Genomic DNA, 72,089 nt, shown 5'->3' on the forward strand with positions numbered 1-72,089 from the left:
GTAACAGTTAAGAGCAGGAAGCAAACACACAGGGAGTGGAAGCATGTATCCTGGGAAGAGTGTATGGATCCTACCTAGTTCTGTAGGGATGGGGTCAGGAAGTCCAAGGTGTGGCTGCAGATGAAGCTGACAAGGGACACAAAGAATAAGAAGGGCTTCTACAGGTGTGTCATCCAGAAAAGGAAGGTTAAAAAGAATGAATTCCCCCTCATGAGCATAACTGAAAAGAGTGGAGGAGAAGGTTGAGGTAGTCAACAACTTTTTTGCTTCATTCCTCTCTGGCAGCTGCTTTCCACACCTCTCAACAGGATAGACCACAAGAGAGGGAATAAGGGAGCAAAGTCCTTCCCACTGTAAGAAATGTTCAGGTTTGAGACCCCCTGAGGAAAGTGAATATATGTAAGTCTATGGAAACTGCCAAGATTCATCCCATAGTCCTGAGGGAACTGGCTGATGTAGTTGCCAAGCCATTCTCCAGGATATTTGAAAAGACATGACAGTAAGAAGTCCTTGATGTCTAGAAAAGTGGATACAACCATTTTTTAAAAGGATGAAACGAAGACCTTGGAAACTACCAATCTGTCAGCCTCAGCTCTGTGCCTGGGAAGATGATGGAAGAGATCCTCCACAGAGATGTGGTCTGAGACACCCATCACAGCTTCACCAAGGACAAGTCCTGCCTGACCAGTCTAGTGGGCTTCTGCTATGCAGCAACTCCATGAGTGGACAAAGGAAGACTGACTGAAAACTAGGTATAAGGAAGACAGTTTTTATGACTGTGGTGAAACATTGGAACAGATTGCTCAGAAAGGTGATAAATGCCCATCCCTGAAAACACTCAAGGTGAAGTGAGAAGAGAAACCTGATGTAGTAAAGATGCCCCTGCAGATGTCAGGAGGGTTAAGCTAGATGACCTTTAAAGGTCCCTTCCAATCCAACACCATTCTATGATTCTTCAATTCTGATTGTACGATTCGATTCACCTATGTGGATAAATGTCATAGAAGAGGTGACAGAGCATGTGACTGACAGCATCTAATTACATTCACTCTAATATGCAAAATTATTAACATATGTTGGATGCTCCAGAGATTGTTACCAATCAACCTTCATAATGACAAATGTGGGGATGACAAGAGTAATTAAAATCCAGGTTCCAAAAGTACAAAATATAAAAACTTTAGAAAAATTTCAGATTATATCACCCTATTTCCATAGCTTTAAAGCCATTAAGGCATTTCAACTTAAGTACATAGGAATATTTATTGTCTAAAACAAAAGGAACAACCTTGACTCATTCCTCTGTATTCTCTCTCTTGTTCATGAATATGCTTTCAAAGAATGAAGGTGGGGGACAGTGTTTTAATTTCATAGATGAATAATGCCAGGTTGAATGTTTTGTATTTTATGATAGTTTTGGATTATATGATATGCCATTACCACGTCTTGTTCACCCTTCATCTATCACGCAAATCAATTAACAAAGAGGACAAGGTTTTACATAGCTTTTTCTAAATGTGGACCAAATTGTTATCATTGTTATAGTGGTGTAAATCTGCACTTAATTCAACTATATTATTTCAGAATGACATGCACTTAATTAAAAGTGTTGTTGCACAAAGCAATTGTTTGACAGGTTCTCCAGCAAGACAAAATCTATAGTAAAAGAAGCAGGGCTCATATAAAGCAATTCGAACATAGTCTGTAGATGACATGGCTATACCAAGAGAGCAGGTTTACAAAATTAATTTAAGGGCTGAATTTTCCAGCACAGTACAACTGTAGTGAATACATGGCCATTCTTCCCCAAAAGGCAGCCCTAACAACCTCACGCCAAGGAAAAGACCATCTCAGCGGCAGGATGCCAGAAAAGCACTCTCCCATGGCAGCATAGCAGGCAAAAGGGATTGCCAAAATAAGAGAGAATGTCTCTGCCCCAGTTCCCTATAAAATACTTATGGTCAGCAACTTGAGGATCGTACCTACTTTCTGGCTGCCCTAACTCAGCATAAAGAGCTGCTGTGAATAGACTGTAGCAGAGATAGGCAAATGAAATGGGGTTTTTTGCATTGTATGAAATTGTTTAATTGTTTCTTGTTCCTTTAAAAGATTAATCTCTCCTAGGATCTCCTATACCATTTTTTTTAAGATTTCTAGGAAGAACACAATGGAAACAACTGCTTGATTGCTTGCTTGCTTGTTGCTTGCTTTCTTGCTTGCTTTCTTCTTTTTTTTTTTTTTTCAATATATTCCCAGAAATGTACCCACCTCTGTTAATTACATCTTGAAGAAAAGGGGAAAAGGTCCAATGGAAATAATTGCAGAAGGCGTTGCAGTTGAAGGTTTTATTTTTAGTCATGTAATAACAGAGGGCAAAATAAGGAATGCAGTTCTGACATGAAAATATATTTTCTCTGAACAATGTTGTAGGAATCTACTTTAAATTTTAAGAGCAGCTTTTGGTTTTAATGTGCTAAATTCAGAATAATTTTCTCCTTTTGCTGACAGTCCTTTATGTCAATGACCAAATCACCTTTCCATCCTTCTTGGTACTAGTGTCATTCATGCTTTTCAAACTCTTCTGTTTTTAATATCAACCCTAATGAATTGGATTGGAGTGTAATAAATGGATCCACCAGGGACTAAATAGCGAGAAGGTGACATTTTCAGAGACAAAACTGATTTTTGTTAGTGCACATCTCTTTTAGTCAGGTACCTCCTCCCTTCTAAGCTCTTTGCTTTCTGTAACACATACACACAGAGATCACAGCAGTTCCTCCTAGTTCAGTAATGTCTCTGACGATGTGCAAGGGAAATCCAGAACTACTGGTGACTCGCTGCTAAATTGGAAGTACCAGGTAAGGGGGCATTTTCAGAGGACTGGAGCTAGGACACCCATCACTTTCTTGATTCACTTGTTCCCTGAAACAGCAGGTAGCTCTGCCTAAACATAGTATAAAGTGCTTTAAGGTAACTCTTTTAGGTAACAAAAGTCTCAAATCTGAGTTCTTTCACCTAAACCCACTAATGCCACAGCAAATGTATTTGGTCCAACATTTTTTTCTGTGTGCTTAATTTTCAGTATTTCAAGTTATTCAGAATAAACATCAGTATAGATGTTCCTGTGTCTATCTGATTAAATACTTAAAATAGAATTTTCATTGTCTGAGAAATCAATGCAGGTGAAACTCTGAAAGGCACAGTTCATGCTTAATAAATCTATTAATTGTGATTGGCAAATGAGACAGGGTTTTAATCTTCCTGATATCCATCCAAGATTTTTATGGCACTCAAATTTGGTTAATGCAATTAGGAGCCTTTAAACAGTTTGTTACCAAAAGCATTTATGATGTTTGAACTAGTAATTGAATACTGAAGAAAGAGTTGAGGAGAGACAAGGCAATTTGAAGAACGATTTAAAAAGTCTGTTGCCGTATAACCACATATTATACTTGTGGATAAACAAGGAATTATCCCTAGTAATAATGCAGTGTTTGACATTTATAAAAGATTCTGAATGAGATTGCAGAAACATGTTTTTTCTCTCAATTAACTGGAGGCAATGGAACTTCTTGCATTAGCTACCATAGATAATTCAGTGGTTAATATAGACTTTGTATTTTAATTAACTCGAACAGGAAGTTTTTTGAAGTATAAAGACCTGATCTGCCTTGCCTGAGCACTGAATGCACACATCTACCCAATATTGTGAGAGGTTATGATATTAGTTAGTTCAGCAATTCCACATGCAGCCAGCCGTTTTCATTTTTATCTGTGAACATGAATGCTGCGACACTGCCTTATGGATGACCCTTTTTAACAGAGAGGGACTAGATTTGTGAACAGTCTTTAGATAGATCTCTCTAATAAATGCAAATTTTACAAGTACAATAGAAAATATTTTGTTCTGACTTATAAAGTGCCTCTGTAAATTCAGTGCTCCCTTATTTTTAATTAATGTAGTCATTTCAACGTCTGGTGTTTGACTAATGGAACTGATTCTGGTTTTTCTCCCTGTGTAGATTTCTCTCTTTATAGACGTGACACTGACATGTTGTAGGAAGCATGTTAGCTTCCTTTTAGCATGGCTGTGGGAAGTCCAGCTTAATGCTAGAAGGCATGAAGGATGTGGGGCTCCTCTGGCTGGGGAGTGCCCTCTGAGCTCCATCACTATCACTGCAGGGAAAGCTGAGGAAGGGACTCAGGATATGAAGATTGCTCAGGTTCAAACGCCTCCACAAGCACTGGCTGAAGCTCAGTCCTCCCTGGCCTCAGGGATATTAAAAGCCCAGACTTTTGCAGGAGAGGAGGGCTGGTTTTCCTTCACTAATGGAAGTGATCAGCAGAGGCTAGTGCAGATATGCCTCAACATTTTCTCTGAGAGGGAGCCCAAACAGTGGTGGAAACTCCCATGCTGCTTATGGCTGTCAAGCACTCACATTGGTTAAAAGCTGTACTTATTGTCTATCACTTGCATTAATTCCCTACATAATATAAACAGCTAATATATTCATAACATAATTCCATAATGTTATAGAGGAAATATATCTATCTTATACTGCATCCATGTAGCACACATCTGAAGAATCTAGTGGACTGATGGCTGAGGTATCTTATGACTGATTTTTGAGTTGCTTCCAACACATTAATACAAAGTCAGAGCCTCCTGATAGACCACTACAGAAGTTTGGGAAAGAAACCAAAACCAGTCTGTGACTGACAGGACTGAGCATGCAACACCCAGACCAGTGATTTTTCTATTAATAATTCCAGTTCTGAGATAGGCATTTTACTATAATTAAAATATCTAAAAGTGAATTTTTAAATAACAGATGAGGCTTTCTTTTTTAGCAAACGATAAACATATTTGCATAGAGTTTGCCAAAATTAGTTTCCTTGAAAGGAGATAAAAGATGCACACATAACATATCGAGACAGGAAGGATGGTCCAGCAATTACACCATCAGGTAAATGAGAATTTTTTCTAAGTTCAGCCTCTTTCACATTTGATAAGTGACTCAAGCACAATGTTTGCTCTAGATTCTCCCTTTACAGAATATTCTAACTGGGTTTTCCATTCTGAACACCAGTCCTACACAAAGTACTTTAGCTAGTGCTCACCTGTCTTCATTCTCATTGTAGCTGCTTTGAAACTCTTATTTATGACAGGGATACCTGAGTGTCTCAGTTTTGAGACAAATTTAGGAGATGACACTCTGTAATGAGTCATCTCTTCTAAAAGGGTTCCAACAATTCCTTTCCACCCACAGGAAATTAATGCTAATGATGAAAGTGAGGAAAAAACCCCAACAGTTTATTACCAAACAGAATGTCCACAAGGGAGGAAAAAGTAAAGTAAATAACTGACAGATTTGAAACTATCAGACCTACCCCCTTCCCTCTGCCCCTCTCCTCCTCACTCCTCCACCGGACAAAAACCCAAAATGCCAGGGAAAATACCCGCTCACAACTGACACACAGTACAAGATGGCATCAGCATCTCTCCCAGGTAAAAAAAGCCAAACAAACAGGAGCGTCACGCAGCAGTTTGGGCAGCAGATGATAATCTGAAGACTCTCTGGTGTCAACTTCCTCTCCAGGGCAGAGGAACTGATCTGATCTGGAGCCTTTGGGTGTGCTTTGTCTCCCCAGCTCAGCTTCCCAAGGTGTGGGGGCAGAACAGAGAGACCCCTTTCCCACAGGTCTCATTTCTCTGGTCTCGGACAAACAAGCTGTCCAGTTGACCTCAAAAAGCTGCTGAAAGATTGTTGCTACAACTTCTCCAAGGCCAGAGAAGGGAAAAACCTTTTTGCTTGGTACACAAAACCAAGCTAACCAAGCAAAACCAAACCACACAACACTCCAGACACCTGGAGAGTGAGGCTTTGTAGAAAGCCCACCACAGAGCTTCTCGAGCCACACACCTTAAAGAGGGAATACCATTTTGGGGTGTAGAGCAGAGGATTAGGGAATAGGCTATCATCATAAATCACTCCAAGATACTGAGAGCACATCTTTTTCGGTGCCATTGGAGGTCAGCTCATTCATTCCTCCTTTGTGCTGTAATAAGTCCCCTGCTCCCTGTTCTGCATGGGGTGGTCCTCAAGTGTGCTGGGGTTAAAGCAAGCAGTCCTGAACTCCATGACTCTCATGTATTAGCTAATTGGACTGAAAAATTGTGCAATTAATTTAAAAGGAAAACTAGAAGTTCAACCCCTGAACAGCAGTGGCTATCATGGCATCCTGACATAATAAGTACTTCTAGCACACATTTATATTTTTTTTTCCTTTTTTTTAAGAAATGGGTGTACAATGTACTTATGATGAAGTTTAGAATTTTTAATAATTATAGTTCCGTAACATCAGAAATAAACATACAAAACTGAGAGAGCATTCACTTCATTTGCAGTCCTAGATTTCACTACATTCGATTTGATGTCAGATTACCCAGGTTTTTCAGATAAATCCTCTTCAGTTTATATGGTTTTTTTCAGCACAAATAAATTGATTACACTGCTTTCGGAGCCCTTGAAAACACCAAGGCTCTTGCTGCCAGTTTCTGTGACAAAGGCCAAAAACTCTGGTCAGGTTTCCTAAGAAGCAAATCCCCAGGAGCATCATCTCACCAGTTTTAAAAGGAAGTCAGGACTGCTTTCTCAGTTTTCCCAGCTAAAAGGTGCTGCAGTTACTTCCACACCAAGTATAAAACATGAGATGTATTACTTGGTTTGCAAGGAGGGGTTCCAATTTCCTTAGGGACAAGACAAATAGAATATTAGAGTCATAGAATCATAGAATGTTAAGGGGTTTGAAAGGACCTTAAAGATCATCTAGCCTCACCCCTCCTTGCCATGGGCAGGTGCACCTTCCACTAGAACAGACTGCTCAAATCCCTATCCAACCTGGCTTTGAACACTGCCAGGGCTTGGGCATCCACAACCTCCCTGGGCAACCAGTGCCAGTCTCACCACCCTCACAGTAAAAAATTTCTTCCTAATATCTATACCTAAATTTTCCAATTTGTACCTTACAATCCCTGGAGACCAGTTCCTCTCTGGCTTCCCTGCAGGCTACTTTCAGATACTGAAAAGTTGCTATGAGATCCCCACACAACCTTCTCTCTCTAGGCTGAACAGTCCCATCTTTCTCAGCCTGTCTTCATACAAAAAGTGCTCTAATCCTCTTATCAACTTTGTTTATTTATTCTATTGGCCCTCAGTGGTGTGAGAACCAACTGTCGTCTAGCCTTTGCCTCAGTTGACTCAGAAACTCTGAGTCAAGTAAAAAGAAGTCAAATCTGCCGGCATCATATCTGTGTGGAAGAGATTTGTCCATTAACTTTTCTCCTCTTCCTAGCCACTGTAAGGAACATAAATTAGCAAAGAAAGCTTTTTGAGACTGCCATGCTTTTAGTGGCTGAATTTTTCTGTTGTCAGCAGAAGAGCATTGGGATGATGTCGGCCAGCAGCACTGTAAGCTGGTGCACTGCCAGGAATTCTGACATACACCTCAGAGAGTTATATTCATCCTTATGTAATAACACTTATCATAAAAGATCCCAAAGTGCTTTGAAACTGCACAAGATATATTCAGGGAGTAATTTATCACTAGGGCTTCTCCAGGGCACAGCCATCCCTACACCTACTACTGTCAGCTTCTGGTATCTTCCATTTAGCTTTTTAAAATAGGATGGGTGATGTCTGTGCCCAAATAACTCTTGCCTGTGGGGTTTGTCCTATTTAAAATAGAGAAAACAACAGTAATATGGAGCATCATTGTGGCTCAGTTACTTGCAAGTTATTCTTTACAACAGAGATATAAATGCTTGCTACTGATTTGAGACCAACCTCGTAAAATCCCCTCAGCTGCCGAAATCTGATGAAACCATCACAAGTTCTGAGCTGCCAAAATTCTCACAGATCCAAGACAACTCAAATTACTGCCACTTTCACAGCATTTTTACGACAATTTTTGGTTGCACTGTACATATCTATCTCTGAATGTTACCTTAAGACCTTGTGTAATGTTTTACCCCAGCCAGCCACCAAGTCCCACACAGCTGCTCACTGACTGCCCCACCAGCAGGATATGGAAGAGAATCAGAATAGTAAAAGCTAGAAAACTCACAGGTTGAGATACACTCAGTTTAATTAAGAAAGCAAAAGCCCCACACATAAACCAAGCAAAACTAGGAATTTATTCACTTCTTCCCATGGGCAGGCTGGTGTTCAGCCATCTCCAGGAAAGCAAGGCCCCATCACAAGTGACAGTGACTTGTGAAGGCAATCTACTCACTCCTAATGTCCCCCCTTCTTCCTTTTTTCTCCTCACTTTATAAAGTGAGCATGATCACTTTATATAGTGACCATGATGTCTGGAGGGTCTGGGATATCCCTTTGGTCATCTGGGGTCACCTGTCCTGGCTGTGTCTCCTCCCAACCTCCCAGGCACTCTCACCTCCCCTGCCAGTGTGGGGGAGGTGAAAAGACCTTGGCTTTGTGTGAACCCTGTTCAGCAATAACAAAAACATCTCTGTATCATCAACTCTGTGTTCAGCCCAAATTCAAAATACAGCCCCACACCAGCCACTGTGAAGAACATTAACTCTACCCCAGCCAAAATCAGCAGACCTTGAAACAACTTGTAGGAACGCTACACCCCCTCATTCTCTTCTGCTGCAAATGGTTAAACTCCGTCAAGTATTTTGGAAATTATTTCTCACTGCTGCTTGGAATGAGTAATAACAACTATCTTCATTATGGGATGCTTCAGAATAGGAGAAAAGAGAGCATGCAATTGCAAGGTTGGGAAAAGCTTCATTAAAACTAGTATCCATAAATGCTCATTACAGTGAAACAAGATTATAAAATTGCTGGATAATGTTATGGTTGGGTTTTTTCACTCAGAACAGAAATTGGATGCTGTAAAAATTATCAAACCAGCAACTTCATGTATTTTAAAATAAAGTCCAGTAAATGTAACTCATGAAAACAATCCAAACATACTAATAACAACCCAGCAGAACATGCCTCCTAGGACTGAGGGAATGATACCTTGGCACAAATAGCAAGGCAAAGAGAGTTCCAGTCTCAACACATAATCTAATTTCATTCTAGAAAGAAAGCAGTCGGTTTCAGGTGTATTGCACTCTTTTGTACATGAAGGTAAATTGAGGTTTGTATTTTGTTATTAAAAGAATGGAGAAAAATGTATTGGCAATGTTAAAAGTGGCATATTATTTCGCTGTTTGTGACTTTAGCTTGTATTGGAGTTTTAATATATTTGGTACAGCAGTGCTTAATTGTGGAGTTATTTTATTTAAGCTACGATAATTTACAGTCTCTTTTTTTCAGATTTGAGTATAGGTTAAATGGGACTGTTGAAGGGTGAGTGGGTTTCACTGATTACTTTTTGTTCTTTAGTTTATGGATTATTTTATGGATGGGAATCACGGTATTTTGAGCTGTTTTGTATTGGTGGTAGTGTACTGTTGATGTGGCAATTGGCATTCGTTGCTTTTTTTAATAGGTTTTATTGGAGATGGGTTATTTTTTAGTTTAGGTAAGGTGTTTAATTGTTCAACGCTTTTTGTCTTTATAGTCATTATTTTAAATGCTCATTTGAGTTCTTTTGGGTTTTTGAAATATTCACTTCAGAGGAAGCGTATATAATGTTCAAAACATTTTTTGGGCTAGTTACAATAGGGTGTTTCTTTTATTCATTTTTAGTTAGGTTTATATTGGTTTCTACTAAAATTAAATTTTGTGATTTTTTTCTAATATTAGCTATAGAAATAGATTTTGCTTTCATATGTTTTGATGGGTTTCATGTGTACTGTGCACTACTGTTGACTAAGGCTTTATATTTTTGTGGTTTTGATGTGCCAGGCTAAAAAATTTACAGAGTCTAAAAAATATGGTTTTCTCTGGCCTTTACTTGGCTAGAGGCAGGGCTCTTTTAAATTTGGTTATTTTTCTTTCTTTGGGCATATGTTTTAGAGGTTTTGTTAAGGGGATTGTCATCATTATATTTGGCAGTTTGGTATGGGCAGTTGGAGCTAGGGTTTTTTTTTGGTGAAACTTCTATTCTGAGTCATTTTTTTTCAATTTATGTACTCGTTGTGCTAGAGCAGCAGTGGGTCTTTTCTTTTACTTTTTCATGTTTTCCTCACAATTACATAGGAAGAATTATAGTTTATTTCATGGTGTGTACTTTGTTTTTTTTTTATTTGGGGACATTCATATTTGGTATTAGAATTTTTGATCTGTATTGCTGAGATTTGGAGAAGGCCTATATACATTTTTTTTGGTGATTTTTTTATCTTATTTTCTAATTCCTGCAGACTTCATTTTACAGTTGCAATTCCTGCATGTGTTGGGCTATGCACAGCATTCGCATGTTTGCAGCTTCTTCACCATATTAAGTACAGTCTCTTCTTTGTAATTTTGCTTCGTTATTGCTAAAGTAGAAGCATATTTTCGTGGCTTAAGTCATATAAGTTTTCGCTACATCGTGGATGTATATGATATTGAGTTTGGACTTTTAGTTGTTAGGTAATTTGAGAAGATAATTTTTGCTGCTGTTATTTTTTTCAAGCATTTAATTCTTTGTTCTGTGGTCTTCTACTGGGTTTGCTGCATATAGAGATCATTTGCACACAGATATCTTTGTTATACACTTTTCAGGATTTGTGACCAGAGACTGTGAGGGCCAGCTTTTGTTATTATTTTTTGGTTGATAATCGGGTTATGTGACACGGGTTTCAAATGCTTTGCTTCAGTACTGTTTAGAATTGTAGCTTCTCTTGCAGCATCTTAAAGATGCACTAATCAACTATTTATACATTTGTTGAATATAATTTTTTTAAGTTATGAAAATTTTTTAGGGAAAAGGACACAATAGTGATTTCTGATTTTGTGTCAGTTTTTGGAGCTGGCTTTGAGGGTCCTTCCCCTGGATTATTATTGTCTATCGGTCAACTGTTTTTGGTTTTGTGTTTCTTTCCCACAGTAGTGACTGCCAGTGGCTTAGGTTCACTGTTTGGTTTAGCTGTTGGCTTAGGTTTACTGACTGGTTTAGTTATTGGCTTAGGTTTATTGTCTAGTTTAGTTACAGCTTGAGTAACTGGGGTGTCAGCTGCAGCCTGAGTGACTGGAGTAGTTGCTGATTTATTTCCCTGCCCCCAGCCTCTATTTGCTGTTTTACAGTATTTAGCAGCATGCAATAAGCATATGACAGAGCCTAGCTTATTGCAACGAGCTTTTATTTCATTAGAAATTTCATAGTATTTTTTTCAAATATTTTTTTACTTAATTTGGTTCTGAATTTGTTTACATGAAAACTTTTAGGCTGGGGGATCAGAAAATTCTTTCAGGGTTTAGCTCATTTTTTCTTATTTTTTTATACCATTTTGGATTTTTTTCACTTGGGTCAGGGGTTTTGTTAGGTTTTTCAGGCATACCAGCCCTCACTCTAGACACACTGCAGACCATATAGAGGAAGCTTATCAGATAAAATATTAGGAAAGTGGTCTCTTTAACATTTAAGGGAAATTCAACATTCTCAAAAAGTGACATAACAGATTAAAGGAGAAGAAGGAAAGAAAAGGTTGAAAAGCCTCATCCCCTGTTTTTCTTTTAATAAATTGGGTGCAATTACTAATAAACCCCTAAAATATGTTACTGGAACTAGGACACAGGGTAGGATGAAGAAACTATAGATTATACATATTTGAACAAACTCTAGTACCTTTGTAAACTCTTTATAAATCACCATTCTCAGCAAAATAGCTATTTTAATTTGTTCCTTTCTTCTGTAAATTTACGTGTTAGGGACAATATTTGAGCTATTTTCATAAAGAAAATAAGTTTAGGGACTAGAAAGGTATTAAAATTTTAAAAAAGATTAGGGACCAGAGATACATGAGGGCTTTCACTTAAAGACACATTATGAATTTAAGCAAAATGGTTACAAAAATTATTAAACGAAATGGAATAAAAATAATTTTTTACCTTCACGTAAAGCATAATACAGCACAGAATTAAAAAGACAAATTATATGAAGACCCACCCTTAGTGTGACAGATGGACATTGGCCAAATACTAGTGTACCTATGAAAATCATTTATTCGTTATTTTCTGCTGAAGTTATGCAGAGGAGAGGAAAAGAAAATACACGGGATGAGATAAGGATTAGGAGAAAATACTTTAAGGGAAAAACAGGATTAAAACTTTAAAAGGTATAAAGGAAAAAAAATTATTAACAGAATTAAAGAAGTATAATGAGAAGTAAAATAAGCTTTTCAAACACCTTTCCTTCCACCCTAGCCTTTTTTTCTGTCTTACCAACAGCACAGGAAGACAAAATATGGGAATTTTAGTTAGTTTGCCACTTTTTAAGATTTTTTTCTATTCATTTAAGGAGAAGAGTTCTCTCTCCCAATATCCCACTATACTGCAAACAACACAATACATGAAAAATATACAGAAAAGCAAGTGCAGTTTCTAAAAACAAACTGTGAGCTGCTTCTTCCTCCCGTCACTCTCAAAACCAGTCTTAAAAGTACAAAACTTAATATCATACATAAACAAAACAAACAATTAGAAATAAAAACATCATAAAGTCACCCTAAAACAAGCAGCAATACCCCAGGATAAAAACAGTAAGAATTATAATTTAATTTGCTAATTAAAGTAATTACAGATAGACCAAGAGCCATTCCATTCTGTTGGAATTCTGGTCAGCTTGATGACCTCAGGGTCTCAGAGTCTAAAGATGACAAAATCATTATATAAGCAATACTTGAAACAAAAAGAGAATCTTTCTGTAATCTTCCACAGCATAATAGCAACAATGAATTCAACATTCCTCATCAAAAAACAAATCAATTCAATATGTTATTTGAAGGGAAGTCCTGTCCTGTGAGTTCTGACATTGGTGCTTGATAGATAGTCATATGTATTGGGCTAGAATGAGGGAAATTCCATTACCAGGTATCCAGATCTAAATTTATGACAATCAATTAAACAACAAGAAGAAAACTCTATTAAGTGAACAAATTCTTTTACAATATACAATTTCAAATCATATAATCAGAGAACCCAAATTTAGAAGCTGGTATTAAATCCAGTATAAGAATTAGCACAGAACAGAAATTCTTGGTGGTAGCTACCGGTATCTTAAGAAAAAACTGTACCCATCCAAGATGATTTGAGACATGATTTCATTGTCTTCCAGAACTACATGAGAACAATCAAAACTTTAAAAATGTTCTAGCAAGTTATCTCAAAAAAAAAAAAAAAGAAATGTTTGAAGCTTTCTATTTTCAGCAAATTTATGGACATGACATATGACAAGTGATGTTCGAATTTCAGAACAAAGTCAATTAAAAACTAGCACACGGATTCTTTTTGAAGCTTTCATTCCCAAGGAGTGATATTTATGTACTTGTGCTATTTGCTTATCTCTGTAGAAGACAGAAGAGATTCCTGCTATTTGGTAAAAGAAAAAAAAAATTTAAGTATTTTAAGAGAAAATAAAAATTAACCTTTCCCAAACACATCTTTGCAGAATGAAAAATGTGCAAAACTTCATGATTTAGAGAAAAACTCAACCTGGTGAACTAGTGCCTTCTGATAAACTGTTTAGAATTATAAATAAAATAATTTCCACATGCCACATGCAACCTCAGTGATTCATTGCTAACTGATATGTTGTAGAATAAAATAAATTTGTTTCAGCTAAGTATTTGTAACTTACACTGAATGGGATTAGACTCCACTACCCCAAACCAAGAAATAAAATATATCTGAAAAAGATGTTATAAACAGAATTACAGAATCATTTAGGTTGGAAAAAACCTCCGAGATACTGAGAACAATAACTGACCAAACATCACCTTGTCAATTAAACCATAGCACATTAATTACATCCAGTAATTTCCTGAACACCTCCAGGGATGGTTACTCCACACCCTCCCTGGGAAGCCCATTCCAATGCTCAACATCCCTTTACATAAAGAAATCCTTCCTGATGCCCAGACTAAGCAGCCCCTGGCACAGCTTTGAGGCCATGTCCCCTCATCCTCTCACTGGTTGCCTGGGAAAAGAGACTAACCCTCACCTACCTACAGCCTTCTTTCAGGCAGTTGTAAGGAGTTAGGCCCTTATGACTTAGGCCCCAGATAGGCCCTTATGAGCCTCCTCTTCTCCAGGATAAACACCCCCAGCTCCCTCAGCTGCTCCTCACAGCACTTGTGCTCCAGACCCTGCCCCAGCTCCATTGCCCTTCTCTGCACTCTCTCCAGCCCCTCAGTGCCTTTCCTGCAGTGAGGGCCCAGAGCTGGACCCAGCACTGGAGGTGTGGCCTCAGCAGGGCCCAGCACAGGGGGACAATCCCTGCCCTGGCCCTGCTGGCCACAGCATTGCTGATCCAGGCCAGGATGCCATTGGCCTTCTTGGCCACCTGGGCTGTACTAGTTTTGCATTTCCTGGTTTTATAGTAGTGGGGCCACAAATGTGGCTTCTGTAAGAAGCTGCTGGAAGCTTCCACCATGTCAGGGAGAGCCAACAGTCCCTGGTGGCTCCAGAGATGGATGTGCCATTGGCCAAGGCTGGGCCAATTAGAAATGTTGATAACACCTCTGTGATAACACATTTAAAAAGAAATCAGAACAAAGGTTGTGGTGTAGTTTTAATTCCAGCCAAAGGAGAGCAGAGAGAAAACATGGGAGTAGAACAACTCTGCAGACACCAAGGTCTGTGGAGAAAGAGGGCCAGGAGGAGCTCGAGGCACCAGAGCTGAGGTTCCCCTGCAGTCCATGGCGCAGACCACAGCGAAGCAGCTGTGCCCCTGCAGCCCCTGGAGCACAGCTCCATCTGCAGAGATCCACCTGCAGCCTGTGGAGGAATCCCATGCCAGAGCCAGTGAATGCCTGAGAGGAGGCTGTGGGAGACCTGTGGAGAGAGACCCCCATGCTGGAGCAGTCCATGAAGGGCTCATGGAAGAGTGACCCATGCTGCAACAGTTTGGGGAAGATGCTTGCCTGTGGGACAGACTTACACTGCAGCCATTCACAGGCAGCTGTGCTCATGAGATGGATTCACATTGGAGAAGTTCATGGAGAATTATCACCCATGGGAGACATTATCCTGCTCTGATTTTGTTAGTAGTAAATTCACTTCATATCTTGAAGTTGATCCTGTTTTGCCCTTGCTAGTATTTGGTCAGCACTCTCTCCTGGCCCTTATCTCAGCCAATGAACCCTCTGTTAAATTTTCTCTCCTCTCTCCAGTTGCAGAGGGGACCGAGTGAGTGGCTTTTGTGGATGCCTGGCATTCCACAATAGTGGGCAGTCATTGGCTCATGTTTAGCTACTGCCACCATTATTCCCAGATCATTTTCTATTGGGCCATTTTCCAATCACTCTTTCCCAAGCCTTTAGCCCTTCTTGAGGTTGCTGTGACCAAAGTAGAGGATCGTGGCCTTGTTGCACCTAAAATAAAAAATAATAAAAAATATAACAAAACCAAATTAAATATAGACTATATACAGCAGTAAAACACCTTGCAAAATGTATAGTATATGTAAGATTTGAAGAAAAAAAAGAGGACACAGGTTAGAAAGTGAGCCTGCATGGTGGCAATGGTAGATTTTAAATAAAATATTCCTTTGGCTAAATGTTTTATAAAGCCCATACATTATCATTAGCATCCACATTAGAAGTTGTCATGGTCTAGGAACAATATTCCCTGATTCAGTTCACCCTCCAAGACTCTCTAAACCACATGGCCTCTCTCTCTCTCTCACTTCCCTGATCTTCCCTTTCCTTCCCCACTGCAGCATCTGGAGAGGAGAATTGGAGCCACTAAAGAAGGATCACGGATTGAGATAAGAACAGTTTACTGGAAACAGCATTTAGGTAAGAAAATAAACAGTTACAGCAAGAGTACTAATGGCAGAGGGTATAAGAAAAGAGGCAATTCACACAGGAAAAAAACAACCAAAACAACCAAAACCAGACAATACCAGACAGCTTCCTACGCAACATTTTCTCAACCAGAAGGAACCCCTTCTCCATGTAAGAGAGTCCCTTTACCCCAGCCCCAGCAATGACATGAGGTGGTATAGAATAACCTCCATGCTTAGGCATGTTCCCTTTCAGCTACTGCAAAAAAAATTAACCCAGAACTGGCCAGAAACAGGAAAATAATAAATGGCAACTTGCTGCTCCAAAAAGGGATGCCTAAGCAAATAGTATGGACAGGGATGGTGTGAGAAAAAGGAGTAACAGTAGGATGAACTGAATACATCCATGTAAGATAGCTTTCCTTTGAACAAGTGAAAAGACTATATCCTTATCTTTTATTTTGCTTTTCTAAGGCTTTGAGTTTGGTAAGAAATGTGTGATCAGCAGCCTAAGGGTCAGATTTCCAAAACATACATGCACACTGTTTTTCTGATTGATGGTGCTTTCAATACATGACAGATTGAAAAGACTTGAGCAAGCTAGAAAGGAAATGTCCCATGCTCCACCAGTGTGAATCAGAGTGCTCTGCTATTGGGACAAGCATCTCCCTGCTCGAGACAGAAGGTAGATGCCACAAGGTAACCTGTGGGTTTACCTGTGTGACCACACAGAGGACAAGAGATGTGACAGACATGTCACCTCACTGGTGGAACTTAGCTGCATAATACGATGAAAAATGATGGGAGTCATGTTTTTCTCATGAGGTGAGACAGCGCAAAGAGATTCACAAAAGTGTTGCTTTTTCATTCCTGTCTTTGACTCAGCATCAGCTGAAGCTTTGAGTGCAGCAGCTGGCATGTTTACAAGCAATTCAGAGAAGCGATGTGCTTCCTTCCAGATGCATTTGCCAGCTAGGATATATATGAAGACACATATTTTTCAGCTGTTACCTGGACAGAATTCTTCCCTAGCTGAGCATAATTTCAAGTAAGATTACATTTATTTATTAGAGCAGTTAGTTTATTTAATTCCACAAACAAAAGAGCCTTTTTAATAGCACACAGAGCCAATATGGCCATTTGCTGCTAGGAGCAGAGTTTTCATGGGATGTCTAGTGTTGAAGGAAACAAAAAAGCCACTTTGACCTCCTTATTGCAATTCAAGAGGGTATTTCTCAACTGTAAGTAATATGATGGCTAAGTAATCACACCATTGGCACCAAACTTGTTAGCAAGAAAAACTCCTTGTGTACAAAAGGCCCCATATGGTTAAGTATGTATTTTTCAAAGAGAAAAATTTTCAAAGAGAAAATAATGAAGCTGTCTCTTTCATTATACATCAATGGCTTCTTTATTATGTGCAGGAAAATAATCAGCCACTAAAGAGAGAATATAGAATGAGAATCGTTTGTCAGTTAGTTGAAGATTTATTTTCAGGGCTTAGTATTTGTCTGGAGATGTTCATGTTAACAAATCTGTCTCATAAAATAATACTTTTTAAAGATTTGGCAGATTGAATTATAACAAGAAATGCAATAAATTTATGACCAGCTGAAAGCAATTCTGAATATAGAGATGTAACATATTGACTTAGCAGGTTTGTTTATGACACCAGCCTGTGTGGGGCAGTCGACACAGCTGGAGGGAAGGGATGGCATCCAGAGGGACCTGGACAGGCTTGAGAGCTGGGCCAGTGCAAACCTCATGGGGGTCAACAAAGCAAAGTGCAAGGTCCTACAGCTGGTCACGGCAATCCCAGACATACCAACAGCTTGGGCAGAGAAGTGATTGAGAGCAGGCCTGCAGTGAAAGATTTGGGGTGATGGTTCATTCAACATTAGCCAGCAGTGTGTGCTCACAGCCCAGAAAGCCGGTTGTGTCCTGGGCTGCATCCAAAGCAAGACAGACAGCAGGATGAAGAAGGGGATTCCACCCCCCTACACTGCTCTGATGAGATCCCAGCTGGAGTGCTGCACCCAGGCCTGGAGTCCTCAACAAAGGAAGGACAAGGAACTGTCAGAGTGAGACCAGAGGAGGTCATGAAGCTGATAAGAGGAATGAAAGACCCCTGTGAAGACATGCTAAGAAAGTTGGGGCTGTTCAGCCTGGAGAAGAGAATGTTTTATGGGGACCTAATAGCAATTTTCCAGTATCCAAAAGGGCCTACAGGAAAGCCTGAGGGTCTCTTCATCATGAACTGTAATGACAGGACAAGGAGTAATGGGTACAAAGTGAAAGGAAAATTTGGATTAGGTATTAGGAAGAAATTATTTACTGTGAGGTTCATGAGACACAGGAGGAGGTTGCCCAGGGAGACTATGAATGCCCCAACCCTGGCAGTGTTCACAGCCAGGTTGGATGGGCTTTGAGCAGCCTGATCTAGTGGGAGGTGCCCCTCCCCTTGACAGGGGTGCTGCTTAAAGACTAAATGGTCTTTAAGATACATTCCAACTCCTTAAAATTCTATATTTCTGTTATTTTAGATTTTGAACCCAGCCCCATCAAAGCTGATGTAACAGCCTGTACTTACAATTAGAGATATGGTAAAGAAGCAGCTTGAGGTTTGATGGCCTTTCAAAATAAACATGTTTGATCTTAAGTATTTAGGAGTCTTCTCTTGCTAAGTTAATCACATATTTCTATTGCTTACAGTGTGCCTATAAAAAGCTATTTCACTGATGTTTTCTAACTGAGTAAAACTGATTACATATCTGAAAGTAAATGCTGAAAATTAGAACATTTATATCTTATTTGGCAATAGGAATATCTAGCAAACATTAGGGTTTTATTTTTGTCTAAAAGGATAATTCCAAAAGAACCCAGGTTTCAGAGGACTTGGAGATAATCAACTCTATAAGCCTTATTTTTAATTCAAGTATTATATTCTTCAAATAAATTAAGGATAAAAGTGAGAATCAACAGATATCTTGAGATGTGAATCACAATTGATATCTAATATTTGCCCCACCTAGAAGAAGAAAATCAAATAGAAGTTGATATTTTCTCACAGTAAAAAAATTTCCAATGAAGTGAAGACATTAGCTTTCAGTCTTGCAGCAGGAAGAAATTTAGTACTGCACATGGATTTTACTCTTCCATTAGCTTTAGCCATTTATGAATATCTCCTAAAGGTTTGTCACAATAGTGATGCCCTCTAAATATCAGCTTTAATACATTCTTCTATAACCGGTTACATCAGCATAGTGGAAATACTGCGATAATGTTATTATGAATTATAAAATACTATAATTTTATTAAAAGCAGTACAATTATCCTGGATTTGTCTTATTTCAGTAGCAGATATATGTAGTTGTGGTGATCCTGACTGCTCTAGCTAAAGAATTCTTCCACTGGTAAAAAAAATTTAGAAGTGAATATTGTGCCATCTGAGTAGAGCTCAAGGACAGTAGCAAAACACATACCTCTGATGATCAAAAGTAGATCTATTTCAGCACTCAGTGTATTCATATAGATCAAAGAATTATTTCTAAAAGTCTTCAACATTGATAACAATGCATTTTATAAGTTATAAAATTGTTGTCTATTATTGTCTATTATTATTATTATTATTATGTATGTTATAACCATAGAAATTTCTCCTATAAGATCCCTATATCGTTCAGGGTTCCCAATAGACAATACTAGTAGATTTTTTTCTCCATTACCAATTGTAATAAGAATCAAGGACCCAATTGTATTAAGAGTAGCAATCACGTTTTCTAGGATGATTTTTGTATGTAATTTTAGCATTTCATAAAGTACCTAGACTAAGTGATATTGCTTCCTTCATTTTATAGATGGAAAACAGAAAGGGGCATATTAAGGTCAAAACATTTCACTAATTTAAAGTATACTAATTGTGGAAAACTGAGACCGTATTTTTGAAGAGTTCTGCATTGTCCTAATCATCATGTATGGAAAGCACAGCTCTGCAATTGAATTTTGACTTCAGTTATGTTTAGGTGTCATCAGGTGTTCTGCAGATAGGACCCTGCAAGATGAACTGACTATCCATAAAGCCTGACAGCTACCAAAGTTTGGGGCTGGGTCAGCCAGTGTAGAAGGAAATAAGGAGTCGGCAACAGAGGCAGTGCAGCTACCATTTTTTCCAAGTTACATCTAGCTGCATCAGAAAGGCTTCCGTGCTCTGCAAGCTGCTCCCTCACTTAGCAAGTGCCTTCAACCCTGCCCCACATGAGGGGAAGTTCTGCCTTCCTTCCCAGCTCTTGTGTCATTGCTGTACAGCAAGTCTCATGCTCAGTGTCACTGTGACAGAAGGACAAATGAGGAAAAGCCATAACCATGAAATAAAAGCTAAAATGAGTAGCATTTATAAAGTGTTGATGTCAGCCATGCTGAAAGTCTTAATAGTGAAGTTTTCCTGCCTTTTGCCAAATTGCTCTGCACTCTTCATAACATAATATTAAGCTCAGCTTAAAGGGGATATTTTCCTACTTGTATATCTTTGAAAAAACCTAGGAAGATAGCAGAAAGCACATACTCCTAATAAAGCTTTCATATTCAAGCCTATTTAACTCCTAGCTCTACAATAATCAATCTGCTTCTAGTTTTTATAGTGTACATTCATAATAGTTTGTTTCCAAATGGAAGCATTATTAAACTAGTCTTAGCTTATAAATAAATTGTATTAAATTTCTTTATATGGATCTTTTGATTGTTCTGTATTCTTTAATGAAAATAAATTAAGTTTTATTACATATATGAGACCATTTGAAATTCAGGTCATACTTTTTAGATGTTTAAGTCATCCAGGTTTTTTCTCCTCCTTTCTGACATGAATGTTGACTTGCAAGGGGCAAAAATTTGCTTTCTGTCATGGGTTGATGCTGACACAGTGCCAGTGCACCCATGAAAATATATTTTGCTCAAATGAGTGCTGGGAGATGTGACCAGAAACAGAGCAAAGCAGGCTCAAGCTTAGGAATAAAGGAAAAATAAAGGGAGAAAAAAAACTTTCTTAACCTACAATATAATAAGAAGAACGTGCAAAATTCAAAATTAAAACCTTCCAAAACATTCCTCCTCCCCTCACCCAGTTTCCACCAAAACACAGTGAGACAAAACCTTGGATTCTCAGTCAAGTTGTCACCCCTCAGATAATCAATCCTCAGTTCATCAAGTGAGAGAAGAGTCCCTCTTGTACCACAGTCTTCCCCTGGAAACACCATTAAAACCTCTTGTGTTTCCATGTCACACATGGCACTGCCCAGGGAAAATCTGCCATCATGACATCTTCCTTCCATGTACAGTGCTCTCACCGCTGTCCATGGACCAAAACTGCTTACAGGGTTCCCTGTGAAGGATAATTTGCCAAGTACCAAAAAAAGCAACAGTCTCTCACTTTTGGGACAACAGTCCCCCCCATTTATCCACCTCCCCTGGGGCCAAGGGTTTTGAGAACGGAGATCCTCTTCTTCTCTGAAGACAGAGGGCACCACCACACCCTCTTCATCTTTCTCTGTTCACTCTTGCACATGGTGTCACTGCAGCAGGTCACTCTCTTGGCTCCAGCCATTGCCTCCCTCTAAATGCAATGTCTGTGTTATAGGAAAATTACTTCAGTCTATGGCTATACAATAGAAGTCCAGCCAAAGGCCACTCCATCACCTCCTCCCTCCTAGGATTCTTTCCCATCTTCTTCTGACATCTTTCACTTGCTCTGACCTTCAACACATTTTCTTCCATTTCATGTCCATCTCTCTTTCAGCTCAAAGAGCATTAGTGTTTCACAAAGTTTTCATTGTCCAAGAAAAGGGTTAAAATCTCAGGCTGGGGCTGGGCAGGGGAGGCTTGAACTCTTCACTGACCAGAACAGAAAGTTCCCCTGGGAGTTCTCTGCTTTTAACCCTCTGTGTTCTCAGAGGTGTATCCATGTCTTCAGTGATTACACCAGGCATCGATATTCAAACCTGCCCACTGATTGGTTCAGCTATAACTTCCCAGAAAACTCACTTCCCTGTCAACCTATGACACTTTCCAAGAAGAATGTTTTATATGAATCTGTTGTTATGCATATCATTTATTCATTTCATATTTTAATGGGTAACTAGCATGAAATAGAAGGAAGACTGATTAATCAAATTTGCCTAAAGTCTAAATACATATTAATGGAAATGCCTTCTCCTGCAATCCTCTATTGATGGTATTTAATTCAGGACATTTTCACTTCAACTCTCCAAGAGCTTCAGAATTAGTAATTATTAATAATGAAAGAAAAGATACTTCTAAAAATACTGTATGACAGTACACCATGGGGCTCATGAACTATCTAGGTAGGCATTGCACACCAAGGCTCAAGTTTTAGATGTTTTACAAAGCCAAAGGACAACTTAATAGAAAGAGTGGGACAGAGTAGTATACGTTTATGAGGGCAGTAGATGTCAGAGAACCATCACCACAATAAAGCTCAGATACAACTTAAAACCACCCATCAAGAGGCACTATGAAGTGCTGAAAAGCAGTCACCCACGAAGTACTAACATCCAAGTGCACAATGACCACCAACTCTTCGTTAAAATGCCCCAGGGACTTCAAAATATCCTGGCAATATCATAATATGAGTTCTTGCAATAGTGCCACTGAACTTCATTAAACTGGAGAGATGTATGTCTGTGGCATTGCCTGTCAGAGCAGCTGAATTAGAGTACAGTTGAATGTTGTGTTGAGGTTGTAGGTTGGACGGCTCAGTTTTCCTCTCCATTGTAATGGCTCTGCCCTGGTTCTCTCCTCCCTCCCTTGCATTGTCAATTACCCTAACTCCTCCCTAGTTACCACAGAAATCAATGTATCCTTTCCTGGATCCCTCCCTGGAACCCTCTCCATCACTCGACAATCCCACCCTTCCCTCTAGAAGCTTCCAGCTAGAGGATCGAGTGATTGGTTCAGGGGCCGGGGTCCAGCCCTGAAGTTACTCCCGTTGGTGTACTTCCAAAGTCAGTCTTTTGTACCCACTCCCCTCTGCAGTCCTCTTCGCTTGGAAACCAACTCCTCCCCCGTTTCCTTCCCTCCTTATAAACTGTTGTAACACTCTCGGGTTTGGCTTCGGCTGTTGGTTCCCCTGGGGCTGTTGTCTCTTTGTAGGGATTCAATAAACCCAGATTCACCCAGCTAGAGTCCATTCTCATTCTTTCTGCTGGCTGTTGCTGCAAGCTGTGTCCCTTACCAAGGCAAGAGCCTTAGACGCTGTGCTGACCTACCGAGATCAGGATAGTCCCATAGCTGCTAGCGGTGCTGGTTGGCTAGCTGGGACGTCCTGAAGGGACAATCCTTCTCTACCGCCGCTTCAGTTGAAGACTGCAAAAAAATGTCTGTTACAGTAAAGACAGCTCTTCAGATTTTATTACTGACTTGTTATAGTAGAGACAGCTCTTCAGATTTTATTACAGAGTGAGCAGAGCTCAAAAGCACAGCAGAAGCCCTGAATTCAGAGGGTGGCATCCACACCAAGTTTTGAAACTCTGTGGCTAAAATTATTCAGGAGCTGAACTGGTAGTATTTCTGGAACCAGAAATATATTGGTTGATACTGGCCTTTCCTAACCAAAACAAAGTTCCAAATTTACAGAGAAAACTAGAGAATGTACACTGCTTCAATTCAAAAACCCTGCAACACTGCATGTATCCTCAGCTGTGTATTATTGCTGCTGTTGTTTAATGCCCTGAATGTAAGGCTGAGGGTGAGTGTCAAAGTATGGCCAGTATGCCTACTACATTGTCCTGGGTTTGCACTACAGCTGTTTTAGCAACCTCATCTCTCCACGCAGCAACAGTTCACAGCATTGTACACTTCTTACAGCTCCATCAAAATACAGATCCTTTCAAAATCAGTCCCAGTGCTCCTGCAACCTCTCATCACAGAGGCAATCAAAGGCTAAAAGTTGTGTTGGCAGTTCTGAAGACCTGAAACTCCTTACCATGAGCATAGCTTTCAAACCTGCCAAACCTAGAGTGAAGTCATCTCTCTTACCATTTCAAATGCCCCCCATGTCATGCCAGCCTCTTTGCATAAGTTAGCCTCTTATTTTGCAAAAATTGAGGCTGAGACCAAAATCTGCATCAGTCATGATCATGATGCACAACTTTGTTTTGCCTCCTACCTTTGCTTTTTGAAGAGCCTTTTGCCCCAAGAAACACCCACAGGAACTCTTATTCTGGGGAGTTTTTTTCCATTGGCTCCATTATTCATCTACAGAAAGATTTGCCACAATCAATTTATCTCTAATTACATCTCTTTCATTCTGATTAGTCACTTCATATGATGTCAGTAACTGCATTTGAGGCATAATATAATTGATCTGATTCAGTTATCTTTCATATCAGACATGTGGTATTTGCTGTAACTGCTATATCAGTTACAATCTATGTCCATGCCCTGTAGCTTTCTGCACCATTGAGACGGACATTTTATGGTGTCAATCAAATGCAGTCCCAGCTCTGCTCTTGAGTCCTTCTCAGAGGGACACTAACAACACCTTTGCTTTGAACACTGGTGTTTAAATGTAGAGGCTCTGCAGACATATAGGCTTTACTTATACATCACAGAATCACAGAATCACAGAATTTCTAGGTTGGAAGAGACCTTCAAGATCATTGAGTCCAACCCATGTTCTAACACCTCAGCTAGATCATGGCACCAAGGGCCACATCCAGTCTTTTTTTAAACACATCAAGGGATGGTGACTCCACCACCTCCCTGGGTAGATGATTCCAGTCTTTGACCACTCTTTCTGTGAAAAACTTCCTCCTTAATTCTAGCCTGTATCTCCCTTGGCACAGCTTGAGACTGTGTCCTCTTGTTCTGTCTGTTGTTGCCCGGAGAAAGAGACCGACCACCAGCTCACCCTTCAGGAAGTTGCAGAGAGTGATAAGGTCACCTCTGAGTCTCCTTTTCTCCCGGCTGAACAACCCCAGCTCCTTCAGTCGTTCTTCATACGGCTTGTGTTCCAAGCCCCTCACCAGCCTCGTTGCTCTCCTTTGGACACACTCAAGCATCTCAACGTCCCTCCTAAACTGAGCGGCCCAGAACTGGACGCAATACTCAAGGTGTGGCGTCACCAGTGCTGAGTACAGGGGAAGAATTACCTCCCTGCTCCTGCTGGCCACACTATTCTTGATACTAGCCAGGATGCCATTGGCCTTCTTGGCCACCAGGGCACACTGCTGGCTCATGTTCAGCCGACTGTCAACCAGCACACCCAGGTCCCTTTCCTCCTGAGCACTCTCCAGCCACACCATCCCCAGCCTATAACGTTGCAGGGGGTTATTGTGGCCAAAGTGCAGGACTCGGCACTTGGACTTATTGAACTTCATCCCATTCGATTCTGCCCATCCAACCAACCATTCCAAATCCCTCTGCAAAGCCCCCCGTCCCTCTAACAGATCGACACATGCTCCCAGCTTAGTGTCATCTGCAAATTTGCTAATGAAAGACTCTAAACCCTCATCCATGTCATCAATAAAAATATTAAACAGAACTGGCCCCAGCACAGACCCCTGAGGGGTCAAATAAGACCTTCACAAACACTACTATAGTTCTAGTAGCTCAGAGCTCAATTTTCCCTTTAGTTTACTGCTATTTGTGTCTGTTACTTGTTGAAGGAAATACCCTTTATAAAAGTTGTTCTAATGGCATCCTGTCATGGTTTAGGAATCATACTCCCCAATCCAGTGCCTCCACCAAGACTCTTGCAAGACAGATGCCTCTGTCTCGCTTTTTCTTCCTCTTCCCCTCTCACTGAAGTGGGATGGAGTTGAGAATTGGACACACAAAATGTGATCATCATGGGTTGAGATAAGAACAATTTACCGGAAACATCAATGAGATAAGAAAGTGAATACTAACAGCAACAATGTTAGTAACAAAAGCATACAAAAGACAGCATAGTTTACGTGCAAAAATGCTCACCGTAGACCCAGGGCAACAATGAACATTGGCTTTGCCCCTTCCTCCATGTCTGATCAACAGCAAAGGCTGCCTGCCCTCCTTCTTAGATGCCTGGGAGAGCTCCTTACCCCCCACCTCCAACAAAAATGTGCAGAGGTACAGAATAACTTCCTAGCAATGCCAATTTAGCCATGCTACTGAAAAAATTTAACTCTATCCTGGCCAGAACCAGGGCACACCCAAAACATAGGTATCACTGTATTTTTATCCTTTTTTCAGCATAAAGGGGTGATACCTGTAGTTTAGTAATATGCATAGCTTAATACATATCTTCTCCACTATTTCACAATAAATTATGCCCAAAATCTGGCATTGTTAGACAAAAAAAATACTTGTTCCTGGATTGGTTCTCCAAATCATGTAAACAATGTAAGGCATGTTGTTGCTGTGTCAGTTATGTAATTGCCTTAGTTAACATTATCTCTATACCAATACACCAAACATCCAAATGCAATATGGTTCTGGGAAATATATCTTGATGCATTGTGCAGTTTGTCTTTGTATTACCTATTTCTGGAGCTTCCTTAGAGAGACTCTTTCTTTCTCAGTGAAGTGCCACATAAGAAAAACAAAGAGGAATACATCAAAAATGGTACAGTCAACCAAAAAGAAACCAAACCAAACCAAACCAAACCAAACAAAACAAAAAAAAATTCCCAAAAACAATACAAAATAGTGTGGTGAAGAAACTGAGTATTAAGGCCAACAAAAAAAAAAAAAGAAAGGTGAAATTAATATGAAAGGCTTTAAATGGTAGATGATCATGCATAAAAATAACTATGACTCATTGGTTGGTATTTAAAATAACTTGGGCAGATTTTTCTTCCCTAGATCTCTGGGTAGCTGACAGCACATGATTTAAACAGAGATGGATTATGGAATTCTCACTCCACTGCCATACTTTCTGACATGTGTTTTCTTACTGTCTAATCCATTAAAGCATTCCTTTTAGGCAATCTGCTTATTTTAATATCCTTTCTGTGGTGGTCTCTTATGTAAAATTAGAACTCTTTTCTTCATAGGTTCCATAAAAATTCCACAAAACATTTGCATTTCTATCTCTAAATTTTCTAAGTTTCCTCATTTTTCCTTTGAAATTAAAAATCTTCAGCCTAATGTCTTTCTATTTAATTTAAGATTAAATTGTTGTTCACAGCTCTTTTTTTTTTCTGATCTTTACATGGGAAGTAAAAACATGGTTACATTTATCTCTCTTAAGTAATACATCAGTGTCAGAAACCAAGTCCCACAGGCAAGAGTGGAAAAAGTCCTATCAGTTGTCATCTCTTCCAAAATATCCAAAGAGACAGGGTGAGATCTGCAGCTAATCATCAGCCATTTCAAAGCATTAAGATTCATGCCACCCACACCTGTTTTCAAGATATAGGATGTGATCAATGTATAATATCCTTTTGGATGGATAATATCCATCCAATGCATATTATCCTTCTTTAGCTTACTTCTCTCTCTCCTGAACACTGTGGATCTCTCAGCCTCTGTATTCTGGTCATGATACTGTTTCTTACATACCAGACACTATTTGGTCCTTTCTGGTACTCTCTTTATATTACTGAACACATATATCTGTACTAAGGGTTGACATAACAATTACCATTTCAAGTCAGTGCACACATTCTTTTAGACCTATAGTGATTTGCTAATAGGATGACTCAAGAAAGAGGGCACATGTTGATTCTCTCCTGCCACACATTCCAGCAAAAGCCATAGGAACTTCCTGGCCCAAAGGATCAGTGTCCACATCTTCCAGCAATACAGACCTGTTCCACTACCAATTACTTAGTCTGAGAGCAGGGGTCTTCCCTTAGGCCAAAGCCTGTAGTACTATAAAAACATCTTAAGAGTTCTGCAATCTGTCTGGAGCCAGTTATTTACTTCTGTGTACTAATGTCTGTATACTTCACTTTCACATTTGCATTCTCCAGAGTTTAGGACAGAGACAGAAATTCAGAATGGCAAAGTGAGAAAAACTTGTGACTCAAGGTAAACAGAGTTTAGTAAGTGAAGGGAAGAAAAAGAAAAAAAAAAGGAATATGCTGGATTGTGACAGCTGTATCAATTCCATCCTATTTCAATCTAGTTCCAAAATCTGATTTCTTGTGTTTTAATGGTATTCTTTCTCCACCAGTGCCTGTAATGCTTATCTGGTGTTCTCACATCCCTGAAGTCTCTCAGCTGTCATATGTTGTATTGTATTTTCCTTCTTTATGCCTTTACTCTTTCTGCAAACTGAAACTAAGTGAAAAAAAATTGTGTGAGTCTCACTGTGCATTATTGTTGTTTTCAAAATTGAATTAGTTTCCTCTATTACACTATTTAACAAAATTTTATATCCAAGTGTCATGGATTAACCACAGCTACCAATTACCAAGCAACTGCTCGCTCATCCCCACAACAGAATCAGGGAGAGAATCAGAATGGTAAAAGCTGGAAAACCCCTGGGTTCAGATACACACAGTTTAATTAGGAAAGCAAAAGCCCCACACATAAACCAAGCAAAACTAGGAATTCATTCACTTCTTCCCATGGGCAGGCTGGTGTTCAGCCATCTCCAGGAGAACAAGGTCCCATCACAAGTGACAGTGACTTGCGAAGGCAATCTCCTCACTCCTAATGTCCCCCCTTCTTCCTTTTTTCTCCTCATTTTATAAAGTGAGCATGATCACTTTATATGATGTCACATGGTCTGGAATATCTCTTTGCTCAGCTGGGATCACCTGTCCTGGGTGTGTCTCCTCCCAACCTCCCAGGCACTTTCACCTCCCCTGCCAGTGTGGCAGTACAAAAAAACAGAAAAGACCTTGGCTTTATGTGAACCCTGTTCAGCAACAGCAAAAACATCACACTCTCAATTCTGTGCTCAGCCCAAATTGAAAACACAGCCCCACACCAGCCACTGTGAAGAACATCAACTCTACCCCAGCCAAAATCAGCATGCCAAGAAAGTACAAAAATCCTTAAAGATGAAAAAACCACTTTTTTATATTCTAAAAGTCTTACTAGTCTTTCATGTCCATAAAACAAATTTCATTGGAATCTTGAAAAATATTGTCACTTATGGTTCACAATATTCAGGAACAAAATGCTTTTCACTAGGAAAAAAAAAAAGCAGAGAGAAAAGAGAAACAGACATTCTCCCATACACTTAAAAAACTCAAATTATTTGGAAACTCATAATTTCAAAATTATGCAACTACTTCCAAGTACATTGGATGATTCACATGTGTAAGACTGTACAAGATTGAAATTGTAATCTGGATCTTATTTCATTTCCTAAGGCACTATTACTTTCTTGACTCAGCACCTAGGCAAAGGATAAGGGATATGTTGGTTTATCAAAAATTGTGTTAGTCTGCCAAGGGTCCTCTTGGAGCAACTCTGTGAGCTGCACATTAACACAAATCACAGATGCTGAAGCTCTGCCCTTCCTACAGCAGGAACAAGCACAGAGACACAGAGAACACAGGTCCCAGGTGGCTGCATGAGACATGAATGGCACTCACCCAGCTCTTCCTTTCTTGGCTTGTAAAGAATACACCATGACCATTGTGACCAAGAATCCCTGGCCACAGAGTCTTACCCTACTGCTGCACCATGTGTTTTTTCAGCAGAAAACATGAAAGTTAATCTGAGGCACTTTAACCAATACCTAAGTATTGAACTCCTTTCATTGACTGTCAGGGGGAAGAAGGTGATAACTGTTCTTTTCAAGGAACTTTAAATCTCTAGGTGCTGCAGAAATGTTAGTTTTCTATTAAGACAACCAGCTACCCAAGTGTAAACTCATACACCTAGATGGTTTTCCTCTTTCCATAAACACCTTCTCATACTTTAATACTCTGTCCATACCAAATAGTACTAGTTTTTGACAATATGTTAATCGTTAGAACTGAGATATCCCAGCTATCTGAAAGGAAAATCATGTCTCTTCCATATGTCAGGAACCTCCAATAGCAGTTTGAGTGTGACAGTGACCAATTTTTGTGATTATTTCAAAATCCTACAACTTTATGCAATTCACAATAATTTTTAGCAGAGTTTTCATGTTGCCTTTATTCCCAGTGGTTCTTGTTTTATAATATAGGAAGCAAGTCCTTTGCCATCCCCAAGTGAGAACATGGTATATTCTTTCTACAGTGCTACCTGTCTGCAAGGCTGCAGAGCATATGCTTCAACTGCTAGCTACAACTACCATCCAATTTAACAATTCTTGCGAACAGGAAAAAACATCAGCATCATTGCTGGCCTTATCTCTGAGGATAACAGAATGTCAGACACATACAACTTTAGATGATCTGCCTTGTCCCATGGGGCTGGACATTCTGCAGGAACTGCCAAAGGCCTGCTTGAGCCATTAATTTAGTCCAGCCTTTTTTCTGTCAAAAGATATTGTAATGGGCTTCTTCATATTCTTGCTATGGAGCCAGTGAGCAGAAAGCATTCAGTAAAGGTGCACCCCTTTGAAAGGCCAAGTGAATCCTGGAGCACCACGAATGACATCCACTAAATGCTACTGGAAAGAGTGAAAATAAAAACTTGATATTGCAAGAAGTCAGCATTCAGACTTAAGACAGCATAAGACAGGTAAACATAAAAAGAGGTGTAGTGTCTACGCAGAGCAATGCATGGCAGGTGGAAGGAAATGGAACAGAGTGAAAAGGATAAACTTGCCAGAATCAGGAGGAAAGGAAAAGAAAATACTATTATTAATAACCTAGTTTGCTAAAAACAAAAAGAAGAAGAAGGGAAAGTGCAGACTGATGACTGATGTAGATTTCTGCCTCTTCATATCTCTGAACACTTTTATCTCCTATGATGCTGTTTAGGTGAACAGTACACGCAGTCTGTACTAGCAACAGCAAGCCTGAGCTATTTATGTCCTAGACATGCTTTGTGGATTTACACAAGCTATTTCTGCTAAAGAATCCAGTCTCAGACTTCCCAAATTTCAGGGTGTAACATAAAACCAAGATACAGAAGGTCATACAGAAGGACAAACACCTGGTTTGCTGACACAGATGCCCAGCGCTTCCAGGTTAACCATGCACACTCAATACCTCTTACACTGAAATATATCCATCCCAAATCAGAAAGAAAAGTTGCTAAAAAGGATTGCTGATAGGACCTGAAAGCTTTTATACCTAAGATTTTTAAATTGTTATTTTCTTTTTTAAATCAGAGCAGATATAATCTCAGATTACCTGTTGGCTACTAGATATCTGCTTGCTGGCCACACTAATTGGCACCTTCGCCACCAGTCTTAATATGAAGTCCAAATGAGGGGTGGCTATAGATCCTGATGCATATTTCCAACTCTACACCAAAAGGCAGGCTAGATAATCACAGCAGGAAAAAATCTACTTCCTTTGCCTATAAAATTTGACAATCACACCCCTGAGCTGGCAGTGTGGCCATGTAGCCAAGAAGACCAAAGCTATCCTGGGGGCATTGGGAAGAGCATTGCCAGCAGGTGGAGGGAGGTGATCCTGCCCCTCTACTCAGCCCTGGTGAGGTCTCACCAGGAGTGCTGTGTCCAGTTCTGGGCTCCTCAGGACAACAGAGACATGGAGCTGCTGGAGCAATGTTAAGATCCAATTATTAAGATGCCTCTGCTCAAATCGACGTACAAATGACACTGTGTGCCAAAGTCAATGGTATGGATTTTGTTTAACAGTAAATGTTACTGTTAAACAAACCTCCATTTAGTCTTGGAATTAACCCCTTCCTGTTTGCCATCTGTGCTTATCTTCTGGGAATTTTTTCTTTGACACTATTTTGAGACAGTTCATAATGCTCTTTAAGCCGTTACAAGTGCATCCAGAAGAGGACTGTGAAGATGATCAGAAGAATGGAGTATCTCTCTTAGAAGGAAAGGCTAGAGAGCTGGGCCTGTTCAGCTGGAGAAGAGACTGAGAAAGGACTTCATCAGTGTACACAATTATCTGAAGGAAAAGTATTATCTGTGTCCCTTTAAGTTGTCTCCAAACTCCCATGTGTCTGATAGTTGTTAGTGATTTTATTCAATATGTATTCATACCATAAAAAAATTCTTTCACTTTCATTTCAAACTGCTTTGTACATTTGATTAGGAAAAATGTTTAGACATTATTGGTAAGAACAAAAAAATCTGAACTTTTAAAAATTGATTTTGTTACCCCTTTTCCAATATCCTAAATTGATTGACAAGTGGCTTAAGCATACCATCTTAGAAGTTCAAAGGCTTTGTGAAAGACATTTTAAATACTGTATTTTGAGGCAATGTTTTCATGTATTTATTTTTAAAATGCTGTTTTCCAGCCAAAATCAAAAAGTTATGTGTCTCAGCAGTTCTCATTACATTTACTGTGTTAAGAAAGTTGAACTACCACTTTGCACATCTACTATGCTGGCATATTAAATGCACTAAACTCAAATGCACATATCCATTTTAATGTCTCATGGGCACCTTTTAACTCTTTATTTAAAATACTTGCTTTCTTATGTCCTGCTATATCCCGTTAATTTTTTTTCTATTTTTCTAGTTCTTTTTTATAGATAAAATAAAAAAGAACTAGAAAAATAGAAATAGATAAATAGAAAAAAAGAAATAGATAAATATATATTCAATCTGGCCAAATTTAATATTATTTTTACTTTCTTTAGAACAGTTTTATATACAATCCATTATCTTATGCCTAGCTGCATTGTGTTTCCTTCTTGACATCTCAAACGTAATGACAAAACATGTGGAGGATTCTTCTAGCTTGCAACAATTCTCTATGGTTTGTTTCCCACATGCCAGATGCTCTTGGATACATGACTCCATCAAAATAATGCAAGTTATAACAGTAAGGCAGGGGAAAGTACTGTATTACTTACAATTACTCTCTATGTTTGCAGAATACAAACACTTGTGGTGCAAGTGAAACCAATGACCTTAGATAAAATTCCTCTGGCCAATACAGGTATTTACATTTGAGCTACTAGTCTGGATCATTGCCACATTTTTTATCTTAGATGTTACTTTAAAATGCCATAAATGATATCAAAAAGTATTCATTTTTCTCCTACAGGCAATGGGGACGAATAGCTGTATTGTATAGATGCAAGTTAATTACACCCTAAACCTCCAAAGGAAAAAGAGGTGTTAGCATACATGGTGCTGCACAGCATAGTGTGAGGAGCCAATGAGTTTTGTTAGGCCTCAGCAATGGCTGTCAGAGGCACGGGGGGAGGGACTGCGCATGTGCCATGTCCAGGAGGCAGCCAGGAGAAGATGCAGGAAAGCCTTGTCTCTGGGGAGACTTTGCCTGGCCACCTTTTCATGTCTCACACGGGGCAGGCAGGGGGGACAGCAGGGGGACACCAAAGGCACTGGACCCCAGAGATGGGAAAAGGTCTCTGCCAAAGTACTGCGCTGGGACATCGGGCTGGGCCAATGGTCTCCTGTCAGCAGGCACATTCGAGGAGGAGCCGGGGGCATGAAAGGTAACTCCCACAGGCTCCGGGGGTTGTTCTGTCCCTCACCTTTTGACTCTTTTGAGGGCTTTTGAAACTTGGTTTTGGAGTCCTGCCTTTTGGCTCTCCTGCCCTCACTGGCTCTTGCTCACCCTCGCATCTGTCCTGCCTCCCTGTGTCCCTGACCGACGGCCTGCCTGCTTCATCTCCGCGTCCCTGCCTGAGGCACCTGTGGTCCAGCGGCCCGAGCCAGCCTGCTGCCCATCCTTGTCATGACTGCCCGGGCCCCTGGCTCTCCTGCCCAGGCTACTGGCCCTCCTGCCCAGGCTCCTGGCCCTCCTGTCCATGCTCCCGGCCCTCCTGGCCCTCCTGCCCACACTCCTGGCCCTCCTGCCCACACTCCTGGCCCTCCTGCCCATGCTCCCGGCCCTCCTGCCCAGGCTCCTGACCCTCCTCTGCCCACACTCCTGGCCCTCCTGCCCAGGCTCCTGGCCCTCCTGCCCACACTCCTGGCCCTCCTGCCCAGGCTCCTGGCCCTCCTGCCCACACTCCTGGCCCTCCTGCCCAGGCTCCTGGCCCTCCTGCCCAGGCTCCTGGCCCTCCTGCCCACACTCCTGGCCCTCCTGCCCAGGCTCCTGGCCCTCCTGGCCCTCCTGCCCAGGCTCCTGGCCCTCCTGCCCAGGCTCCTGGCCCTCCTGCCCACACTCCTGGCCCTCCTGCCCAGGCTCCTGGCCCTCCTGCCCAAGCGCCCCTCACGCTATGTCACGCCCTCTTTTCCTTCTGTCTCATCTCTCTTTCTCCTTCTCTGTCCCATTTTTCTTCCCGTTGCTCTGTCTTCTCCAGCCCTCTTTAGTGGGGTAACTTCTTTTTGTTTTGTCTTTACATCACTAATAAACAGTTGTCAGATACAATGTTTGCCTCCTTAGCCTTAATTCCATTCCTGACATCTGTGTATAAAAGAACTTGCAGTTCCCCGCAGTGGAATGCAACACATACCCAGGGTATAAACTGGTGGAAGTTGGCAGGTAGGGTCTGATCACCACTGGGGACCAGGCTGGGCATCGGTCAGCAGAATGAGAGACCTTATATTGTACAGTATTTGTTCTTCTTGGGTTTTATTCTCCTCTCTTCCTCCTTTTCATTGCAATTATACCTATTGTGATTACTGTTATGTTTTCATTTACTTATCAGTTCTTATCTCAGTCCATAAGTTTTAATTTTTATTTCAATTCTTCTCCACACTGGGAGGCCAAAAAAGACTGTTATGTTTTAACTCCAGCTAGCAACCTGACTTAAGATAAGATTGAGATAAGAAAAAAATTAAACAGTATCAAAATAATACTAATGAAAATCATAGAATCACAGAATCTTTTAGGTTGCAAAACCTGTAAGACCTTGAGTCCAACCTTTGATCAACCACCATCTGTCAACTAGACAACAGTACTAGGTGCATGTTCAGTCATTCCTTGAACACCTGCAGGGCTGGTGACTCCAGCACCTCTCTGAGTAGCCCATTTCAATACTTGACAACCCTTTACATAATGAAATTCTTCTTGATGTGTATCTTGAATCTCCCATGGCATAGCTTGAGGCCATGTCCTCCATGTCACTGGTTGCCTGAGAGAAGAGACCAATCTCCACACTGCTACACTCTCACACAGGTCTCTCCTGAGCCTCCTTTTTTTCAAGAAAAATAAAACTCAGCTGCCTCAGCTGCTCCTCGCAGAACATGTGCTTCAGACCCTTCCCCATGTCTGTTGCCCTTCTCTGGACTCTCTCTAGCTCCTCTGTGTCTTTCTTGCAGTGAGGGGCCAGAACTGGACACAGCACTGGAGGTGTGGCCTCAGCAGTGCCCAGCACAGGGGGACAATCCCTGCCCTGGCCCTGCTGGCCACAGCATTGCTGATCCAGGCCAGGATGCCATTGGCCTTCTTGGCCACCTGGGCACAGCCTGGCTCATGTTCAGCTGCTCTCACCAGCACCCCCAGGTCCTTTCCAGCCACTCTGCCCCAGCCTGTGGCACTGCCTGGGGTTGTTGTGTCCCATCGGAAGAACCCAGCACTGGGCCTTGTTGAACCTCACACCATTGGCCTCAGCCATGATCCAGCCTGCCCAGATCCCTCTACAGAGCCTTCCTGCCCTCCAGCAGATAACCCACACAGCTTGGTGTGGCCTGCAGACATTCTGAGGGTGCACTCAACCAGATAGTAAAAAGGACTGATCCCAGTACTGAACCTTGGGAAACTCTACTAGTGACTGGCCACCAGTAAGATGTAAGGCAATTCACCACCACTCTGGACCTGGCCATTCCGCCAGTTGTTAACACAGTGAAGAGTGCACCTCTTCAAGCCTTGACCAGCCAGTCTCTTCAGGAGAACGCTATGGGAGACCGTCTCAAAGGCTTTGTCAAAATCCAGGTAAAGACCTCCACACCTTTTCCACCATCTACTAAGCAGGTCACCTGATCACAGATGGAGATCAGGTTGGTAGGCAGGACTATTCACAAACCCATGCTGGCTGGTGTTGGGTTGCCTTATTTGGTTTGTTCTCAGTTCCTTCTGTATGTGGTTGCACCCTAAGTTACCTTCCATTCTCCTAATGCCAATCCTACCTCCAGCCCTTCCATTTCACTAAAAGATTCCCTGTCTGGCCATGAATCCCCTCCCAGGCACCTTGTCTGTCCCTCATCCATCCCTCTTTTCTGGGTGAGGCATCAAGTGATTGGTCTGAGGCCAGGAGCTCCTGCCATTAAGCCCTCTGAAAGGTTGTCTTCATTGTCAGTTATCCCCCAGCTCCCTCCCCCTTGTTCCCTTATTGGTGGACGGCTAGACTCCTGCTTTGTCACTCCCCCTGTACTTAAGGTGTTGTTCCTGTGATCTCAGGGGCTCTGAGGCAAGGAGCTCCTTGTTCTCTGTAATAAAGCCTTGGATTAAGTAGCCTCTGAAGTGCCTACTCCCTTCTTTCACCATTGTTGGCTGTGTCCTCCCAAGGAAAGTGCTCACACCCTTAGCCGCACTTTGCACTCCAAGCGTCGAAGAGTGTACCCTGCGGGTGGCAGCGTAAGGGCTAGCAGGGAAGGGCAGAGCAGTTACCTGGTGGACGCTGCGACAGGTTGGGCCTGATCCCTGGTTCTCCTGTGTGTGCTATGTGATTGTGCTCAAGATGATCTGTTTCATAATCTTCTCTAGCAGCAAGGTCAAGCTGACAGGCCTGTATTTCCCTGGATCCTTCTGATGCTGCTTGTAGATGTGACCATTGCCCAGCCTCCAGGCAGTTGGGACCTCCCTGGTTTACCAGGACTGACATAAGACGGAGAGCAGCTTGGCGAGCTCTTACATTACCTCCTTCAGCACCCTTGGATAAATCCCATTTGAATCCCATTTAGACATTTATGAATGTCTGAATGGCTCAGCAGGTCAGTAACTACTTCCTCCAGGACTCTGGGAAGTGCAATCTGCTCTCTGTCCCTGTCTCTGTCTTATCAGCTCAGTGATCCTGAGGATCACTGGTCTTAGAGTTATAGACTGAGGTAAAGAAGGAATTAAGTACCTCAGCCTTTTCCTCATCCTTGGTGACAGTGTTTCCCCTTCATCCAGTAATGAATAGAGATACACTTCCAGAGTTGCCTGTCACTTGTTCCAAAGGTCATAAACCTTGGGTTTTTTTCCTGAGTTCATGTAAAATATATTCAGCTGGTCTTACTCCATGACAGCTTGTCTTTTGCCATATAGGACTGTCGGGCTTCTGCAACCTTTAGATTGCCTTCTTCCTGGACTACTTTTTTATTATGGAGTTTTCCAGAGGACTGTCTAAACCATTGCCTGTAATAGGCCAATTACAGATAACTGGCCTATTATTAATAATATTAATAATAATATTGAGGAAGAGTGAGAGGGAGAGAGGAATAACACCCATAAGAAATAGGTGATATTTATACAGTTGCTCACCACCAGCTGACTGATGACCAGCCCAACCCCCAGTGCAATCAGAAGCTCCCAGTCTAGTGTCCCCAGTACAAATACTGGGCATTACACTCTCTGATATATAATATCCCTTTAGCCAGTTTAGGTCGGCACTACTGGCCATGCTCCTTCCCAAAATCTTGTGCTCCTGTTTGCTGATAGAATGGCAAACTGCAAAGTCCTTCATTTAGGGTAGGCACTAATTAAAACAACTAAACCATCAGTTGTTATCAATATTATTCTCATTCTAAGTTCAACATGCAGCACTGTACCACCTACTAGGGAGAAAATTAACTCTATCCTAGGCAAAATCAGGACAGGGGGGTACACCAGGTGAGAAACCTGAATGGTCTCATGATATTCCTACAAAAAAAGGCGTGTAAAGAGTCATGTCTGTTGTAGCAACACCTGTAATCTACAGTCTAGCAAACTCTTTACTGTAATACAGCACTGCACCTCCAGTCCTGTATTTTTTGAGACATGAAACTTTGAAATTCAAGTTAATTATTTTAATTTTTATTATTCAAATACTATCTGTAAGTTGTGATTAAGTATAAATGTAGATAAATAAATTAGTCATGGATTAATTACAAGGTTGCTGCAAATTATGGTGCTGAGAATGGGATCAAGACTGATCAAAAAGTCAGAATTCTCAAGGGGTTTTGGATCCAAAACTGAGTTCACGACTCAGCTCATTAATTCATATGGCAAATCAAATGCCACTAACACTCGGATTACTGGAGTTTTTTCAGCTTTATAGGCATAGAAATTTAGAAATTAAATTATTATGCAGTGTTTAAACGTTTCATACCACAGTGGTTGCACTTAAACATCTTGAAAGGACATGGTGCTCACAGAGTAGGGGCATTATCCTGGGTCCTCCCTGGGAATAAAACAACATCTTCTTGTGTCTGGCTGGAAATCAATATTTATTTCATACTTCAGTGGTAATCAGGGGCCAGTGGACTAAGTCCTGGGCTGCAAACAGTTACTAATATTAGCTTTTCCTTACTTACAGGTGTACAGGGACTGCACTGTAGCCCAGAGTAGTCTGAACCAATGATCAGGAATTTGCTCCTCCTCATTATAGCACTGTTTTTTCTGCAGGCACCTCTCCTGATGGCCTTCTAAATATCTGGATCTTAAGTCTACAGACTCACTCCTAGTCTTACTTGAGTTGCTCTGTTTCTTAATTCATTTAATTTACATGATTTGCATGGCACAAAGAAACCATAATCTCTGCAAATCCCTTTTGATCACTCAAATGTGCCTAAGAAATGCCAAGGATTAGATTGGTTCTCAGTCTTCCTGATGAGTGTTAACGCCAACACAGAAACTCTATTCCCACAGTACTGTAGCAGAAATAAAATGTTTTTAAATGAACTTATCATTAACTCCCACTAGATATTTACTCATAAAAAAGTCCCTGATTCAAGAACATCTTTGAAGCTGACTCTTAAAAAGAGGAAGCACATGAAGATCCAGAGCATTTCCTAGTACAACTATGAAATCTGAATCACAAATTACTTCTTTACAAGGGCTGTGATACAGTTTTTATTGAAGTGTGTTTTACTGTTGGAATGTAACCAGGATTTGATGTAAAGCATTTATATAAACTTTCAAAACTGTTGTGTGGAAAGGCATGGAAGAAAGACTACAGGGAAGATCAAAAGAGAGACAAGTTTGTGGAAGTGATTACATCAGCTGATGCCTGCAACAAGGAGTGACTTGTCCAGAAGGGTCAGATTGTAGACAGATACTTTTTACAGAACTGCTGGGAGCCATCTGCACAAGCAGAATCAGACTAGAGCATCTTTCTGAAAAGGCTCATTGAGAACAGCATTATAAGAGACACCATTAGTGTGAAGTATAGAAATTTTTTCCTGATCTCAGTCAGCTCACACATGGTGATGTCTAGACAGTATTAGAAGAAAACCAAGAGGCCTTGAGGGTACACAAATTTTCTGTATTCACTGACATCTGTGCTTCATGCTTCTGTATGGCATTTTGTTCATAGCTCCTGCCTCTCGAGGCAAGATGACCAACCAGTCACCTCCTCACACTACTTTTGTAATGACTCCATGTTCAACAGTCATCTGTATTTGTTTACCATGTTCTGACTGATTGGCTTATAGTGGGCTTGAAGCATTAGTGCTTTGATTCAGATGGCTCAGATCAAAAATTTACATTTTCGTTTTTTATGCTAAAACAAAAATTTACGTTTTCGTTTTTTATGCCCAAACCCAAAAGAAACAATCCAGAGAATAACTAGAGATGCACCTCATCAGTGTTAAATGGTAACTCACAAAATCATGGCAAGCAAGCCAGCCTCTGGGTGAATCTGCAGAAGTGGAAGGGTAGCAGGAGAACAAACCTGACCACACCACAGAAGGTCTTTCACACTGTCATTCAAAGCCATTTTTTTCCATCCATTGTTTTATTGTGTTTGTATAAGGTGGTCTGTTCCGTTCTCCCCTGTGTTATAATGGTTCTGCCCTTAAAAGAGGGTCAAGGTCTAACATAAAAGGTTTGCGCCTCCTCCTCCAACAGGCCTCCTCAACCTGTGCCACAACTCCAACCTTTTCTGCTCTCTTGGGAAGGAAGGGCCTGACCCACTTAGATGGTACCCATTTCAGCCCCAAGGGAGGGGACACGCAAGCGTATCCCCTCCCCCAGGTAACCAGGTCAAATGGCCCCTCCGTCTTCCAGGTCTCTGGATCTTTAACCAGAACCGGAGGCCTGGTATTCAGGTGCAGCTGCTTGTGGTGACCAAAGTGCTGTATGATGGGAGGGTTCAGGTTGTCAAACGAACGGTTTAAAAAACTGATTGTAAAGAGAGCTTTAGACAACCAGACGTGAGGGGACTCCACCTTCACTGCTGTACGCTGCTGTTCTAATACTCTTTTTAGGCTCTGGTGGGTCCTCTCAACCACAGCTTGGCCTGTCGGGGAATAGGGGATGCCGGTCTTGTGCTCTATTCCCCATTGCTGCAGGAAGCTTCTGAGCTCCCTGGATTTGTACGCTGGGCCGTTGTCAGTTTTTATGGCCTTGGGGATGCCCAGGACAGCAAAAGCCTGAACCAGGTGTTTTTCAACGTCTGCTGCTTTTTCCCCTGTGTGGGCAGAAGCATAGACTGCACCAGAGAAAGTGTCCACAGAAACATGAACAAAACTCAACCGGCCAAAGGATGGAACATGGGTCATGTCCATTTGCCACACCTCACAACCTGACAACCCTCCGGGGTTGGTGCCAGAGCTGAGGGATGGAAGCTGGTGGGATTTGACATTGGGGGCATGTAGCCACAATCGCCTTGGCCTGTTCTCGAGTAAGTTGAATTGACGAACAAGGCCAGGAGCATTTTGATGGAATAGCTGGTGGCTAATCTTTGCTTGGCCAAACACATCAGGGAGTGGGGCCATCTGGACTGGAGCAGCAAGGGCATCAGCTCTCCGATTGCCCTCTGCAATGAACCCCGGCAGGCCGGTGTGTGATCTGACATGCATCACAAAAAAGGGTTGCTCTCGGCCGGAGACTAATGTAACCAATTTCGAGACTAAGTTCAACAAGGGGATGTTGGACACCTCTTGAAAAACTGCATTCTCTGCCCTGGACACTACACCTGCAACATATGAGGAGTCTGTAACCAAATTAAATGGTTTGGAGAACCTCTCGAAAGCTCTGACAACTGTGTCCAACTCAGCTACTTGTGGAGAACCCTCCACCTTAGCAACATCAGCCTCCCACCACTGAGCTTGAGGATCCTTCCAAGTCATAACAGACTTGTGGGATGCTCCAGATGCGTCAGTAAAAACAGTCAGTGCCTTCAAAGGGGCTCGGCTCTGAACCCTTTTTAGTGATAATGAGAATTGGACATCCTGATTAAACAATTTGTGGGCCAGCCAATCAACAGCCATTTGGCTGGTGTAGCTGTCCAGTGCAAATTGTAACATTTCGTTTTCCTCAAGCAGTTCATCAAAGTTTTGAATTGGCCCGATCTCAATTGAATAGGAATGTGAATGCAGTCAAAATCACAACCTGCAATCTCCCTGATCCACGATTTCACCTTGCAGATCAGTTCTGCCACCAGCTCCTGTGGCTGTGTCATTCTCTTGGACAGATGGTGACTGAGAAAAACCCACTCTATAATCAAGAGAGGGTCTGTCGAGCCTTGATCCTTGCCCTTAGATGACTCATCCCATTGAAATATCATACTGTGGAGGTGTGGCACTTTCCCCAGAACAATGAATTTAAACGGCAGATCCGGTTGATACCTGTGGGCCTGCCTGGCTGAGATGGACTCTTGGATTTTCTCCAGTGCTGCCTGTGCCTCTGGGGTAAGCGACCTAGGAGAACTGAGCTCCTCTCCCCCTTTCAGTAAATTGAAAAGAGGGGCTAGGCCATCGGTTGGGATTCCTAGCCAAGGCCTTACCCAATTCAAAGACCCACACAGCTGGTGGACATCTGCCCAGGTCTTAACATTAGTTTTCAAAGCCAATTTTTGCAGAACAAGGGTCCGCCTGGTAATCTCCAAGCCCAGGTACTTCCAGGGTGGCATCCACTGAATTTTGTCCTGCTGGAGCTCGAACCCTGAAGCAACCAATGCATTGATTATCAGGTCAAGCTCATGGGTAAGCATGTCATCTGTGGGAGCACAAACAAGAATGTCATCCATATAATGGAATATTATTGCATCCTCCATGGCTGTACAAACTGGGGACAGCAAGGAAGCCACATACCACTGGCAGATGACAGTGTTCTTCATTCCCTGTGGAAGAACAGGCCAATGGTAGCGCTTCCTTGGGGCTCCACGGTTGATAGCGGGGACCGTGAAGGCAAAACATGGGGCATTGTCAGGGTGTAAGGGAATTTGAAAGAAACAGTCTTTAATATCCACAATAGCCAAATTCCAATTTTGTGGGAGCATCATTGGGGACAGCATCCCAGGTTGGAGAGGACCCATATCTTTGATAATGTTGTTAATTTTGCAGAGGTCCTGAAGGAGCTTATCCTTATTAGGTTTTTTGATGACAAACCCTGGGCAGTTCCAGTCTGACAGGGACTCCACTATGTTACCTTTAAGTAGCTGCTCCTGGATGAGCTCATGGAGCGCTTTCAATTTTTGTTTGTTGAGCAGCCACTGTTCTACCCACACTGGTTCATCTGATTTCCAATTCAGTTTCTGGGTATGACGCTCCTCAGTGACTGCTGCCCGAAAAACCTGGGGAGCCACTGGAAGGTCAGTTTGGGCTCCCCACTGGGCAAGGAGGTCTCTCCCCCACAAGGGTTCCATATAGTCTAGAACAAATGGGCATATAGACGCCAATTGCCCATCTGGCCCCTTAATTTTTATGACACTCTTCGATTGGCTGGCCAATTGCATACCCCCGACACCTTGAACGCGACCAGCCACGTCCTGCAACTCCCAATGCGACGGCCATTCCCGAGAGGGAACGATCGTCACATCTGCCCCTGTGTCCAGCAGACCTTTAAGCAATTTTTGGTCTCCCCCCCTCGAAAGTTGACAAGTAATTCTGGGTTTGTCCCATCCCAAACCCTGAGCCCAGGCCACTGTGGGATAAGGATCTGGATGTGATGCGAAAGGTAGCTCTGAGCTCAAGCCTAACTCTGGCATCGGGATGGCCTGCGCCACTACCTGGCCTTTGAGGATGAAGAGGGGAGGGCGGACACAGTACAGCCCCATGGTGAGCTGCCCCAGGTCTGATGTTAAGAGACCTGGGACGATATTTATCTCAAGAGGTGTAAATTTTGTGTCTCTGATGACAATATACCTACAACATCCAATTCATCCCCAGTTACCTGGGCACTCCAGGCACATGGTCACCAGGTGGAAATTTGAGTCCTTAAGATGGAGCGTCTCAGATAGCTGTAACCTGAAAGGAGCAGTTTTAGAAAGAGAGGTCAGAATAGGTTGAGGTCAGACACAATCTAGACATGTCAAATTCGGTTTAGTAAAGTCAAGTCTGGTTGTGGGCACAGGCAGGCCTGCTGTTAGCTGTTCTCCCTCTTTCCCCTCTCTGCAAGGTGTTGTGGGGCCCGCCTTATTTTTATCATCGCGCAGGGGGGGACTGTGCTTGGAAACTAGTTTTTTGGCTGGGAATCCCCCCAAAGCCGTTGCCCTTTTTTAAATTCTAAAAACTGAAGTTTCAGTGGGCAGTTGGGCATCCAGTGCCCCAGCTTCCCACAGAGATGGCATGGGGAAGTCCTCCTCTGGGCCGGTCCAGGGGTGTTGGGATGTGGTGGATGGTCAGCCGGGGGCTGGGCTGGATTTGCAGGTGTGACGTCCACGATGGTATCAGCGGCCTCAGCAGCAGCAACCCATCAAGGTGGTGGTTGGTTCTTAGGATCGTTGTCTCCCAGTGTTAGTGAGACTTTGTGTGCGCACACCTCAAGCATGCGCTGCAGAGTCAGAGAAGGGTCCAGCAGCAGACTAAAAATGGCAGCTTTGCAGGCAGCATTGGCGTTGGAAATGCTACCTCCTTAAGAAGTTTCACTCTGGCCCCCTTGCTCTGCACCTGCAGGTTGATGGCTTTGCGAAGGCACTCGACAAAGGATATGAAAGACTCATCAGTGTGCTGAAAAATCTATGAATAGGTGACAAGGGGTGCAGCTGACCTCAACCCCAAGACACCTTTTCAGCAGCCTTCGTGCTGTCTCTCAGCACCTCCGGGGGAATGGACCTGGCCTGAGAATGCCCGTTGGCCCAATTCCCCATCCCACACAGATGGTCTGTGGAAATGACCTCTCCGTCCAGATCAACCCCTAGGGGGGATTGTCTTAGAGGGCGGATAGGAGCCCCACCACCTCCTTTTTCCATGCCTCCTCCCACATAACAAATTCGGTGGGGTTCAGGAGGCATGAAAAAAGGCGCCTCAGATTGGAGGGGGTTACCTCCAACTCTGTCAGCGTGGCTCCCAGGATCACCCAGAAGTACTCACTCTCCTGGGAGAAATCCTTTTGGGCCTTGCAAAGTTCCTAAATTAGGTGGTGGGGGAAAGGGGTCCACTAGGCCTGGGGTCTCCCCTCTCTCTCTCAGGGTGGTAAGTGACCGGAGCTGTGGTAAGGATGGAAACCAGGTCCGGATTCCGGATCTCCACCCCCCTCCCCCGGCCCGAAGCATGGGAACCGGAAGGAGGAGTATGAGAACCGGAACTGAGAGGGGAGTGGCTGGAGGACTGGGCAGGGATACCAGATGTTATGGAGTCAGAGGGCAGAGCCTTGTAAGAGGGAGGAGAATGGGAGGGACTGACAAAGGAGGAAGAGTGGAGGGAAGTTGGGAGGAGTCACGGGACAGGAAGGAGTTTCTCTGGGACCGAAAGGGATTGTGGGGAGAAGAAGGGAAAAGGGCAGGAAAAACCATGTGGCTCCCTCCATCTTGGCTCCATGGGAGCCATCTTGTGGAGGGAGACAAAACCTAACAGAGGGTCTTCGAACTGGGGATTTATGAACCAGGATAGAGGAAGAAGGAAAGGGATCCCTAAGAGTCTGGCCAGGACTCCTAGGGTGGGGGGATTGGGAGCTTTGAGGGGAGCCGGGGGAATGGTGGACACCCTGCGCTTTGCTGGAGCGAGCTGCTCCTCTCAAAACCCCAGACTTGGGGCAAATAGGGGAGGGAAAGGGGAAAGCAGGGGAACAGGGAGAACTGGGGAGCAGTGACTGTTTTCCCAATTTTGAGTTTGATTTTATCAATGATCTAATTTGTGATGCCCAATAGACAATTTTAGTCAAAGAAGATTCCCCCAATCTTATAGAATCCTGTAATTTTTGTTGGACAACGTCCTAGAAACCTGGGTTATAAATTTGATCAGGGGAAACTTCGGGAAATTGGGAAAACAGCCATCTTATCAAACTTCTTAACTCTGTTTTATGAACTTCAAACCCCACCTCACAAGGATACCCGCAACTTGGCTGTAAGCTCTCTTTTGAGTCACCGAAAACCAAGCACCCATGGTAAAGATTTCAAATGGGGCGACTCAATCCAACCACCGTCACAGAAAAACCCTTAAAGAAAATAAGAAAGAGCCTCACACCGGCTCCTGTCAGAACGAGAAAGGCTGCGCAGCACAGAGGAAAAAGCCCTTAGCACCACCCGAGATGCAAAGGGACAAAAAGGGCTAAAAAGACAGGACAAAAAAGAAAAAATACTTAGGAATCCAGTGGGGACCAAAAGAAATCCAGGCGCGGTGGTTCCTGCCATGGGAACGACTCCTTGGTGCGAGGAGCTGCCGTTCCTGGTCCCCCGGAGTGCCGCCCACCAAAAAGGGGTCAGCTCTCACAGGGGTAGTCCGACGGCCAAGGAGACTGAAAGTCTCATCCACGGGGTCTGGTGATGCCCTCGGGCCCCACGTTAGGTGCCAGGAACTGAAGCAGTGCGGCAAGAGAGGAGAAGGGTCGACCTTCTCAAGCGTCCCGGCAAGCTGGCCAGCACCGCTTACAGCTCGGGGGGCACTGTCCCACCCTCAGTGTTTGGGACTGCACCTAAGGAGAGCACCCTGTGTTATAGCAGTGATGCTTCCTTGCAGGAAGACATGGCCACCTCAGGCTACGACCAGCAGGAAATAAGAGAGCGCTCTCCAGGTGGGGCAAGTCTAGGTTTAACGTAGATCCCAGGGGAGCCAACAACCAAAGAGAGAGAGGGAGGGGCTACAGCAACTTATAAAGGGAGAGGGATACAGGGTAGGAGCCCGTCCTTGGGCGAATAGGAATGCAGGGGGGAGTGGGGTACAGAGGACTGACATGAGGGAAATACCAATAACAACAACTTGGAGGAGGGGCCCTGGCCCCTGAGCCAATCACTTCGTGCCCTAAACAGAAGTTTCCAGAGAAAAAGGTGGTGGCAGAGAGTGACTGGCAGGGCACCGGGGAGGGTTTAGAAAAAGATACATTGGTCTCCCGGGAAACTGGGGAGGAACTGGGGTAACTGACAGTAGCAGGGAGGGAGGGGAGGGAGAATCAGGGCAGAACCATTATAACACAGGGGAGAATGGAACAGACCAACTTATACAAACACAATACAAGAATCCATATCAATAATCAGTTGAGGAATAGATTAGGCTATAGCTCTTTTTCTGAGAAATCTGAAAAAGCAATGATTGTCTTTAGATCAGTGTTTACACTGAAATAAAGCCAACTAAATGTGATGTGTTTCACAAACATTAATAAAGGCACATCACAGTGTCCCAGACTGACTGAGCTGAATGTTCTTCTATGCTTTGTATGGTCTCTTCCACCTTCATAGGGAAATTTTGTTTTTTCATTCAGTTTTGTTGGTTGGATTTTTTTCAGACAAGAATTTTGGTTTTAATAAAATTGCTTTTGACTAAAGAAAGTTTTCTACTGCAGTGTCTTTTTTTATCCCATGCTGGAATTGGAAGGCAGTTTTGTGAAACCTCTGCTGGAAATGCCAGATGACAAACTTCCGCTACCCCAGCCCATGCACCCATCATGCACCCACCCACACAACGTGTTTGGCTCACTGGTGACTTTGCCCAAGAAGAGGAGCCACTCTCATACAAAGCAGCATTTGCACATGGCTGAAGGGTTTCTGTGCTGAGGAAAGTGTGAGGATGTTGTAAACTACAAGAAAGGAATAGCAATTGAAGTTTGGAACCACACCAGAGAAAAGGAAGGGCAACAAGGAAAGCACTGATCCCCTCACTTTGTCACCTGACCTGTATCATGACTGTTTACACTGGCTCTTTCCTGGCAGCATAGCATGAGATAGCATCTTTCCTTCATGGTGTGGCTTTGGGTTGGCCAGGTGACAGACTACCAGGGTCCCTAGCCACACCAGTCAGAGTATTGTACCTCAGTGTGGATGACCTTTGAAGTAAAAGCATGGCAGCAAAGGACTCTTCATTAGAAAAGGGACAAACCGTTAGAATGATAGCTGAAGGATTCTTCAATTAATTACAAAACCGCATGGGCAGCTTAGTACCACAGCTTTTAACTTAATGAATTACTTTCCTATGCTTAGCTACTGTGGGAATGCCAAAGCTTTACCAGCTGATACAAGCTCAAAGCTGTTTGCAGTGTCTCTACAGCTTCAACTTGACATTTTGCAGTTTTTAGATAACAACTATCCAAGTGTGAATAGCTCCTGTCTCAAAGTTTATAGCCAGCCATGCAGAACATCAGCAAGTGGTTTTTAAGCAATGACTACCACTTTGTATGATCCATTTATTCTTAGTGAGAATGAAATCAGAAAAGATGGTGTTTGCATGAGGCAGATTCAGTGTATCTGTCATAGCTGCTTGGCAGAGTGGTGGCTTGCTTATGTCAAGTATTCCCTCAGGGTAAGAGGCTGGTTTGGCAGCAATGCTCAGACAAAGCTGCGTGCAGTGAGGAGTTGATTAATAAGGTACCTTGCTGAAAGTGGCAGCTCTGCTGCAAAATCTCATCCACATATAATCCCACCCTACAGAAAGAAATTTAATTTAGAAGGGCCAGTCGTATCCGCTCATCCATGATTTTAGCACCCCAGGGCTCAGTTATTCATTGAGAGTAGCAGTGAGAGTAGCAGCAAAGTAGAGGGAAATGAAATAGTTCACATGGTCAAAAAGTATCCAAGGCTAAAGAGGGACTAAATAGATTTAGGTTCATCAAATCTCATGCTTGTTGGCAATCTACTCATAGGAACAAAGTAGGTTAACTACTTCCAAAGGAACGCAGACAGTTTCATTTCCCTGTTCTCTAATTAGAGGATCCAAACTTACCTTGTTTCTTGCTACATGCGATCCACCCATCTTCCTGTAGAAACAGCTACTTCCCTACAGACACATCTACACATCTGTAAACACACCAGCCTGTCTGTACTCCCAAATGTTTGAGTTTAATACATGCTGTGCTGTTGGCTCCCAAACTCAACCCTCACTGAGCATATAGATCTCAGCATTGTACCAAGGAAGAAATGCAGTGCTACTGGGGATGGAGAATGCAGAACTCAGAAAATCATAGAATTACACCCTGAAAGTGGCTATGTCACCTCACTCTTGATACATAGCCCACCTGATTCAGCAAACTAAGAATGGTGGATGAGTCATTTCATGAAGAAATACAGAACAACAGAGAATTTGGAACAATAAATAAAAGTAAATGGAGAAAAGTTCATCCTCAATAGCTTTTTTATGCACACTACTAACTAGAAAGTTTTTCCGAAGTTCTGTCTTTCATTTAGAAATTCCCTGCTTGCTTTCTATTGTAGCCACAAGATCTCTCTTTCTGTGCTGCACGGACAGAAGAGAACTGCTCTATCAAATACAGTAAAAAATCTTTCAATTCTGCTTTTAACACTGCTGTGGGTTTTGGGTTGTTGCACTAGGGTTAAGGGCAATCCTCTCTCAAAACTTCATGACACTTTACTGCACTGAATTAGTAATACATTTGCTGAAAATCACCATGAGTCAGAGTAGTTTTTAAATACAATGCTTTACAATAAAGCTTAATTTAAATTTAAACTGGTACTTACAGCTGTGTTTTCTTAAATTTAACTGGTACTTACAGCTGTGTTTTCTTATGCTTTCTCAGGTACAATGGAATAATTGGTGCTTCCAAAATGAAAAGTGAGTTTAACCAAAAAAAAAGTTTGAATCACAGCTGTTGTTTCTATTTACCATATATTTAACCCTGACTTTTTGAACCAAATTCCTGGAAAAACTCAGTAAAACATTACATTACTTTCCTGGAATTAGAAAGAAAACATGTGTACCTGGGGTTTAATCTTAACCTCTAGCATTCAGCTCTGAATACTGCAACAACAATGCAAAATGTCATTAGAAGCAGAAAACTGATGAAGCTCTAAAAAGTAATAATAGTAGTTTACAGTACAAAAAATAAAGGCTAGTTGATTAAAATTATCTAAAAGTTAATTGCTCATTGTGTCTCAACTAAGATGCAGCTATCGAAGCTGGAAGAAAAGAAAGTACGTACAAAGATAATAACAATACCATTAGCATATGGCTTGGCAGTTTTCAATCTGGCCTAAATGAATTCAGTTTGTGTAATCACACTTCTTGCATGGCTTTATTTGGCTCCCTCTTTGCTCTTTCCTGCAGTAATTGACCATTTCAAATTGATTTGAGAGTAGAGAAAGATTTCTGAAATTATCGACTTCATATTTATTCAGTGAAAAAGAGTACCTACACAAAAAACAAAAATCCAAGTCTGCATTTCAGGGTGGAAAAGGTTGTAAAACAAGCAGTGGCACACAGTTGGCAGACGCTGATTGCCACTCAACTAATAAGTACTGCCTGCCTCATCAGAACACCTTCTGCATTATCTGCACATGCACTTCAGCAAGGGCTGCCTTTTCCTGGCGAAGAAATCACAGCTGTGATGGGAACCAGAACTGGAAAAAAAGGGTAAGGAAAATGGAATGGACATTTAAGGAACTAGCCTCTGCTATTTTCTTCTTTCTATAAACAAAATCAGAGACAAAAATACTCCTTTATTGTAGAAAATATCATCCTTTAATTTCAAATTTTTGACATAGTCATTTTTGCAACAAATTCTACTACAAAAAACATTTCAATGACTTTTTATTGGTTTTAGGATGACACAAAACAGAGAAGCAACAGCCATCCATCTTAGAAAGAGTATTACTTTTAACTACACTTCAAGGTTGAATTAAGTCAATTTTATTGGTGTGCTTTAAACAGAAATCAAATTAAATTATACTTTTTTTTTTTTTGCAGAAGTTGTCATTAATATTTCTTTACAAATGTCTTGGAAGCAATTAATAGTTTTGTTATATTCACATTACCTTTCTAGGTGATACCAGCAATACAAGTATACCTGAAAGAATGCCAAATAATGTAACAGCATTCAGGGTGCAACCTTCCCATGTCATAGAAATTTTTGAGTGCAACCATTCAGTCAGTTCCTTATTTGCCAAGTGGCCCATCCATCCGATTTATGCCTCTTGAATTTAGAGACAAGACTGTCAAGCAGGGCAGTGTCCAAGGCTTTGCACAAGTCCAGGTAGCTGATGTCAGTCACTCTTCCCTTATCCACTGATCCCTGATGTAACTCTGTCATACAAGGCCACCAGATTTGTCAGGCATGATTTGCCTTCAGTGAAGCTATGTTGGCTGTCACCAACCACCTCCATGTTGTCCGTGTACCTTAGCAGAGTTTCCAGGAGAATCTGCCTCATGATCTTTCCAGGTACAGAGGTGAGACTGACTGGACTGTAGTTTTTTTCTTGGTTTATTGTTGTTAGTATACTTACTCCATTTTCACGTTTGTTCTGTTTTTTTGGTTAGTTGGTCGGGGATTTTTTGTTTTAGTTTGTCTTTTCATGGCTCTTACCCCTAAGTGGAAAAATGTTTGAAAGAAAAAAGTTTAGGATTACATTAAACATCTTAGTAGTAGGAGGAACCTATTACTCTAGTCAGTAGTGGCTGTTTTCTCTAAATCACAAAGCAGTTCACAGAATACCATAAGTTTTCTATACAAATAACAGTTTGCTGTGTAATTGTAGTTTTTGCCAAAGACTTTATACCTCCACTTTTTAAAATATCTGTGTCACAACATTTTCTCTAAAAAACCCCCACAAGTATAGTGCAGATATACTTTCATAAAATAAACAATAAGATTTGAAGTTCACTGGCATTATCACACTTTCCACTTCAATGGGAACTGTACAGATTTGCTGCTTTAGTCTCCCAGTTGGATTTTTTTTACTTTCTTGTTTTACTTATTTCACTGCATGAAAAAAGGTGTTTTGATTAACTGTGTGAAATCTAACTAGGTCAGGATGTATTGAATCTCAGAAAATAGTATTTTGATCAACCTAATGACTCTTTTCTTGTATATTGTAAAAACAAAACTTGGTGTAAAAATGTGCAACATTTTTTTATGACTTTTAGAAGCACTTAAGTTTCCTGTGACTAACTGATACAAAAGCACCCCCATATGTCACACAGAAAGTACCTCTTTGGCTTCTAGAATCAGAAGTAGGGAAAAATATCTTTATTTGATCTATTTTAATTATACCTTTTCTTTCTTTACACAATGTGACACCATCCTTAGCTCCACAAGAAAAAAAACGCAAACAGGCTTTACTCCAGCTCCCTGAGTAATTCTGGTTCTTGAAATCACAATTTTCATTTTAAATTTAGTTACAGGTAAAACATCTAGCTACATTGTAAAATAAAATGAAAATGCAGTGAGTAGTCTGTCCTTTGTTTTGATTGTTGCCTTAAAAATATGCTCTTCTTTCTAAAGGGCACCATGTAAGCAAGTTCTGTCATGAAGCAGTACCATCTGAATCTAGAACTTCATGCTGCAATGTTCTTGTTAACATCTGTTTCCAGAAAATATTGACACACTTTTTAAAAAAAATTACATATATTTTCCAGTATTTTTTCGGCACTCCTTGAGTATGCTGGTAGTCTCAGAAGCAGAACATATAAGATTAACTATTGTAGATGAATTTATAAAAATCAGTCTTGAGTATGCATAGAAAATTCTTCCTAGTATTTGTTTAGCTTTAAAATTCTATTCAAGTGCAATGCTGCTAGCAGTTTTCCTGTTTGTTAGTAATTCTATCAGAATAAGATATTACTGATGAACATGCCCCTGTATGTTTCTATACTAAGGTAGGCCTTCATATGAATGCTGTAACCACTACCCATAAAATTCAGTTTGATTCAAATTTTAGGCTGGACTTTTCTTTTACACATACAACATAACATGTAAGGACAGCTGCAGAATTTGACATTGTGGAGCTCTAAGAAGGAAAATGTCTTTATTGGTTTAATCTTTTCTATTTTCAGTTAAACACAGCTCAAAGCACCTGAACCAGCTTCTTTATGAACCCAGAGCCTAAAGATCAGAAGATAATTTGAACAATTTCCAAGTAACTGAAAAGCTTTAGACAGCTTTTTAAAATGGCAGACAAATAAGAAATGACTAAAAATGAATTTTGAAATTTAAAAAAAATGCAAATATAATCTAACTCAATGATGACTGTAACACGTCACTGGAACACAAGGAAAAGTGGTTCATTAGTCATGAGCTTTAAATTGAATGTCCTTCTAGAAGATATTATCAAATTTGATAGTTTTCAAATTCTCAGGATGGAAACTTACAACATTCTCTGCAGGAATTACTGAGTAAAATTTTATAATTTAAGAAAGCATTTTGCAGCATTCAGAAGACATTGATCATATTCCATTTAAAATTGACATTTTAGGATTGTGTTGTCAACTATATCATCATATGGGGATATGGCCCATGAGGAGCAGAACTGCTGAATCAGATATTAGTACTATTTATACATTATTTTATACATTATAGTGCCATTTTCATGCTTAGTTGGGTTGCTTAGAGTACTTTTCATTCTAGAGAAGTTACATGCCCAACTTCTATGTGTTTAACCTTCTTTTACAAAGGATGTCCCTAAAGTCTAATATTAATCCAGTAGCACTTCATTAAAGTAGGAAAAATAACCATAATATTATAGATGACATTCAATTATGTACATTACAAATCAGTTTTTCTCCCACTAATTACAACCATCTGATTCTGCTTTAATTTGCCTTCAAAAGTATTTAAGTGTTATTTAATTTTTTCCCATCTACTGGCAAAAGTTCTTCAGATGTATAACTTTCTGGTGATTTACTTGCAATATTCATAATAATTTGTTATGTCCTCATACTTAGATCAATTATCTGTCTTTAATATATTGCTACCTTCTTGCTTGATGTTCTAAGAAAAATGAGGCTTATAAAGTTGTTTGCCAGTCCTCCCCAACAGCTTTTTAATCTGTTGGTCAATTTAATTCAAATTTTAAAGAGAGAGGTGAAGTCTCCATGACATTATGTTCACTCAAGATTTGGGAAATTGTGGGAAGGAGAGGGACCCTTCAAGGTACTGAACAAGAAGTGAAGTTGGGGATGCAGAGAGAATAAAGGAGAACAGAGACACAAAAGCTGGAGGTGATGTGAAAGGAGCTGGCACCCTTGGAAGAGGGAAATCAGAGCAAAAAGCAAAAGTCTGGGGAAAAAAGTTCATTCTGGCCAAATGTTCATTCATTGAATTGATTTGCATGATTTTCTATGATTTCCAGTAGCTTCATTTACATGAAAAAAGAAAGGGAAATTATCCAGCCTGGCCTGACAAAGCATTTAATCCTGAAAATTCCTGAGTGCCTCATCTGTCAGTTGAGCAAATCTTAGAAATAGAATCTGACTTAATTTCGTTTGTAAGAGTCATCTCTGTGATTCTCTACTGCATTTAGAGTAAGCAACTGCTTTTAAACTACAGGTCATAACTTTATTATGAGTGTAAGACTCATAATTGCGTTAAGACTTTCCAAAAGCACATCTACAATAGAAACATTGAGGTTTAATTTGCATAAGCTGCAGCTCTCCCTTCAGAAAAGGAAAAGCTTTAATCTTTAGCATAAAGTTGTTCTATTTATATTATAAACCAAAGGCACTTACAATAATGTGGGGAAGCAGGAATATTACCCAAACCACACTGAATGAGTTCAAAGCCTTTGCAAATTGTTTTTATTACATCAAGTAAAATAATTTCATCTTATACCCCAGTAGAATCTGGCACACACATAAGCATTACTAATTTACAGCAGAAACCAGGTCTTCTCTCAACAGTGGGCATGAATGAATCAAGGCCAGAGCAGGCATTTTCCTTGTACTGTGAGAGAAAGAAAGTGCTAACTACATCAAAGTTGGCCTGACTGCAAGTAAAACACCAGCCAAGGAGGAAAAGCACAAACATATTTTCACTTTGAGATTGTGAAAAATGGCTCTACTTTCCCTGAAGAGAACAGGATAGTACTGCTTATACCTGCTGAGCAGCTCTGCTTCTTTCACCAGGCTTCAAGCAGAAGAAACTGAACAACAGTCAGCTCCTTTCCATTTGCTTTCCCTTGTGCACACTTGACTTACTGCTGGTTTGCATTTTTGAGAGGCCTTTTCTCCTATTTTGCTGGAAGGCACAGTTGGTTTTTTCCTTGTCCTTGGGCTGTGAAGCTGCACTCAAAAACAGAGTAACCAACTTTTTTCCTCTACAGCAAATGGGTGCTATAGAGTGGCTGCCAGTAGTTGAAAACACAAGTGGCACAAATAACAGCCATTATGTTTGTGACTCTGTAAATGGCTGACAGGCATTACCTTGCCTACCCGATCCCCATCTTTCCCATGAAGAGATTTAAACCCAGCTGTATTTGAGCTGGGGCACATCAACAGCGACCTCTGCTCAAGGTGCCTTTTTCCAAACATCTTTTTCCCTCCGGTCAGAATGCAAACCACAAATTGCTTAGTTCACATCCAGAGGCATGTACATGAGGATGAAACACGGTACAAATCTGAGTAACCCTGGCAGGTCTGAAATCTTTGGCCAGAAGATAATCTAAATCAGTCTCTGGAAGTGTTCATCAGTAATTTCAGTGACAGCCTCATCCCAAAGGCACTTGCTAGTTATATGTACTTTTTGCTGGCCTCCAGCACAAGCTGTTAGAACTAATTCCCCTTCACCTCTCTAAGCCTGCCTCTAACCAGAGCTGAAGGCATTTTTAATTTATTTTTAGGGACTCATCAAATGTCTGTTTCTTCTTATTTCTGTCCTGTAATCTATCCAAGAGTTTCAGTCTCATCCCTAATCAGGATGGATCACACCCATTCAAATTAAGCTCTTGCTCTACAAAGGATTCAGCTGTCTTTGGAAAGAGCTTAATAGAGTCACCTTGTGTCTACCCAGAGCTCCTGGCAAAGCTGTCTTTCTCAAATGCACACATAGGCAGAGCCTCACTCTGTTTCTCTCCATTTGATGCAGAACTGCAGCAAACATCCATAGGGGTCTCTAGCAAGGACCCAGGTCATATGGTTCATTCCTGGCAGAACAACATCCACCGTTTGTTTTTCTTTTCCAGTGCTTATATGTATTTTCAAGTTTAACAATGTTTTCATTAGTCTATTCCTAACCATTCTGCTTCTCAATTTCTGCCTGCTTATCCTTTACACACTCTTCAAGACATTTAGGTGACTTAATTTTGATATCAAGCAGATTTTGGATATTGCTTGAACACTTTGGAGAAATAAAAAAGAAAATACTAAAAAATTATTCAGAATATGAAATACCATCTGTTAATTCTAGTGATTTACCTTGGAGTACAGTACTTCAGGACAACCTGGTAACTGAGCATACAAGTCACAGCATGTGGATTAGCTTCAGATCCTTTAGAAACAAAGAATCATAACTTTTTAAAAAAGCTGTTTGTACTCTTTGTTTGTGACTAATGTGACCCAATCTATCCAATAATGGTAAGTTGGAATCCGCATCACACAGAAACAAGATTTTGAAAAGGCATTTAAATCTTCATTATTCTGAGCTCACAGTATGATTCAAAGAATGAATTAGAAGCCCTACAGATGGATGCGTAAGAGGGAATAATCTTCCTTAGACTGTGCTGTGTCTTAAACCAGTGGTGAAAGGAAATTATTGACTGTTTGCAAGATAGTGAAGGAGTTGTGAGGGCATAAGACTGACCTGAAAATTTCTATGAAAAAATCTTCTTCCCTTGGAGACATACTAAAAAATAAAAAGAAAGTAATTGTCTGCAAAAGGAACTGTTAGAGGTCATACAGCTTTCAAGCATAAAAAGGCAGTTATTCATTAAAAGCCAATAGTGTTCACATACACTGAAAAAGAATCAGCCAGTTCTGTTTAAATATAGTTCTGGACAAGGAGAACTATGTTCCACACCACACATAGCTACCAAATTAGATGCTTGCTGATGTTTATCCTTCCCTGTGGCTGTTTTCATAAGTAGTGCAGAGGGTCATGGCCCTGATTTTTCTCCCCTTTTTTCCTCATCCCCCGATGAGAAGTCTGAGATTTACATACCTGGATTTCATTGGTTGCATGGAGAGGGAGAGATATATGTTATCCTTTTAGGTTCTTACAGACAGGAAGTAATCACAGTGGTGATAAAATAGGAGTATACTAGTCTGGTTCACTAGATGGCAATCAGGAGTAGTTTTACTTTGAGCTAAGCAAAATTTTGGGACAATTGTTATGATTATTATACCATATTGTAATCCCGGTCAAACCTACAGAAGCTGTAGGTTTGAATTCTCAAGTCCTCCATTAAGAGATTGCATAACTTCAACATAGCAGAATTAAACAGCATTTGTGCACAAACAATAAAACAGAAAAAATCGTTTAAGGGGAAAAAAAAGTTGTGTCATATTATGATTTAGCTTAAAAATAGGACCTTTCCCAAGAGGTGTTGGCTGAAGCTGCTACCACTCTGTGAGCCCCCACCAGATGATATAGCACTTCTGCACCAGGATGGCTTAAAAATTACACATTGTGAGGTTGGAAGTCATCCTGTCCTACTTTACTGCCCAAGCAGAGTCCTCTACAGCACAGTACTCAGGAAGTCCACATGGCTTTTCAATATCTCTGGGGAAATAGGCTCCACAGCCTCTCTGGGCAACCTGTTACCATGCTCTGTCACTCCCATAGTAAAGCTCTTCCTCATGTTTGGGTGGAATTTCCTGTGTTTCAGTTTGTGCCTATGGCCAAACCTAATAAGGGGGCATGATCACCTCCCTCCACCTGCTGGCAATGCTCTTCCCAATGTCTCCCAGGATACCATTGGCCTTCTTGGCCACCAGGACACACTCTGGCTCATGGAAGCTTCTTGTCCACCAGGACCCCCAGGTCCTTCTCCACAGAGCTGCTCCCCAGCAGGGCAGCCCCAGCCTGTGCTGGTGCCTGGGGCTGTTCCTCCCCATGTGCAGGACCCTGCACTTGCCTTTGCTGACTCCTTTGATTTGCCTGAACCATGTTGGTGTAAAGCCTCAGATCAGACAGTGTTTGATGACCCTTGCAGAAGACCCTCAGAATTTGGGGTTGTAGCACTTTGGGGCAGATACTTATTTTCTTTTTACCTACATGTAAATCAGGAGACACAGTCTAACTTTCTAAAGAAAGACTGCAAACTCACCAAGATTCAAGACTTTGAAAAATGCTCAGGTTTTTCTTTCATTCCTTTTCAATTTTAATGAGCTCAAATTTATTTTGAAAAATATTCTTTGCTTAATACAAAAGTTATTTGCAAGAATATCCTAAATGTTTCCCAAAACTTAAAGGCAGACTTCACTAAATCAAACAAGGAATTTTAAAGTATTAATCAAAATTATGCACACTTTTCTAAGTTACGAAAGCAGAACAAAATTATTAAGAAGGTGTTTTCTGATGCAATTTACTAACTCATTTTTCCTTCCCTCCCTTGTGTTAGCTTTTCATTGAAATACACAAATAAATCCATCGAAATAATTCTGATCTGAAGACATTTAAATAAATTAACCAATCCCTAAATCTTTAGCTTGTAATATTAATTTACCATGAGAAAAACTGTTAAGTCAAATCTAAGTTCTGATTTTAAAAAATTAACATCAGCATAAATGCAGCCACAATGCTGTTTCCAGGTCAAATCATGAGCAGGATTCTTAAGTAATCACAGCCCTGACAAAACAGTACTAATTCTATCTATGGCATATTTGACTCTATGAAACACACTGATTCTGGTTTTCCTTGCCCTCTGCATTGTGTTATTATCTGAACAGACTTTTTCACACCCATGTTACAAAACCCTCCAAGATAAACTAAACTCAGAAATCACCATACCCAAAATAAAATTTCAGAGGGACAATCTCCAAATATGAATCATACAGAATGTATAAAATTCCTTTTTTCTTTTAGAATGATGAATTTAGAAACCCAGCACTTTAATCAGATTCACAACCCCTGCATACAGCAGAGCACAGACTGTGCCACTGCCTCCAGCTTCAACTGAGTCTCTTTGTAGACAAATTTTCAGGAAGTCAACTGTAATGTTCTTAAGTGCAGATGCTGGCCCAGAAATCTCTAGAGTCCAAGAGTTTTCACGAGATATAAAAAGAAAGAATGTCTGACTAAGAATCCATTACAGATTGCATTCTGCTTTTTTTTTTTTTTTTATCCCTGGTAAAAAACCCTTCTGATCTGTTTGAGGGATTCTAAGGTACCAGAGATGCCAATGAACTTCCCTGATTCACAAATAAAGTATCACAGTGACTTTCAATTAAATCCATAAATGGAAGGCATTGAAAAAATGTGGAAGAATAAATGTGTTTTTAATCTCCTTGGTTGTTTGGGTGGGAGAGAATCATAGAATGACTTGGGTTGGAGGGATCTTGAAGATCATCTAGTTCCAACCCAACTTCCACTGGACCATGCTGCTCAGTGCCCCATCCAACCGGGCCCTGAACACTTCCAGGGATGAGGCACCCACAATTATTCTGAGCAACCTGTTCCAGTCTCTCACCACCCTCACACTAACACAGTTTTTCCTACAGTCATTTTGGATCTATTGACCCTTGTCCTGTCACTACATGCTCTTTTGAATAGTCTCGTCTCATCTTTCTTGCAAGTTCTCCTCAGGTAGTGGAAGGCCCCAGTTAGGTCACCCAACACCTCCTCATTTCCAGGCTGAACAATCCCAATTCTCTCAGCCTTTCCTCTCAGGAAAGATCCTCCAAACTTCTAATCATCTTGGTGGCCTCCTTTATACTTGCTTCAAGAGTATGTCCTTCCTGTGCTGGGAGCCCAGAGCTGATGCAGCCCTGCAGGTGGGGTCTCAGCAGAGCAGAGCAGCGGGGCAGAATCCCCTCCCTGGCCCTGCTGCCCACACTGCTCTGAATGCAGCCCAGGACACGTGTGGCTCTCTGAGCTGTGAGTGCCCACTGGTCATGTCCATCCCCAGCCTGGATTGATACCGGGGTTTGCCCTGACCCAGGTGCAGCACCAGCACTTGGTCTTGTTAAACCCCATGAGGTTCTCATGAGCCACTTCTCCAGCTTGTCCAGGGCCCTCTGGATGGTACCCCATCCTTCAGATGTGTCAACAGCACCACTTGGCTTGGGGTCATCTTCAAATCTGCTCAGGGTGCACTTGATCCCTTTGTCTATGTCATTGCTGTAGAAATTAAATAACTCTGGTCCCTGTATGGACCCCTGAGGGCACCACTTGTCAGCGATGTCCATCAGAACTAGAAGCCATTGATCACCCCCTGGATGCAACCATCCAACCAATTCATCAGCCACCTAACAGTATACCTATTAAATCCATCACTCTCCAGTGAAAAGGATGTTGTGGGCAACTATGTTAAAGATTTTAGAGAATCCAGATAAATGATACCTGTAGCCCTCCCCTTGTCCACTGATGGAGCCACCCAGCCACAGAAGGCCACTGGCTTGGTCAGGCAGGACTTGCCTTGATGATGCTGTGCTGGCTGTCTCAAATCATATCCCTGTCCTCCATGTGCCTTAGCACAAATTCTAGGAGGATCTGTTCCATCACCTTCCCAAGCACAGAGTGGAGGTTGACAAGTCAGTAGTTCCCAGGGTACTCCTTTCTACCCTTTTTAAAGATGGGTGCAATATTTTCCCTTATCCAGTCACCTGGGTGTTCTCCTGACTGCCATGGATTTTCAAGTATCACAGAGAGTGGTTTGGTAACCATATCCCTCAGCCATATCCCTCAGAATTCTGGGATGCATCTTGTCAGTTCCTGTAGTCTTATACACATTTAGGTTCCTCAGGTAGTCATGAACCTGCTCTTTTCTTACAACAGAAGGGACTTTGATGTCCCAGTCTCCAACCTGCTGTTCATCCACTTGATGGTGTGGGAAGAGAGGCTGCCTGTGAAGACTGAAGCAAAAAATTGTTGAGTAGTTCAGTCTTGTCTGTTGCTACCTCCTCACCTGTCTTGTTTGTTGGAGAGGGTACACTTTTTGATCCTTCTTTTCCAATTAACATACCTGTAGACATCCTTCCTGTTATTCTTTGTGTCCCTCTCCAGATTTTAGTTCAGGTTGTGCCTTGGCCTTCCTCACCCCCTTCCTACACAACCATACTTCTTCTCCATACTCTTCCTGTTAGCTGTCTGTTTCCACTGCTTGTGCATTTGCTTCTTTTCCCTTATTTTGACCAGCAGTTTCCTAGTCAGACATACTAAGAAGACATACTCTTGCCTTTCTTTCCTAGGTTCCTTCTCCTGGGAATCACTAGCTCTTGTGCTCTGTGGAGGACTTCCTTAAAGATCTGCCAGCTCTCTCCTGCTACCTGTCCCCATGGGCAGTCTCCCAAAACATCCCACTGACTATCTCCCTGAAAAGCTGGAGGTCTGCCTTCCTAAAGTTCAGAAGCCTGATGTTAGTCCTTACCTAACCTCTATTCTTCCAGACTGCAGACATGGATGCATGATCACTGCAGCCCAGGCTGTCTCAAATCTTGACATCCCTGATTAGCTCATACAGGTCACCATCACATCACATTCCCTCTAGTTAGTAGGGCTGACTATCATGCGGCCTAAGTGTCCTTCATGTCCTTCACTCCTTCCAGGAGTCTTGTGGACACAACTTACCATATGCTTCTTTCCTAGCAGATGACAGGGTGGTTGAAGTCACTCAGCAGAGCAAGAGAAGGATGGTCATGACATCTAACTCAGATTTTCCCATGCTACATGAAATGTGGCTTGCTTCTTTTGATATAAAATAAGATTGCCTCACTTGTACACACAAGAAAACACTTGATCCCAGACAGCACATAAACTGTGTCACAAAATATAATAGGAGTTAGGACTCAAGGAACCAGGGGTCCATATGAACAATCCACTCAAAAATAATTAGTTCTTTTCCAAAATTATAGTGTTTACCCTAGATGTTACAGAGTCAGGACATGTTCTGCTTCATGTTGAGCAAGCTTTCTTAGAAATTCATTGAGGCTGGACATGAATTTCTAAGGAGCCATCACATATCTCTTCTAATCTTAGTTTCCATGTTATTTAAGGCAACACTATAAAGAAACTATTTCCTTTGATAGAAACACATCAATCTAATTGAAACTAATGAAAATTACATGCCTGCAATGATCAGAAACCAAATTTTTTCAAGCGCTGTATGCCATAGCTAAAACATGTTTTTATTCTTTCTAAGTCTAAAGGAAGCATTTGACTTTGAAGAACTGTAATTACAATCTAAACAAAATTATTTCAATCTAGCTTTTAAAGCCCAAACCACAGAAATCTTTTCAGCTAGAAGAGCATTCCAGGTTTGAATTTCCAATTTTCCCAATAGATGCTCACAAAAACAGTGAAAGCACAAGAAGTTTTATTACTTGAAACTATTTCCCTACCTCAAGGAGCTTCTGTTATGTCAGAGAAGTCATATGAGCTTCCTCAAATATTTGCATGTTATATATTCAAACCATATTACTGCTTTAGCAATTAGAACTTTTCTCAGGTTCAGCAGGAAGAGGAGTAGGCAGCCATGGACATACAGCTGAGGGTTTTGTGCAACACATCTTGCTCCAACAGCCCTGCTGTTATTTTGTTTGCTGCTATTTTTCCACCAGCTTTCAATAAAGCAGTTCACAATGAGTTCCCAATCTCAAAACCCTTCTGGGAGCACTGGTGTGAATATATGAAAACTGCTCAGCTTTTATCTGTCAGTATGGGTTTTAAGCTCTAAAAATTGCCTTTTGAGACTCACATAGAGCTGTGTTGCAAAAAAAAAACAAAAAAAAACAAAGGCTAGAACTTGCTGTCAACTGTACTTTGTTTATCTGTAAATTTCACTGTTATTTAATGGAATGAGCAATTTTAATCATATCACTTAAGTCCCGATGTGTGGAATTTTCACTGTGGTAAGAGGCATCTTAGGCAAAATAGATGTAATTGCTGTAGAGGTGCAGTAGTACATAAAATCAAACACCATGCCTCCAAAAGCATTGTGTCAGTTTCTTTAAGAGCCTTGGCACTGATTTCAGTGAAAAATAGTATTGAAGAAAATTTCTATGAAAAAAAATTACAGCATTTTGGGTTTCTTCAGTGCAAGGAAGGAAGGCTTTGAAATCTCATTTCTTTTAAAGATACAAAGAAAATAAAATAGAAGTTAACCTACTGCTGGCTCATTAGAGTGTAAAATACAGCATGGTGATCTCATGAGGGATTGAAGAATGATTGTTTTCAAAGTGAAAGATGGTGATAAATAAAGTTCTGACTTTCTAGTGCTGGGCAGGTCAATTTGTGATCAGCAGCAGAGCAGTTGATAGCAAAGGTGGGTTTCTGGATAAGGTCTGTTTGTTGAATCAAATTTTCTGGTATTCTAGCAGGTATCAATAAAAAAACCTGTTGTTCCATATACTTCCTTGCCTGACCTCTTCAGTGAAGTCTCTACTCCTCTAAGACATATTTTCAGAAATTTTAAGAAATAATTATAGAATGCCAAACACTGGTCTAACCTTAAACTTTAGGAGCTATCAAACAGCTAGTATTTTTAAAGCAGCAGTAGAAAATTGTATGTTAAGCAGTTACAGGCATTTAGCATACACCTGCAGCTAAACACCTCAAATAATATCTTTGGAGGATGAATTCTTGTCCCTGGTGAATTACCATTGGGTTTGCCACAGACTCACCTTGAATAACACTCTAAACAAAAGCCTTAGACTGTTTTTCCTACACAGCCTTTTGCCCATACCTCACTACCTAATATATCATAATATAACCATGATTTCTAACAGCAACAGTTTATAAAAAAAAACTTTTTCAATGCTAAGGTAGTTCAGATAGCACTATCTTAGCTGATTTCTAGCACAAATCACATGGATGCAGTTTGTTGAAAATACTACTCTCACTGCTTAGCTATGCCTAATTAGACAGCTGTAATCTGCCAATAAATAACACAAATTACAAGTTAAATAAACAGGTGTCATTTCTATGTTACCAGCCATTTTAGTTTTTGGTAGCTTTTATTCTTCATTTTTATCACCCTTTTTGTTTTCCTCCTGGCCTCAATACTACAAAAGCTTAAGATTATTTTACTCTTAGAATTTTACCCTTCAGCCACCCCATAAAAGTTCATTTTAATCCTTTAATCCTCTAATTTTCTTAATTAAGTATATAAAAATAGTTATAAAAATTTTCAGGAGAGATAATTTCTTTTAATTACTCTTCTCTGATGAATAGAGAATGCATATGATCATTGTACTGTCAGAAACAAAAGTTATAATCCCACAAAAAATGCTGCATAAAGTTGGGATGTGTCCTACAAAAACAGAGATGGAAACTATTATTTGTAAGGAAGTCAGTAAGTTATTTTCTAGCTCAAAAATAGTAGGTTACTACTCCTTAATTACTCAAAAATTTATGATACACCTAAAAAGCACCTGGTCTCAGTGTTAAAATTAACACATTGAGATGTATAAATACAATAGCTTCAGGCTTGCTGCTAAGTCAACATTCTTCCTCTCTACTCAGGTTCATGTGTTATAGAAGAGCTGTAGTGAATTCTTTCTCTGTCTTCATTGATCTTGAGTTATCATCTGCTTGCATCAAATGCAAGCAAGATCCCAGTTTTCCTCAGCACCCAAAACTCTGTCCTCTTCTTGTTTTCCTTTCATCTCCACAGTCACCCCTGTGATGTCTTATTCAAAACATCCTCTTCATCTCTTTTCAGCTTCCTGTGAGAGCTCTGCCCTACTACCCTTCTCTATCCTCTGCTTATCTCAGAAACACTCTCATCTCTAAAACAGACAGTTCACAGAGCTACCTTCTCCTTACACATTCTCTCCAGGGCAGGTTGAAATCCTGATCTCTCTGACACTTTTCATGGATACCTGCCTGCCAGTTTAAACAGCATGTCGCCAAGGGATAGCCTTCAATATGTTTTCAATCCACATTGCTGCTTCAGGATAACACTGCAGTCCTGCTTGTCATCAGGTCCATAAGCTGTCTTTTCCTAGACTTTGACCTCCCTCCATGTCTCTCTCATTTCCCAGATATCTGGAAGCCCTGTGGTTTATTTCTGCATGTGCCTTTCATACCCACCAGTAAATATATAACTGGTGCAAGCTAACAGTTGATACTAATTGCGATTACAGTACTGCAGGAGCTTTCCCCTGACCATGACAGAAGTACCTTTTTTTTTTTTTTTCCCCCAAACAAATTGCATTTCTGCTCTGTGTTCAAGTCCTTTCTTGGTTAGTTAATCCCCTAGCTATCTCCTCTTTGATAACACAAGGTCAGGTCTCTCCTTTCTACTCAAAGGCCAAAAACATCAGCCCCTACCTGGTATTTCTGTGTGTCTGTTCTATGCTTTCAGGAGTCTTTATGTTTTCTCCACTACTGCGCATACATAGAAGAAGCTTCTATAAAGACGTGCCAAAATTAATTCCCTAATCTTCTTCATACACAAACACCATTTTTCAATATTTCCCCATAACCTCCCTTTAATAATTGGGCTGTTTATTATGGCACCTACATTGCTTCTTTGCTTTCTTGTTCACCCACAACTGTCTGGTCTCCATCTGTCACCTCAACTACTTTTTCAAATTTTTGGGGTGCTATGGAATCAGAATTGTCATCTTTGTTTACATAACAAAAAAACCCCAAAACAAGTTCTTGTTCAGAAGGGTTGCTCAAAACTTTTACCAAAATAGAATAAACAACAAACTGTAAAGCTGAATGTATGATCGAGGTAAGAAGCAGTGCCCATCCTGAAGAAACTAGGGCTTTCCACAAGGCCAAACCTGATTCTGCCTGCAACCTTTTCTCCTAGCCACATGTTAATGCTGTAAAGCCACTGGGGTTTTTAGACCTGTCAGGTAGTCCACAGTCCAGATGAAGAAATGGAAGCTATAAAAACAAATCCACTCCTGCCATCACTCTATGATCAACTGTACAGTGCCTATGGAAATGAAGCTACTTACTCATAAACCATAACACCAGAGATTGTAAAATTGTCCTGATCAGACGTGCTGAACCATGACAGGGTAAAATGATAGTTGCTTGTCCTTATTTTTTTTTTCTTGCCCATTCAGAGACACTGGAGAAACAGCTGCTTTCAGGATGCAGTGAGCACTAACTACTGAAAATCAGGCCCTGATAAAAATTTTGTCCTTTGCCAGAGGGGGTCTAGGCTCACCAGAAAGGACATGTATATTCCTTACTTTACTCTTCTATCCAACTTCTTCTTCCTCTGGGGGAGTGAGGCCTCAGGATACAGAGCATAGTTAACCCTGCAACACAGAGCCATGTCCAGAGTTATTTGCACCCAGAGAAAGTAAGCTACATGTACTCATCCACTACTTAGCTGTCCCAAAATATTCTCATTGACATAGGTAAAAGTGGCAGTGAAAGCAAAGACAAAAAGGCTTTTTTCCATGTACGCAATGTAGATTAGACACAAATCCAGGAGCCCCAGACAAAATGTGTTATATCTGGACAAATCTACAAGAGACTGAATAGGACCTTCATTTTGAGTTGAGCCACACAAAGAGGAAAAGATTAAGATCAGTCCGAGCAAGATATCCCTGTGTTCCAGGCTGTCTGGAGGCCACTGGAAGGCAGTGATTCTCCTAAAAATAGAGTTGTCAGGTGTTTAAAGTGATGGCAAAGCTCATTCCATCTGATGAGCCAAGGTTACACCTGTGGGTTGACTTATGAGGTGAGAATATTTCAAAGGCTCAGGTTATTCAAATCACTTCATAGCTGCTGATGCTAGTGTGTTTATGTGTGATAGATAAATCTGCCATCTATCTGAGTACCCTAAAGATGGTAAAAGATCTGTTTTCATAGCCAGGGACATAAATTAGTTTCTTGTGGAGGTCAAGAGATGCTTGTCCCTCCCATGTGCTGCTGAAAAGGTGAAGAGTCAAGGTCTCTTGCATGTTGAAAAGCAAGATGGGATGAGGATTCTTGACTGCTCAGATACAGCAAATGTGGTACTCTTTCTTCAGAAGGCAAACATGCAACTGCCCGATGTCAGTAATCCCAATCATAAAGCTGGTATTGTAATTCTGACATATTACAAAACTGTTAAAGTTGGGAAGTTATCTGGGAACATCCTTGCACATTTGGAATTGCGGCTGCAGAATGAAAGAAAAAAAATCCCAAAGAATATATTTAAATCAAATGGACCATAAAGGATCTGAAATTTCTGAAGATTTATATCCCAGTCTCATAAAGACAGTCCTTAAGGCTGTTTCTGGTAACATGTGACATGTTCTGTGTAGGGTTGACAGAGCAGACCCATATATTGCATATTTTTTATCATGCTAATACATGGACAGATCTACAAGCTCAAATGAATCAGCAGCCTCCTCCACCCACCTCGAATTTAGATTCAGCCATGTGCTGACCAAAAAAGGATCTCTACACCTCTGAGGCAGAAAAGGTTCAAACCTCAATGTCCATCTCTACAAGGAACCTAGCATTATCCCACCATGTCACCATGCCTTCCTGACCCCTACTTCCCAGCCTATCCCCCCTGCAATGTGCACAAGTCCCAGCAGCCTGGAAATCCTGCCAGGGAAAGAACAAAGTGGTGCAGCAGAGCTAATGAGCCTGGACTTGACCCTGCTCAAAAAGTATTAGGGTTGTAATTTAAGTGAGCCATAAGATCTCAATTAAAAATGGCTTAAATGCAGTTAAGCTCTGCTCAGGTTTAGACACAGCTACTTTACTACACTCAAATTATTGTCATGCACAAAGAGAAAACAGCAAACAAAATATTTATTTCTCATATAATTTAAACTTTACCAGCTAAATAACTGACTTAAAACATTTTGTTATCAGCAATGTGTTTTTCTACTTTAAAATAAATTCCAACCCACTTGGGAACAGCTTTTCCTTTTTTCCTTTTCTAAGGGTATCACCTTCTAAAATGAGACACAAATTACAGATTTGGATGTGTTGAACTGTGACCTAATGAACCAGTCTACTGTGCATTGTTTCTTCACATTTCTCAGAAACGTGCTCACTGGAATATTTTCTAATAAATTTAGCCCACAAACTCAACTCCTAAAGCACAAAGAAGCAGGTAGACCAGACCTTCTGCATGAGAATTCATGAGTTTTCTTCAAAAATGTTGGTGGAAATAAAAGTATTTTTCAAAAGCCATGCTAAGAGATGCAACCTCCCAGACCCAGCAATTTTGAAAAGGGATACATTTCAAAAATATTTCTAAGAAATTTACCTATTATTGCACTTACCTATTAAATCTCAATTCATGTAATTCAAACATTACCAAAATTGACTAGTTTACTTTAAAGATGTTCTCCACAGAAGACTTTTCACATTATGACCTTTCATGTCTGTAATGTGGCTAGAAAAGACAGTAATTGGCTAGAGCCCTCTCCTAATTTAGAACCCTCTCCTAAATGTACTTCATTAAAATCTTTGTTAGGAACTAGTTGAGAAAACAATTTGCCCTCCATGTGCCAGACATGACTGTCATCCATCATGAGGCTTACGTGCTTCTCCTTTTAAACAGTGTCCTCTCCATTCTGAATATGAATGCATCTCTTGATGCTCTCACCACTTGACCAGGATGTTCCTCAGCTTACAGGGCTTGTTTCCAGCTGGACACAGCAGCTGAAGAAATGGAAAATAGCTGGTAGGTTTTCACCACCACAGCAAAACACAAGACTCTCATTCTGGCATCAGCTCAGAGGGTGCAGTTTCTATCAGCGAAGCTGAACAAATCCTCTGTAAGAAATACTGACTTGCTCAACTTAAGTGGGTGCAGAAGTATGCAGAGGACTCTAATACCCTGAGAAAGTAGAACTTCCTTGGCTTAGTCTCCACAATGGTGTGAAGCAGAGCCCCATTGATCCTGGTCAAACTCCATTCTTTACATGCAGTGGAACCAGGGGAACTTCAGCAGAAGGGCAATGTCTAGATACCCTAGCCAGGAAAGTGGGCTAGGTAGCACTTGAAGCTTAGAAGCTGTTATTAAAATGTAAAACTAGCTCCAGCAGTTATGTAGTAACATAACAGGCCCATGGACTGGCATGATGGAACATATATCTCCTTACAGCACCATCCAAATAAGAGAATGAGATAACCTCAAAATGAAAACAAGACACTGCAAATGTGCATACTTTCATCTCACTGAGTAATCTGACAGATTCTGTGACTGAGACAGACTGAGCCTACTATGTATTGCTAAAGCATATTCCCAGACATCATTTAGGGTATTTTGGTTTCTAGCTTTCACCAATTCCTTTTCAATGCATGGTTTTATTCTGCATTCGTACAAAAACCTCAAACATCATTATCTGCCTCTTCACATACCATGAAAAGAGCTTTCCATTTCCTGAACAAGTTCTTTAGCAGTGTCTGTGAGGCTTTTATTATTTTTTTATGTTTTCATCAATTTTTGCAGCTTTATTTATGAGGCCTCACTGCTGTGCTGCCTAAGAGGTTAACAGATTACTACTATTGTAGTCAGTGAAATAGAATATTGGTCTTAGAATAGAAACTGTCCTCCTGGGAGACTTATTTTGAAATAAGTCTTTAACTCAGAATAGATTTCCCTTATGAAGCCAGACATGCATAGCATTACTTTGAGCCTATCAAATCATTTTCTGGGAACTGAGATAATCTGTCTTAATAAATAATGATCTAGCTCAAAAATGTTCCTCATTTTGAAAAGATCAGGCACTACAGATTTTTCTTACATAGTGCATTATGAAAATAAAATCTGTTTTAAAAATCATGCTTACCTAACATGTTAGGACATACTCTCATCATTTGTATTGTGGATTTTTCTTTCATTTCTTCTTTTTAGACATACCCATCTAATCTTCCTCTCAGCTGGCCCTATCAGGTAGACAAGTTCCCAATACAGCATATTTCAAGGCAGTAACCACCTAGCTACCTGGGATCAGAAAGACCAGTCAGTATTTTCCAAAACTCCCAATGGACCAAAAGCATAGATATTGGAAGAAATCAGCAATGTACCAGATGCAGAGGACCCCTTGCTAGAAAATAATAGTGAATAATTTTTTTTTTAAATAATTTCATTATCTGTTCATGAACCTGCCAGGAACACTACATTTGTCTGATGGATAAATTATTCATTGTGAAATACTTCTTCAGCACCATCTGTGACTAAAGTTCTCAGAGCATTGTACTGTTTCATAATTCACTAAGGACTTAGAATTATCATTTAAAGCCTGTCTATAGTAGAGGCTGCAGAAAATGTTATAGTAAATACAAACAAATCACTGCAAGCATGAATTAGATAAAAGAGATAATTATACCAAAACCATTATTAAATGGTCAACTTTTGGTGTTTGGATGCAGAAAATCACCAGTAACTGACATTAGAGAAGGATGCAAACAAGCTAAAATGGGAGCACACATCTCTCTCTCCTGCTGACACATTCACACTCCTGCCTACCATTCCCCTCCACTGACTCTCCCACAGGACATGAATTTTCCTGCTCATGCTCTCTCTACCCTCTAGTCCTACCTATTTTCTTCCTTCTACACCATTGACTCTGGGAACTTTTGTCTGTTTCTCCTCTGTGAGTTCCTCTCCAACACAGATGTCTTCATTCTTGGTGCTACTAGAACAAAGCTGTCAACATTTTAGTAATTTACTCATCTGAGCTGGGTGCTACTGCTGCTTCTCCCTTTGTCCCCTGCCCCTCACTTTCCCCAAATGTAAGAAAAGAGCCCCACTTATCAAATGGGGGAGAAAGGGACAGCACTCTCACTACTCTGTCAGTCAACATTCTCCTCTGTCCAACACACCTTGAGGGGTATTTTGTAGGAATATCCCACACCAGGCTGGGGAGGAGCAGGAACAACACTATTCCTTTTCAAGTTTTCTGGAAAGAGCTGTACTAGTTCACAGCATTTTGTCTCCCTCAGTACATGAGCCACTTCTGCCTCCCACTCTAAGGGTGCCAATATGAAGTGTGGTTGCTAGTATTTAAGAGTTACTCTAAAACTATTCCTTGTGTATGTGTATATGCATTAACATGAGCCAAAAAAAACCCAAAAAACACCCAAAACCTAGTATTTGCATTCAAAAGTGTCAGGCTCACAGAAAAATAGGTGTAACACTGTTGTGAGTCAACTCCACAGAAGAATTTGGCATTGTTCATTTTTTGGCATTGATCATTTTTCTTCTGACAGAACACATCAAATACAGGCTGAGGTCTGCATAATGCACATCCTGGGGGGAACAAAATCTTGTAAAAGAGCTTTTAGAGAGGTAGTTGGAAAGCAAAGAGGCTTTATGTTCTCTCTGCCTGTAGCTCCAAAATGCCTACTATAGAGCTAACATTATTTCCCAACACGTCTGCTGTTGGGAAAAGAAATGCTTCTTTCTTCACCCTCTCAAGAGATTTGAAGCAAAATTTCTGAGAAAATCAAAGATTTGCAGGTGTTCTAAGAGCCACTGTTGCCCTGCTGTTTGGAAGCTCTGACAAAGGTGCAAGAACTGCTGCTGCAAGTGTTGTACAGAGCTCACCAACGTCTAAATCCAGCCAGCCAGGGTAGTCTTGGCTCCTCAGGTGCATTCAAGACCCTTTGAGTTGAGACATAGCTGAACTCTGGAATCTGCCTGGAAATTAGCTGTGGTCTGTTCCAAAAGTACATAATGAACTGAGACTGTTTTGCTTGAAGCTTGGAGTAAAAGTGAGGTCTCATTTGAAGGAATTTAGGAAATCCAAGACAGAGATGACTTAAGTACCTGGTGGGAAGGATTTTCCTTTCTCTTCAGTTTTTCCTATTAATTCATGGGATGACAAACCAGCATCACCTCTTTTCAGCATCTGCAATGAAGAAAACTTATCTTCCTCATTGCTAAGCAGGTTCTATTCGGAGGAGAATTTAAATTCCTAATCTTACAGTTAGTCTGGAGTAGTGGCTCAACAAGCAACTGGTTGTGTGATCACACCTGACAAAAATCTGCAACAATTTTAAATTCCCTGTGTATATTAATCTGATATTCTTACATAATACCTAAAAAGTCTGCCATTTAAATTCTGATTTTTCTGTAGTCTCTGGAATAATTTTTCTTTTCCTAATGATTTTTTTATTAAGCAAAAACTTTGGACAGTGTTCCTGTAAATTTATTTTTGCTGAGCAAATCTGAGGAAAATAATCCTTTTAATGATCTTTTAGGATGTGCACATTTGTGTAAGAAAAACATATTCTCTTTCTGCTGTATGGTTTGTGCAAAAATTACAGTAAACTTGGTACAAGATAGTACTTAAACTACTTAAACTAAAACCTGGGTCAATATTAAATAGACAAATATTTAAACACATAGAAGAAAAAAATTACCTGTCATTCCTTTGGCACCTTGCCACAACTAAAATTTAAGAAGTCACAGAAAAGAAAAAAAAAAAAAAAAAAACAAACCCAAAGTAAAGAACCTAAAGAAGTAAAGAAGCTTGTGAAAGCTCTAGAAGTATTTCTTTCATTGTGGCTCTCAGGCTTTTTTTTTTTCTCTGATCAGAATTCCTACAGGGAAGAAGAAGATATGAAGAATTTAAAAAGAAGCAAACATATTTGTGAGGAAGTGTGTAACTGAGGGGGATTTTTGATAGGATTATTCATAGCAAAGATTGAAGATGTCTATTTTCAGACATGGAGGTACTTCAATAAATATAAAGCAATATTTATGAGTTCCTAGATCCATAGAGTATTTAGCAGCAGGATGTTTAAGATATCCTATTGCCCTGCATCAGGCCAGGAGAGGGTTAATTTTTGCATGCCATACACAGAGGATGAGGGGGAGGAGGGTCCCTTCTGCCGGGTGGGTGGTGCAGTGCTGGTTCTGTGTGGGGAGCACTCGCCTGCAAGAATTGCCTGCCTCTCTCATGTGCTGTCATTCATTTTGCCTCT

Source organism: Molothrus ater, chromosome Z (genome assembly GCF_012460135.2).
Source record: "Molothrus ater isolate BHLD 08-10-18 breed brown headed cowbird chromosome Z, BPBGC_Mater_1.1, whole genome shotgun sequence".
NCBI lineage: Eukaryota > Metazoa > Chordata > Aves > Passeriformes > Icteridae > Molothrus > Molothrus ater.